The sequence below is a fragment of the Cibotium barometz genome, chromosome 47, assembly GCF_041138505.1.
Source record: "Cibotium barometz isolate CiBa-2024 chromosome 47, ASM4113850v1, whole genome shotgun sequence".
Taxonomy (NCBI): Eukaryota; Viridiplantae; Streptophyta; class Polypodiopsida; order Cyatheales; family Cibotiaceae; genus Cibotium; species Cibotium barometz.
This window is the reverse complement of record NC_141092.1, coordinates 7,701,206-7,773,294: the sequence shown is the minus strand read 5'-3', so window position 1 is coordinate 7,773,294 and position 72,089 is coordinate 7,701,206. Positions and strand designations below refer to the sequence as shown.

Below are 72,089 nucleotides of genomic sequence, written 5' to 3'. Positions count from 1 at the left end.
ATTCAGTTACATATACAAGTGATTCTTGAACAAGCCATCCCGCGGCCATACTACCTTCAGGACGAGCTCTTTGATGAACAAATCCTTTAAGTGTCTTCATAAATCTCTCCAAGAAAAACATCCATCCGCTACAACCCCAACCACATCAACTTCATCAACCACATGAACTAGCAAGTGCAATTGAATGGTTAAAATACTTGTTGGAAAGTATTTCTTAGCCATTGTAAACAGCCTCGATGGAGTTTAACCGTGCTGCTTCCACCAATGTGTCTCTACTAATCTCTTTCCTTGATATCCAACGTACCACTCCACCAATTTTGTAAATTGTTGCTCTAATGTTATTGTTGAGGTAATCCTTGATGGCTATAGGAAGCACGAATTGTAAGAATTTGTGCCAATCATGACTCTTTAAGCCACTAAGCTTATCGTCCTTTGTAAATACTCCCTTCAAGAAATACATGCATCCTGTAGGGGTACGAAACTCACTAATGCACTTCTTTACACACCGTTGCTCATCCTTTGTTATGACCCAAGGTGCTTTTGGTAGCTTCATCTTTCCATCTGCTCTATTTTGGGCCCATAAGTGGTGCATGCATTGAACCTCTTATAAATCATCTCATTGTGCCTTGCTCTCCTTTGCTCCTATGATGGTTTTCCAAAGCACCTCGGCTATATTCTTGAAAATGTGCATTGGGTCAAGAAGAAGATGGTTCACTAAAGGTCATTCCAATATGGAAGTTGATGGAAAATGGATAGACGCTTCATTCCTAGAGGTGTACAGGTTGGATCCACCTCCCATAAGGTCCTCCAATCACTGCTCTTTCATATGCAAGGAGACCTCCCTAGAAATCCCTCACGCAAAGGATGGTCCACTGGGAGATACTTCTTGTGGCCCTCATATACTATCTTCTTCATAGGCTTTGAGTATCGAGCCTCAAGTTGAAGCCCACAGAATGGACATCCATTATACCCTGACATTGAAAGCCCTATAGAACATAAAAAAAGATTGTAGCAGGTAAGTTTGGATGATAATCATGACTTAACATAATATGTTAACAAGCTATAGTATTACCTGAGTACTCTCCATAGCCATGCTAATCATGCATAGTCCACATAAGTATTCCTCTCAATGTTAGCGCACGTTATCCAAACCTCTTAGAAATATTATGAAATTCAATGCCCTCCCCATAGAACACGAAGCTCCTCAACTAAAGGGGCTAAATACACATCCATGTTCTTTACCTTGTACTTTCCAAGAATTATCAAAGATAATAAAAGATGCCTGTTTTCTTTATCGCTAGCCATGGGTTGGTGGAAGATTATAGTTAACTAGACAAACAGGCCATGTACTCCATGATGAACTTCGTAGAGTCGGATATGGCGAGCCTCCTCCTAAAAGGCTACCCACTTCTCTTCAATGTGCTTCCATGCAGGGGAATCTGCGGGCACACGCATAACACCATCCTCCGTGGACCTAGTGTTACGGTGCCAAGTCATCAATCCTGCAATGGCACTTGAAAATTATTTTAATTCGAGGGATGATGGGCAAGTGTTGTAAAACTTTTGCTGGTACACTTTCTCCTTGCACATCTTGTCTATATCTCGATGTACCACAATGTGGACATTGTACTGCGTTGTTATATTCTTCTCGATAAAGAATACAATCATTTGGACAAGCATGGTGTGTGTTGTAGTCCATGCTAATTGAGTGCAACATTTCTTTTGCTCGACTACGGTCCATTGGCATCTCATTATCTTCTGAAAATGTTTGATGTTTTAATAAGCTGTTACACAAAATAGTCAGGCTAAGAAAATGCATATAAAGGTACATAACTTGCTAATTGCATATGATATCATCACTTACGCAAAAAGTTTTGATATGCTCATATCAAATCATCCAAAAATAGATTACAAGTTCAATATGGATAGGCAAGCGCGTAAAACAAACACATGTGCTCCATGATATAGTGGAAGACGAGCAAGCATGCGTAGCTGTTTCTCTTCTTGGGAAGTGTATTCCACACATCATGTGTTTTCTTCTACCCCTTCGTGTTCCAAACCTCGATCTTCTATTGCATCGTGTAAGGCATTTATCATGTCATCCATGTCATGTATTTAAGATGTCCTCTGTGGGTCCTAGAAGTGGGATCGACTTGGTTAATCAAATGAGGCCGGGTGGACCATTAGAGAAACAATTTGTCCACTTTGATCATGTGCACAAGACAAGTGGCTGGACCACAATGAGTGCACATGTTTATCACCCTTTTGTCAGAGAATTGCTTACAATTGCAGTAGGTGAGCTCAAGGTGGAGAATACAAATGCACAGGTTTTATTTTGGACTTTGATGAATGAAAGGTTGTAGCAATGTGGATTTGAGAGTGCAGAGTTTGCAGGTTTCAATGGTTGATGAGGCATAATCAAATTGGCTTGCAGTGCATACTGTTTTCAATAAAGGTAAAAGGAATGTGATGATGTTCAAGGAAGGCTCGTGTTCTTTTCACTGGGAAAAGAGTATGCTGGAACATACACGAATTTGTATCAAACCACAATTTCAAGAAGAGCATAAGGATTTGTGTCGATGGTGGAGAGATGCACCAAGTGAAGTGTCAGCCGCATCAGCAAAGGACAAACTTGTTACATTTTGGAGTTTGGGACATGCACATGAGGCAGAGCTACATTCATTAGAGACATGGTTATCTTGGTGGGAGGTGCGGGGATTTCACTGGGCAAAATGGGTATTGACCAGGGATTTCATTCACGTGATCACGTTAACCGCGAAGTGGTAATAACACTAGTTAATAACACTCTCACACACTTGTTAATATCATAGATATTCACACAACCGGGAGAAACCTGCTATCCCGGTTTTCCCGGCGGGCTACTAGCTTGGCCCGGCGGGCCACTATTTAGCCCGGCGGGCTGCTTATCTAGCCCGGCGGGCCTTTTTTTGCGCCAAAAATTTCACCGTTTTGGAGAGACCTATATAAAGGGTTTCCCCTCACTTCCAAATGTACTTTACCAACGTACTTGGGTGGCTCACCTCAGGCTAAAAGACACAAGAGGTGAGTATAAATATTCTGGATTTTTGTTTGAAGCTTGTTAATAATATTTTGTATTTTATAAGATTTTGACTGTAAATGGTTTATCGTATTTGTTACGTGGACTAGCAATGTCTCCTCTTGGGTGGTCTACTCGAGTGCCAATTGGTCTGGGTAGGAGCTTCCCTAGAGGAGGGTATAGGTGGTGAGATGTTCGGGACATCATCTCTATCTAGGGATGGATTGCCTCAAATGCATCTCACCAAACGTTTGGTTTCTTTAGGTCGACTAGCAATACCTCCTCTTGGGTGGTCTACTCGAGTGCCATTTGGTCTGGGTAGAAGCTTCTCTAGAGGAGGATATAGGTGGTGAGATGTTCGGGACATCATCTCTATTTAGGGATGGATTGCCTCAAATGCATCTCACCAAACGTTTGATTTCTTTAGGTCGACTAGCAATTACCTCCTCTTGGGTGGTCTACTCGAGTGCCATTTGGTCTGGGTAGGAGCTTCTCTAGAGGAGGATATAGGTGGTGAGATGTTCGGGACATCATCTCTATTTAGGGATGGATTGCCTCAAATGCATCTCACCAAACGTTCGGTTGCATTGGCAAGAAGTGGGTTTTAGACTTTATAATTGCATATTTTGGTTTTACTCAGGCTGTTTTGGATCTCAAATCTTGCATGATTGTTGTTTAGGTGTTACAATGGTTGCTTCTAATTGCGGCACATCAACCCAACGAAGCAACAGACCATTAGAAACTAGTGGAGTTTCCTTGCAACGAGATATGACAGCACAAACTTTGAATGTTGCGTCTCAAAGTGGCAAGAGGAGGAGCGGAGGAAAATCACCGGGACCTGAATGGCAATTTGCTTCCAATCTTTCTAGATTTGTCGAATGGAAGTGTAATTTTTGTGGCTTGGTAAAATCTGGGGGTGCTCCCAGAATAAGGGAGCATTTGCTTGGCACTAACACAAAAAATCCCGGAGGTAAATGCAAGGGTGCAGGAGCTGATGATGCTGCAAAGCGCCTTAGAGCTTTGATAAGTAAACAAGTATCACAAAACAAGAGGCCCAATCTCTGTGCAAGAAATCACCAATCGCCGAATTTGGCAGCATCAAGTGGAGGGATCTCCAACCAAGGAGTGACTCCAACACATACTACTTGCCAAAATGACACCCAAGGTCCAGATGTCTCAATACCGATGGATGCATCTCCTGAGTTTCAGGTGGGTATGTTTCGTACCAGACAAACTAATCTAGTTGACAGCTTTCGTGCCACTGCTTTAGAGGATGCTCAACTTGCATTAGCGAAAGCGATCTTCTTTACTGGTTCTTCATTGTCTATGGTCACGAAAGATTCATGGAAGATGGCTTGGAAGAAGATTGGAGAATATGGACCTGGGTTTTGTCCACCAACTTATCACCACATGCGAAATCAATTACTTGACAAGTGCTATGACAACACACGGGAAAGCGTTCAAAGACTCATAATTGACACCACAAATCAGTCTGGATGCACAATTGTCAGTGATGGTTGGTCGAATGCCCAAAGACGTCCATTGATAAATGTAATGTTGGTATGTCCTCGTGGGGAATGCTTTATCAAAGCTGTTGATACCTCCGGGGAAGTTAAATCTGGTCAATTTATCGCCGATATCATTGGTGATGCTATCGACCAAGTTGGGTCTGAAAATGTACTTCAAGTGATTATGGATAATGCAGCTAATTGTCGAGCAGCAGGTCATATGTTGGAATCTCGATTTTCCAATATCTATACATTTGGTTGTAACACTCATAGCCTTAACTTGGTGTTACAAGATTGGTACAAAAATGCTGATACAGAGTGGTTCAAGGAGATTATCGATAGTGCAAGTAAGATTGTCAAATTTGTGCTCAAACGGCAACGTGTTTTAGATATGTATCGTCAACACATGGAAACTATGCTAAAGTTGCCTTGTGAAACCAGATTTTGCACTAATTTTTATATGCTTCAATCTCTCCTAAGAAATAGGAATGCAGTGATGGAAACCTTTGTGTGTGCTGGCTTCTCTGAGTGGGAGGTTGACCAGTCCGAAAAGGTTAAAGAAAAGGTGAGGTACATGCGATCTTTGATATCGGATCGTAGTTTATGGGAGGAAGCAGCAGATTGTTATCATGTTATGATGCCAGTTATGCTTGCTTTGCGCTAGTTGGATTCTAGATTGCCAAATATCGGGAAGGTTTGGATGGCGTGGTGGTCCATTCAAGAAAGCCTCGCAAACCCAGAGGAGCCCACTAAAACTGTTGTCAAGCATTGGAGTCCTCCATTCACCAGAGCAAGGAGAAATATCTTGGCCAAGTATGTAAGCGCTCGGTGGGTAGGAGCACATAGTCCATTGCATAGTGTTGCATATTGTCTTGACCTAGAATACTGGCATATGGACGTGAATGCCCTAGATGAGGAGGTAATCGATGATTTCTATGATGTTGTGGAGCAATTTTATGAAGGTTCAGATGAGCAAGCAACAGCGGTAATTGAGCTAACCAAGTATAAATTGAAAGAAGGTAGATTTGCCTTGGAGTTTGTGCAAAAGCTTGCTAAGGAACAGCCTGCTTGGAAATGGTGGATGTTGAATGGGGGAAGTGTTCCAACTTTGCGACGCTTAGCTGTGAGAGTGCTTGCGCAATGTGCTTCAAATTCTAGTTCTGAACGTAATTGGAGCAGTTACAAGTATGTGCATTCTATTAGCAGAAATCGTTTATTGAGTGATAGAGCTGAGAAGTTGGTGTATATGTATTGTAATGATAAATTGGTGAAGTCAATTGAGTCAGATGATTACAACGAAGAGATGCCTAAGTGGACATATGACATTACTCAGTATGAGTATGATGCAGAAGAGAATGGAGATGTAGAGCCTAATGTCCCACATACGAGCGATAACTTGTGCTTTATTGAAGAGATAGAAGAAAACTTGCAACCCGATTTTGGTGTTAGTAAAGCCACCCGCAGACGCTCGTCACGTTTGATGTAATCATGTTAGTTGACACACTCCAATGTAATCCGTCTTGCAACAACTGGATATCAAACATGTTGGTGAACATTTTAGAGAGAATGGTTTTTAGTCTTGTCATGTTAAACTTAGAATACGAAATCATGTTAGTTTTGACACACTCCAATGTAATCCGTCTTGCAACAACTGGATATCAAACATGTTGGTGATCAATTTAGAGAGAATGGTTTTTAGTCTTGTCATGTTAAACTTAGAATACGAAATCATGTTAGTTTTGACACACTCCAATGTAATCTGTCTTGCAACAACTGGATATCAAACATGTTGGTGAACATTTTAGAGAGAATGGTTTTTAGTCTTGTCATGTTAAACTTAGAATACGAAATCATGTTAGTTTTGACACACTCCAATGTAATCCGTCTTGCAACAACTGGATATCAAACATGTTGGTGATCAATTTAGAGAGTATGGTTTTTAGTCATGTCAAATTAAACTTAGAATACGAAATCATGTTAGTTTTGACACACTCCAATGTAAACCGTCTTGCAACAACTGGATATCAAACATGTTGGTGAACATTTTAGAGAGAATGGTTTTTAGTCATGTCATGTTAAACTTAGAATACGAAATCATGTTAGTTTTGACACACTCCAATGTAATCCGTCTTGCAACAACTGGATATTAAACATGTTAGTGTCAATTTAGAGAGTATGGTTTTTAGTCATGTCATGTTAAACTTAGAATACGAAATCATGTTAGTTTTGACACACTCCAAAGTAATCTGTGTGCATGTGTTTGTGTGTGTGCGAGAGAGAGAGAGAGAGAGAGAGAGAGAGAGAGAGAGAGAGAGAGAGCATTGGAAATCTTTTGAACAAAGTTGCCGAATCTTGTTAAATTCCAGGGTTGCATTTAAGAGAGAGATAAGTTTAAATGCGGCTCTAACTCGTCCATGTGTCGTGCATTGGTCAACCGATCATGGTCGGCACCCAATTTAAAACATATATACAAATTTTTGTGAAATTCTTTGCCGCACAAAGCACACGTAGTACTGTTGACCATGTGTTGCAAAAGACAGGTCAAGTGGTACATGTGCCCACATGGGACAGTGTAGTGGCCAGACCATGAGTGAAAGAAACTATAACAAATAGGGCATGGTCCGCCACTTTCGTGCCCATGTAGAGGTGGTTGCTCCAAACTATTCGGGTGTTCAAATGCCGTCATAGGAGAGTTTGCATGGCCTTGCTCCTCCATTTGCGTTATGCGTCTCTTCAAGAGCTTGTTCTCTCTTAGTATATCTCTAGCGCTTGAACTTTCAGGTGCTTGCCCGCGCTCTGGTGCTGCTTCCGTCTGTTGAGGGCCTTGGGTGCCTCTAATTTGGTTGATTTGAGTTTGAAGCTCATCAACCGTGTGATGAACTTCCATTGAGGCTCCAAGAATGGCCAGTTGCAACTCATCTCGAGGCATAGTGATTGACTCACTCCGAATGTCTTCCACATGTAGATGAGGAGGTCGAGAGCTAAAGTCTACAACTGAATTCTGCACAAATTGTGCATATAGCATTTTAGCAAACCAGAAGGGACAGTCACCGTGATGCATGGGTTGGGCCATGACATCCACAAAAATGCGCTCCGCATGCTCGATAATTAAAGGAACACTACATTGTGTCAGCTTCAAGCGCCCTTTTTTTATGGCATCATTGGAGACGTCAGGCCAGATGCTCTTGACCATCTCTTTGGACACATTCTTGTTTACTTGGGCATACTGTAATCCATGGGCCGGTGCCCATTTGGAGGTGCGTCCGGCAATACGTGCCGCATCATTCACAGTGCCACTGCTCGAGATTTGCTTTAAGCGTTCAAATGCCTTCTTTGCGGCTTCATTATTATCAGCCATCTGAGAAAAAGTATGTACACTTTAAGTTTATAGAATCAATGTTAATTTAGGAATAGCTTTAAAGTTATTTTCAGATGTTAGGTATAAGTTTATAAAATCAATGTTTATTTACTGCAAACTTGTTATTTTCAAATACTCATAGAGAGAGAGAGAGAGAGAGAGAGAGAGAGAATTGGGATCAAAACAATATTTAACAATTGGGACCAAAATAGTGTCAGTCGATTAAAGGCAGGTCATGGAATAGATAGCCAACCAAAACATATCATTTACAAGAGGCTTTATAATAAGTGTGGTGTCATCTCAGATAGTGGACGTAAGCATGCAGCAGGTGACACTTCCAAATTCTTCAATTGCTCCTCAAAATCTGCCATGGTCTTCCTATCTTCCTTTGATGGCGTCATATAGGCAGCCGTCCATTCCTTAATCAAATTTGTGTGGATGGCAGTTTTACCCACCCACGGCACTTTGGTCATTTCTGCAAACTCAGCACAAAATAATGTAAACTTTTCAATCACCCAAGCCAAGCAGAAGACATCTGATGCCTTGCTCCATGGACAAGGGGACCTTACATCTGCGAGCTCAGGGGCTCTCCAGGGGCGTTGATCGTGCTCTGCTTTGTTGGCGATATTTGTGGGTTTGAACTCAATCCCATCCCTCAATGCAAGACCCCAGTCAATGATGCCTACCCGTGGCACCCCTTCTTTGGTGAAATCTATCATTATATTCCAGGGGTGGCAATCATTGTGGATGATCCCTTCAGCATGTGCAAAGGCCATGGTATTCACAAGGGCACAGATAAGCTCGGGAGCATGAAAAATCAAAGACTTGTATCGCTCCATTTCATGAGGAGCCACTTGTTTTTTCTTGTATCTGTTGCCTTTGTCTGCAGCAAGCATGGAACTGAGGGTCCCCTTAGGAGGCGGAACACACTCCATTATATCTCCAAGACTTCCCCCATTAAAGAGGGGGAAGAGCAGTATCCATGGCTCCTTCCTTGTGTGCCCAATGGCGCGCACTATGCCCCTGTGGGTTAGGTCGATTGAAGCCTCCTGAGCAAAAGACTTCAATTGAGCCCTTCGGCTACCAAGGAATTGCTTTGCACAATAAGAAATGCCTTCTGGAAACCAGGAGACACCTTGAATATGGCATTTATGTACAACGCCGTACGATCCAGAGCCCATCTTCTTTTCTGTGATGATGGCCTCTGCAGGCAACCCAATTGTCATGCTGCAGTTAGTATTATGCATTGTGCGCTGCAAGTGGGTGCCTTTAGAGACCTCACGTGCACCAGATGATAAATCTTCTTGTTCATCAGCAGGCCGGTCCAGCTCTTTGCGAGCTCTCTTGCTCAGGATAGCTTGGGTGTCTATGGCCTTTGCACGCTTGGACCTCTCTTTCTCTACCTTCCATTTTGTGTGGAAGTGCTCCAGCTTGGATTCATTTGTTTCCGCTGGTCTGTCGTCACCTAGGTCAACAGCGCATCTAGGCATGTTGCCCACAATGCTAGTAACAAAATGCTTGATGGCTGCTCCATCAGCACCCTCATGGATATTTTTCACTGCGCGGACAACCTCACCTAATATTTGCTCAAATCGATTCCTATCAGACACAATACCCTCGATGTGATTAGGTGACAAGCAACTAATGAGGGTAACGAGTTTGATACGAATTGATTTCTTGATTTCAGGAGTAAGCGTCGCCATCAATCTGCACAATATAATTGACAAATAGTTGCAACATTTATAACCACAAAAAATGCTATTTGTAAGCTAACTAAGAGATTTCTACATCCAACACACTTATGACTCATGTCATGCAAACTAAATAATCACAGTCATCGTCAAAAACAAACACAAAACACAAGTTTACGACTTAACTTGACGTCAGCAGACCTAGTCAGTATACCGACCATCTGCAGATATCGCATTAAGATGAAAACTATGGCACAAGTTAAATGCTTTGACACATCGTCAGCAGACCTAGTCAGTATACCGACCATCTGCAGATGACTATCAAACCAAATAACAAAAACAAACTTCACCACATAGCTTGGTGTCAGCAGACCTAGTCAGTAAACCGACCATCTGCAGATACCGTACTAAGTAGCAAAGCATCACACATGTCAAATGCTACGAGCGCACATCAGCAGACCTAGCCAGTAAACCGGCCATCTGCAGCGGGCTCTCAAAGCATTTAACAAAAACAAAGCCGCATTGTAACTTGGTAACTGCAAACCTAGTCAGTAAACCGACCATTTGCAGATACCGTGCCACAACGAAAACTTCTACATAAGTTAAATATTAAGAGTGCACATCAGCAGACCTAGCCAATCGCTCGGCCATCTGCAGCGGGCCTCTTAACATTTAACGACACATGCACATGCATCACAAACAACCTTAAACTTAAGCATATGCAAAAAATTAAATGACACCAACACTTTCAACTTAAAAATTACCTCAAATAGATCACACTAGCACCACTGACACCAAGTACAAGGAAGATTCTGTGAACAGTGACCCCCTGGACCACTCTTTTATACCACAATATGGCCCGCCGGGCCGGGAGTCGGGCCCGGCGGGCTTCTGCGCGCCCGGCGGGCCCGGCGGTCCAGACTTGTAGCCTGGCGGGCCAATTGTGGGTTACCAGGTCATCCCACCCTCTAGGATTTGAGAACTGTGAATTTTGTGAACATTGAGATTTGTGAACAATAGCTGTGATCACAAGAAAAAAGGCTGTGATCACGTGAATATGAAATCCCTGGTATTGACACAAGGGGGTGGAGGTCCATTTGTGCCTACGGTTAATCTCTCAGAGTCTAAGCATGCATCCATGCGAGCAGCTTTGGGATACGCTCAACAAGTTAGCTTGTTCTCTGCTTCAGCTATGTAGACCTTGTCATGTCAGTCTTGCAAAGTGCCCATTATAAGGCCTACTTGACAGGAAGACATGAGGAGTCTGGGCCGGGTTTAAATCAAATTAAGAAAAGATTTATGTCCAGAGACGAAGGGGTTCGAGCAAAAAAAAATCTTGTGGACCTTGCATCAATAGTGTTGGAGGAACAAGATATTGTTGCTCCAGATGTTTAGAGGACAGTCCTGAAAAGTGTGATGTGCAAGAGAAGAAAAATGGATGCAAAAATTATACTTGATACAGATAGTCATCGGCAAGAATATGAGAACGTTACTATTCATGTTCTAGGACCAAAAGGGGGTGCTTCATGCATTCATGGGACCCCAAAAGAGAGTGAGGTTGATGTGAAAGAATGGGCTATCCGGAGAACACCACCCAAATGTCAATCTACATGCTGGGGTATTTTGGAAGGGAGAGCCAAACACTGTGGAGATTTCGTTCTTGACAAGAAGGAAGGGCCACTGAAGGGTATTCCTGCACCTTGCTTCAAAGGACGTCGACAGTATAAGGATAAGGAGAGTAGGCAGATGTTTTACTTTTGTCCATCGACGAGTGTAATTCATTCAACTAGAGTGGATGAGCAGATTCAGAAGTCTTGTGGGCCAGCTCCTCTTCTTTGGAAGGTTGCTAGAGGCACATGTTTGTCTGTAGAAGAGACAACCAAACTCATCAACGCGGGTTTTATTTTGGAGGGTGTAAAACACAGTGTTTCCACTATTCAGACAACACCATGCAATGTTCGCCCAACGAGCAGAGGTGATGGCCGCATTGTAAGATGGAAGGAGAAGATAAGCAAGGCAAGCCAAGATTGCATCAACAGAGCACTTATAATGGAAGGAGATGTAGTGCGTGAGACAGTTGTCAGTCAAGCAGAGTCACACATTTTTTGGATTTCAACAACTGATTCAAAGAAATCTGGAACCTCCTTTGCGGTTAATGTATGCGAATTTCCAAGGTGCTCTTGTCCAGAGTTTGCTTTGAGGGATCTGAAAAAAGAGTCGTACATGCCATGTGAGCATTTCTATTTTGTGTTCATTAGGGTGTTTGGTTTGCAACCTGCACCAAGCTGCAATTACAAAGTTAGAGCTTAGTCAAGCACTCTCGGGATACCGCAATATTCCTTCTACTAGTGTTATATAGAAAGAATGTATAAGGGATGTTTCGCATTTGGTTGGATTTTTTGATCCATTGCAGAAATGCAAAAATTGCAGGGAAGCAAGAAATTATGTAAAGCAAGAAATTAGGTTTGCGCCATAGATAAGTCAGTAACTTTTGGGACATCTGTAATTTCTTCTTCTAGTGTCTTATAGATGGTTATATGTTATCATTCCTTTTTGGTTCATTAAAAAAGAGTCGCATTTTGAATTATGTTTGCGCTTTCTTGATTGAGACAATATAAGTTTCTTTTGCTAATGTCAATAAGTTGTTGCTGTGTTGTAAGTTGTTGCTGTGTTATTCTTGTGAGGGAGAATTCCATTACTAGGCTTGTGTATGCACTTTCTTTGAGAATCTAAAACTTTAAGATATGACTACGAGTTCTGAATGACACCTTCAAAAGAGCTTGCTCGGTCTCTTGCCGCTCGGTTTGGGTCCTCGCTTTGTTTTTTCGTGCTCGATTTTTGGTAATCCTCCTTTGTAAGTATCAACGCTTATCTTGTTGTTTTGGTACTTTTAGAATCAAGTGGTTGGTTGGTCGCCGACAAAGGAGAAGAGGAGGACATTTCTTGCCGCCATAACATGTACTTTCTTTTGGAGAAGCTTGAGTGAGAAGGCGCCAACCTGAATTGGGGGCACATTGCAGATATGGTAAGTACGGGGGCGGCAAGCCTTTACCTTATGATTTGTATACTTGCTTTACCATGTCATGTTAGATCGTTGTTTTGTATACCAAAAAAAGCATCTTGTATGGTTTTCGCAGGACCAATGCGTGACCCTAAGTGAGGGCTCGGCATAGAGTGGCCTTGCCCATGTCTTTCCTCCTATACATACATATTTTGGTCAGCTCACATCTTTGTTTGAGCTTGTATAGCTTGTATGCAACTACTTTATGCAATTTTGATCATCTCGAGTATAGCTTGTATGTAATTTTATGCAACTACTTTATGTAATTTTGGTCATCTCGAGTATAGCTTGTATGTAATTTTATGCAATTTTGGCTTATCTGGTCAGAACTTGATATGTAAATTTCACATCTTGCAATATAGTTTGGCCATTGTTTGCACTTGTTTGAATTGTTTACGTACTTTATAATGTCGAAAACATTATGGTACTCTAATTTTTTCAACAAATTCGCTTCGTTCTTCACATTAGAGTACAGTTGCCTTTGGTACTCTTAGACTATAAGTTTTGCATAATGGTGCATCCAGCTTTAAGATTGCAGCTAGATGCACCATTATGCCAAAAAACATTTAATACCCGCATACGTCGAAATAACCGTTCAAAGTTTCCTGCATCCATCGAAATAGGAGTCAAAATGTTAGTCAAAATCGGTGTCAAAATGTCAGTGAAAAATCAGAGTTGAAATATTAGTCGAAATCAGAGTCAAAAAAAGTGTGGAAAACGTAATTATTTTGACTCTTATTGTGACGCAGATATCGGCGCTTATTTCAATGTTTCTATTTCAACGCTTTTTTCGACGCGTATTTCAACGTTTCGAGGATTTTAACCTTAGTTCTAAAGTGTCGAAAAAAGCGTGGATAATGGCCCCTCCTCTTGTAGATAGTGATGCTCCTTTGCAAGTGGTGGATGTTATCTTAGATATGCCGTGGAGACATGAGCATAATCCCTAGATTGACTACAAAACTCATACCATGTGGTTAATAAAAGATGACAAAGCAATTTGTCTCCAATGTTAGACAAGGGTGGCTTAGGTCCATTTTTGACTCATACCCAAGCAAAAAGAGCTGTACAGATTAAGGAGAAGACATTTTTAATTTTTGTCAACCAACTTACTGCTCAGAATTACTCCAAATCAAATGTGTCTCATGACCCTTTCATCTCTAAGTTCTCTAACTACTTCATGGATGACTTACCTCTTGGCTTACCCAAGCCTTATCTAGAAGACCATAGGATTGAAATAATTCCTGGTAGCTCACCGCCATGTAAAGCTCCTTTTATGAGTTAACATGCTTGAGAAAAAAGTTATCTAAAGGCAAGTTAAAGAACTATTGGAGAAACAATTGATTAGACCTAGTAGTTCTCCATTTGGTACTCCTCTTCTCATTAAAAAGAAGAATGAAACATATGGATTGTGTATCGATGCACTAAACAAGATTACTTTCAAGAATCGATATCCGATACCTTGAGTGGATGACTTGCTAGATAAGCTTAAGGGATCCCAAGTCTTTAGCAAGATTGAACTAAAGTCTAGTTATCATTAAATTTGAATGGACGAAGGGGATATCTTCAAGACTGTCTTTAGAACCCAAATTGGTCATTATTTTGAATTTTTAATTATGCCATTCCTTGTTTTGGCTAATGCTTTGGCTACTTTCAATAGTTGGAGATTATGTACTGTTGAGAATTGAAAAGCGTCGACTTAAGAGTGTTGAAAAATTTCAAGCTGTTAAGCTTGCCCCCCCAAGATCTGATGGACCTTTTAAGGTAATTCACAAAATTAATGATGTTACATATAAACATGAATTACCTCTCATTGGTAGATTCATAACTCATTTCATGCAGTTTATTTAAAACCTTTCAAGGGATCACTTCCCACTCATCTTGTGTATGAGGAACCACCTCTTATTGAGGGTGAGAAAGAAGTTTTGCTTCCAGATGCTATCATTGATCATAAGATTACATCAACTTGTACTGGAAATTAATATATCAAATATTTAGTGTCTTTCCAAAATCATCCTCTCTCGTGAAGATGCAAGATGGGTGCCTAAGAAATATTTTTATGCTTTCCCTGAGATCCTTCGTTCTTTTCAAGAAACCCGCAAATTGAGGGCAATTGCAAACTCAAGCAAGAGGGAATGATACGGAAATATATTTTAAGACCTCTTTAAAATACTATTCTACCCTCTTAGATAATTCTGGGATGCTTGGATTATCTTTACGTCAAGCTAAATCATGTTAATATCATGGGTGATGCTATTATAAATATTAATACGTTTGGTGGATATTGACGTATGTTTGGGGCCTCCAATGTTTGTTTCAGTTGGTTTGTATGGAAGGGTGTTTCAGTTGGTTTCAGTTGGTTTGTATGGAAGGGTGATTCCTGGATTACTTATGCCTAGCAAACATGTGTGTGGTTATGGTTTATATACTTATGAAATATTTGTTTACCAATTTATTATTGGTTATTTTACAAGTGAAGAGGATTCCAAAGATTGAGGAGAATTCGCACATATTTATTACTTCGCACACTATTTTTGTAAACAAGCTTTGTATATACATATGCTAGCTTGTGCACATTTTGATTTATTTGGAAAGCCTTAGTTTATCAAGCATAGACTTGAACTTTAATATTTTGTAATGCGTGATATGCTTTAAACCCTAGCCTCAATTTATGGGCACTCTATTTTGAGCATAAGAGAGTGTCGTGAAAGAAAAGCACCTTTTTGTATTTTTGGAGGCTATGGCCTAATTTGGAATAAAGTAATTCGTAAATACTCATGTGTGGGGAGAGGCCACACACATGAGGGGGGATGATTGCACCCAATCTTGAAGTCATGCTTTGTGAGCTAAGTATTATTTGTTTTTCACTCAAATATTGAATATGTTGAACATGTGGTATTTGATTAGTTATTTGATTTGATTTAATCAAATTCTTGCAAGTTTCTTTTAACTCTATTTTCCTAGAAATTAGATCCGTTCAGGAGAGGTAGAGGGTCATTGACAGAGGGCCATGTGATAGGCATGATTGAGGAGGAGGAACTATTTGACCCGTGACCACAGTTTTGACCCATGACCAAATTTTTACATTATAGGCTACTACCATCAAGGAGGCAAAAGCACAAAATTACATGCCTTTTGTTTATTTGTGGATTTCAAAAAGGCCTTTAATATAGTGCCAAGATCTCGACTCTTTGCTCCACTTTTCACTGAACATGAGGATATTAGCACTGTATGAGTCAATGACAAGTACGTGGGTTCCATCATATCAGATGAGATTCATAGAACTATTTGTGGGACTAAACATGGCTACCCACTTTCCCCCACACTATCTGGGTGAAACATTGATGCGATTTTAGAGTTTATTGATAGATTAGTGGGTAACAGATCATAAATAGACCACATACTAGTCCTTACTCTCTTGTATGTGGATAGTATAGTCCTTATTTTTAAGAGTTACATAATGGTGCACTTAGTGAGGTCCACAAATACGTGCTAGCCCATTCTCCGAGCAACCTTCTTCGAGCGAGGTGAGAATTGGAGCTAAACTTGACAAACCCGAAAAAATTAGCATTATTTAGAGTAAATTATACAACACAAATGTAATTAGAAATCAGTGCATCACTTTGTGCCAATCCAACAAGCATAAGGCATACGCACTTACATAATTTTCCATTCTCACCTCACCATTAACATGTCAAAAGACACCAAAATTGCGTGAACCACCAATACACAAAAACGGTCTATACTAGAGTACATATATAAGTGATCTTTCTTACACAACCAGAAATCTGTTGGAAGATCCCAAAATTGCCTAAACCACCAACACACAAAACCAGTCCAAAATAAAGGTAGAGAAAACATTGTAACCACCCAAAACTGAACCACACAAAACATTCTAACAATCCCATGTCTTGCAAACCCCAAAAAGGCATAAACTGTTGAAATATACAAGTGAATAGGGTGTGTGTAGGAAGAAGCCCTTAGCAAGAGGCTATAAAAGAGAATCTGTAAATGAGTGAGAAGCTGTGAAAAGGTGAGAGGTATCTACTGGGAGAGAATAAAGGGTAGCATGAGAAGATTTAGGATGTGTGGAGATATTCTGGGAAGAGGTGGAGAGAATCAAGCAAAAGAGGTGGAGTGAATAATCAAGGAGAGATCAGTGGGATTAGATGCTTGGATGTAAACTCTATAAATTGAGGCATTGGCCTAATGAGAATTTGCTGATTTTTGATTATCCATGCCTACATTAAGCTATCAGTTAATTACTCACTAATTACATCTTAATCATCATCTAATCTCTTTGTTAATGATATTAATTCTTGCATTTGATCCACCATAGCTCATCACATTGTTACAAATTTAACATGGTATCAGAGCCTAGCTTAGAATCCATCAAATTTATGAGCCCATTATCTTGCTAATCACCTAGTTCATTAAGATTAGCAGATAATCAATTTTTTAAGTCATTTTTCAACAAGCCTCTTGTACCCACAGTTGGTGGAGGGGCTTGATCTCCCTCCAGGCTCAACATTAAGCAATAACCTCTTAGCCACACATAGCTACACTTCCTATGCTTCAGCCCATCAAGATGAATTGTGAACCGCCAAGAGAAGCTGCAGATTTTCACGTTTTTTCAAGCGCCATTTTTCTGAAGCAAAATCCCCTCTCCACCAAAAGCAATTGGTCTAATTCCTCTTGGCCCTGGGGGTTTTCAAGGGTGCTCTACATGCTGGTGATGTTAGATTTGTAAAAATCCTCAAGGAGAAGTGGAATCAAGCTCTACATCAAATCTACAGGTGACTTTCGTAAAACAGAGATTAAGCATTCAATGTTTGGTCAAATCTTGTGTTTCTTGGCGTAATCCTTTACTAGACTAACTGCTATTGATGGCTTTGAAAGGAGTTGAGTTCATTTGAACTCTAAGGCCCCAGATCTGGCCTCCCTGTATACTCTGTTTTCTGTATGCAAAACAGAGGATTATTTTGCTAATCAATGAATCAGCACAAATCACTGTAATTTGGTGCAATTGAGGGTTAAAATAACCATTGGGTATATGATATACAGATCCCTATAACTTCAGATTGCAATTTGGAGACGGTTTGATACTCCAACCATTCAGATTTGTTACCCTTTGCTTTATGTAATTTTTGGTGAATTTATGCTAATAAATCTGTTGTAATCATCACCTAAACACCAGATTGAGTTGTAAAAGGGTAGACACTGCCCTTGAATCTTGAAATTAAATCAAGAGGTAAGACCCCCTTCACATCATCATGAGCACAGTATAAGAGAGCCAAATTTAATGGGGAGCAGTTTTATACATGGCAAAACAAAAACCATGTATTTGCTCATAAGGAAAAATTTGTGGGGGCTAGTTGAGGGAAGAGATGAATGCCCAGAGGTGAGTAGAAAAAATGAGTGGAAGAGCAGGAATGAGAAAGCATTAGGACTCATCGCACTCAGTTTAAATGATGAAATCATTCATCACATCACAGGGATACAATGGGCAAAAGATGCATGGGATGAAAATAAATTATTTGGCACTCAAGCAAAAAATTAAAAGATAAATCTGTTAATGCAATTCTACAAACTGGATATGAAGGAAAGTGAACCTTTAATCACACACTTGAACAAATACAAAAACATTAAGCAACAACTGGGAGCCACCATTGGAGAAGGTAGAAGATGATGAGGCACTAGCAGTGCTTCTGAAGAGTGTGAAAAAAGGTGAATATGAAAACATTGTAGCAACCTTAAAAAATGTACCTGAATTGAAGTTGCATGAGATAGAAGGAGCTCTACTAGAGCAAGAGACCAAGGTCAAAGAGAAGAAATGGCTGGACTCAATAGCTGGAGAGGAAAAAGTATTCTTCACCCGAGGAGGATTCTCATGATGAGGACGAGGACGAGGAAGAGGAAGAGGAAGAGGCAGAGTAGGAGGAAGGACCTTCACTTGCCATAATTGTGGGAAGCCAAGACACATGGCAAGAGACTGTTACAACAAACCTAGTGGAGAAGGAACGACATCGGCAAACTTCATGGAGGCTCCTATTAAGGAAGTGAAGTCAGATCATCTTTTCTGAGAGAGAGAGAGAGAGAGAAACCCCACAACCCAATGTAACCTGCCCCAACAGACTAAAACCACCTCTGAGCCACCGATGATGTAGGCCATGTGGTAGATGTATGTGTGAGCACTTTAGTGAAGGTCATGGGCACTTGTAGTAGCCTTGGACACATAGAGAGAGAGAGTGTCAAGGACTATGAGTTTAGGGACTTGAGGCACTGGTCGCGGACTACCAAGTAAGAGGGACACTTGGTATAGGATCCAGGTGTGCTAGGATTATTCACTTGATGGGAGGTGTTGAAATATACAAGTGAATAGGGTGTGTGCGAGAACAAGCCCTTAGTAAGAGGCTATAAAATAGAATCTGTAATTGAGTGAGAAGCTATGAAAAGGTGAGAGGTATCTACTGGGAGAGAATAAAGGGTAGCATGAGAAGATTTAGGATGTGTGGAGATATTCTGGGAAGAGGTGGAGAGAATCAAGCAAAAGAGGTGGAGTGAATCAAGCAAAAGAGGTGGAGTGAATCAGGGAGAGATTAGTGGGATTAGATGCTTGGATGTAAACTCTATAAATTGAGGCATTAGCCTAATGAGAATTTGCTGGTTTTTTATTATCCATACCTACATTAAGCTATCAATTAATTGCTCACTAATTACGTCTTAATTATCTTCTAATCTCTTTGTTAATGATGTTGATTCTTGCATTTGATCCACCATAGCTCATCACATTGCTGCAAATTTAACATAAAAATCTAATGAAACATAACCACATTTAGCCATGCTCTTTCAAGGTGCGACATTTGATCGTCTCCTCCAAGTGCTTGAAACAACTCAATTTTTGTTAGAGTTGCTTGGTGAATAAACTCATGAATAGTCCCATCCAAACCAAGGACCTGCAAGTAAACAAAGTACACGTGCTTCCATGGAATGTATGTAGAGAGCTTACTCTCTCTTTTCTGAAAATCTTCACATGTGCATCTTGGAAAGTTGTTGATCATAACGGAGTAGTTCATTCCCAATGCTCTAGATCCATCAGTGCTTACGTAGAAGATATGAGACACATTGCATACAACAATGGCCTCACGGACTACCTGTCCATCCAAGTTCCAACCCTTATCAACGTTCTCATTAAATTATTTTGTTAACCTTGCCCTCCATCTCACAATTTTCCTGTACACATGAAACCATGGACAAAAAGCACTAGACACCACACCATATTTTGTTAACCTTGCCCTCCATCTCACAATTTTCCTGTACACATGAAACCATGGACAAAAAGCACTAGACACCACACCATTTGCAACCGTTTCATTCCATGTGCTTTGCGGAATAGCAATCCTTTTTTGCAAAACGAATCCATTTCATTCAAGCATTTTCACCTCATGACAATCTAAATTGGTACCTCCTTCCATAGGCCAAACCCCAGGCACCAAGCCTGGCGCGCATATCACATGGTCCTCATCAATATCCCAAGAGTGTGTCGGAGACGAATTGCAGAACCACACAACTCCATCGGGATACTTTTTGCGACCCCAAAAACATGGAGCCGAAACTCCACTATTTTTGTCCAACCCCACATCTATAATTTGAGAGCCACATCTGCCATTTTGTCTTGGAAATCGCCCAAAACATGTTACTTTGCTCTACCAGGGGTAGTTTTGTGAATTGACTACATTATTTTGGGCATTTTAGTCTCCACACATGCACTTGTCTCCACACTCTTTGCATTCCGCATGCTACCCTAGGGATGGTCTATTGTGATAGTCACATACTCTAGCCGCCGTGACTGTCTTCATTCAAGATCTTGCTTGGATCCACACACAGTGGATGATTTTGGTGCACACTTTGCTGACCTCTCTTTCCACACTACATCTTAGGAGAGTCAATACCCATCTCCTGCATAGTTGTGTTAGCCAAACCAACAAGTCTTTTGCCAGAAGATGTTTTTTCTCTCGTAGTCATAAATCTGTTAGCCGTCCTACAGTTTTGGGCATGTTCTAGAGTGCACACCTTTCAAGTAAGCATTATACTTAACACTTTGCAAAACAGCGAATGCCATGTTTGTACTTGTGGCCTCAAACAAGCTAATCTGATTTTTATAACCTACAGATGCTCTCATACTTGCATACTTAGCCCCCCAGAAAGGTTTTTCCTTGGAACAAAAACTTCGGAGTCCTCCTAAGTAACAAACCAAGATCCCCAGTGAAAAGCCCTAATATTCCACCAAGCTAGCCATGTCTCCAATGTAGGAATCTCTCCTTGCACAGTATGGCCAGAAAACCAAAACTTTAGAATCTCATTTTTTACAAGCCTTTGCGGCTGTCTCTGAAGGAGCATTTCTCCATTTTCTACATGGAGACGTGCTCCTCAATGAAAGATGGTCAAATACACTTACGTGAGTGCCTCACCATACTTTGTTCCAATGGAAAACACAACTTCTCTCTTTCTAAAGCAATATTTTCTTCGCCCCTCCAAAATAAATTGTATGAACAACAATCCAATTAGCATTTGCTTCATCTGCCCCATGAATCCACTAAACTCAGGTTTATCAAAGCCATTTTGCTGAACCACTACATTCACCATTTTCCAAAATTCTATTTGTGCATGCCGATCCTCAACTCTAAATTTGCATGTAGCTATGTGGTGACCAGTTTACAGATGAATGGATCATATACATGGGCAGACATAGTGGGCCATCTAGACACCCTATGAACATGGTCGAAATGGACCCACATATGTTGCAAAAATCCACCTGGCCTCATCTTGTTAACCAAGTCTAATCCACTACCAGGACCCTTCCTAGACATCTTAAAAACATGGGGTTGATGTTTGTCCCCTAACTGACCCGAAAAGAGCACACTTTGAAGAAAAGGGTATCGACACTTGTTCTTAAGCTCAAGTACTATCTCAAGACTAATAGATGAAATATTTTTATCCTGCTTGGCATCCAAACACCTCTCAATGCGTTTCTTATTGGACAAAGGAGTAACATACTCCAACATTTATGCAAACTCATCATCCCCAATATCTAAGTAACCATGTGCATCATCCTTCATTAGCATGTCAAATATACCATCTTTGGCCAATGTTTGTAATTGCTTTGCTGTGATGAAAGGATTAAGGGAGACCCTACTATTCACCTTCTCTTCCAAATTTCTACCAATGCACATACTTATGCCTTCTTTGTAAGGATGTGCATGATTACCCATATGTATAGCACATCTACTTGTATTATGATGATCTCTTGGCAGACAATAATAGATAATAGCTGGGCATATTTTCACACATTATTCAGGCATTTGATCATAGTGTTTGTAGGAAATATTACCAAACTCTGAATCAACCATTCGCACTGGACAACTTCTTTTCAATGGGCCTTCCCATTGTGTCTCATTATACAAGTGCATCTTGGCATGATAAGGACAATCTACATTCACACATCGTAAATGGCCTGAGCATCTACTGAATCGAACAGCAGCGTCAAAATAACCAAAACTCCTTGTCACGTACTCAACCCATGAATGACCATCTTGCCTCTGTTCCATACCATACATTACAGAAGCACTCCCACATGGTGGCAACATATCCATCATATGACGGGGGCAACTTATCCACTCTATGTATATTCAAAGCACTATGTAATGCAACATGCAAACTGCTATTGAGAGGAAGTTCCCTATTAGCATCTTACACGCTCAAAACATTTTCTTTTGGAGCATTATTTTTATGCATATCAACAAAAAGCTTATAAAATCGAAACATATTGGCATTAAGCTCAAAACCCATTTCACCTGTATTCAGTCGAACAGGGTCCAGTTTCAAATGCTGAGAGCTTCGAGAAAGGGGCTTCAATGCAATCAAAAGTCTGGCCAGATCAAAATAATCATATATTGTAGATAATTTCAACATAATATTCTTGCTCATTGTATCCTTCACAGTTTCACCAAATAGTAGGAGAAATTGGGGCACAACAAACTCACAGAAGCTCAACTTGTAGACTCCTAGATTGTCAAACTAGGTTGAGTCTCTCCTTGTCATACCACTAATAGAAAATAACGATTTTTAATAAAATATCCATTCTTTTCCCAAACAATTGATTCTAAAAAATCTCTAAATATTCTTTGATTTATGAACACCTAGTGGTGCCTTCAAAGTAGTTACTAGTAATAATTATGAAAGCTCTGAAGACACTTTATAGGATCATTTATTTCTCATTTAACACTGAAGGGAGTAGAGTCAGTAGTTACTAGTTGGCTAGCTAGTACATTGTCTTGCACTTCAAGGCCCTGGTATTTGCATTGGGTCATGTCTTGGGAGATGTGACTTATATCATAATGTGGCCAAGCATATCAAATATCCTCCCATCTCCCCTTGAATTGAAGTTTTAACCTTATACATTTTTTAAACTTATAACTTTTAATGGATATTTGAATGTCTATTTTCATTGTTGTGTTCACCTTCTTTCTCACACCAATACAAATCAAAATGCCAATCAATCCATTCTAATGGTCTCACCAAGGTAAACCCCATGAAAAAAAAGGAGAACTAGAAGACTTGTATTTATGTATGCATAGGCTTGTATTTTAATTAGAGCTGTAGTTTCCCAAAAAATAAGTAATTCAAACTCATAGCATGACAATATGCATAGATTTTAATATTTTAACAAAGGATGTGCTCACCTAGCTCTTAAAATATAGTAATAAACTATGACTTGAGAACTAATGTCCAAAAAATCCTTTAATAGTGTGCTTTTGAGGGACATGAAACAAGGAAAATATTTTTTGAGTAAAAAGATAAATTCTATAACAAGACATTTAATCATAAAAATTTCACAAGATAAATTAACAATGGAGGACATGTAGAAATATTTATAAGAGATACTTAGAAGTAAAAAAATTTAGCTTCCTTCCACTTTTAGAACATCAAAGCTCTAGTAGTAATTTCAAAGATATTAAATTATTTGACTAGGGTTTGTGGAGGGTTGTTGAGGAAGTCATGGGAGGAAGAGAAGAGAGATGGAGATCAACACAACGGCATGCACCTCTGAAAGCCTCCAACGTCACGATATGTTTCTGGCTCCTTTCAATTTCTTCAACGAAGCCTCCACAAGCCTCCTTCTGCATCTTCGAAGAAGAAAAAAAAAGACCCAGAAATAGGCCGTGTTGGTGTGACCTATTTTTGGGCATATTTTTTTAATGTGTTTGAAGTTTCAAATCTTTTTTGCTTCTAATCTAAAGAGGCAAAGCCACCACATTCCAAGAGGGGAAAAAAAAATCCCAAGAAACAGGCCGCATCGGTGCGGCCTGTTTCTGGGGATATTTTTTTATATGTGTTTAAGGCATCAAATGCCTTCTTGATGCCTTCCTGCAAATCATATGTTGTATTCAAATACTTTCTTACATTCAAGAGAAAAAAATATTAATCTTATGTGTTGCATCTAATCTTATGTGTCTAATCTTACATTCTAAGAGGAAAAAAAAACCCCAAAAACAGGCCGCCGACGTGGCCTATTTTTGGGATTTTTTTTATATGTGTTTAAGGCATCAAAGCACGTATGGCTATTTCAATTGGAAGCATATATTTAAGCATATAATTAAGCATGAATTCAAGCATATAAATTAGTATGTATTTAAGCATGTTTCGTGGCTTGATTTAAGCATGTTTTAAAGCTTATAAAATTAAGCTTGTACTTAAGCCCATATGGCCGTTTTCAATTGGAAGAGAGAAAACTTTAAGATCTTCACACATTAAAAAAATATGCCCAGAAACAGGCTGCATCGGTGCAACCTTTTTTGGGCATATTGGGCATCGGTGCAACCTTTTTTGGGCATATTGTTTTGTGTGTATTTGAAGTCTCAATTGGAAGCATGTATTTAAGCATATTGTTTTGTGTGTATTTGAAGTCTCAATTGGAAGCATGTATTTAAGCATATAATTAAGCATGAATTTAAGCATATAATTAAGCATGTATTTAGGCATATAAATTAGTATGTATTTAAGCATGTTTTATGGCTTGATTTAAGCATGTTTTAAAGCTTATAATTAAGCTTGTACTCAAGTCCATATGGCCGTTCAATTGGAAGAGAGAAACATTAACATCTTCACACATAAAAAAAAAAGCCTAGAAACAGGTTGCATCGGGCCTGTTTCTGGGCATATATATATATATATATATATATATATATATATATATATTTGTGTTTGAAGCCTCAAAGCCCTCACCTATTAGCTTTAAAGTGGGAAAAAAAAGCCTAGAAACAGGCCGTGCTGGCGCGACTTATTTCTGGACATATCTTTTCAATGTGTTAAAAGCTTTTTGCATTCTTTCAATTCTTGAGATTAATAGTTGAAGCCACTTCTCTCAAGGTTTTATGTTTTTCGAGAACTATTGAGAATATGCATGTATCTCAAAGACATGTATATGTGGTCTATGCTTTGATCAATTGGAAGAGGACATATCAAAGATGAAAAAAAGCCTAGAAACAGGCCACGCCGACCTGGGCAGTTTTTTTACGTGTTTAAAGATCTAAATCCAATGAGGGTTTATGAAAATCTGCCATTAATGTAGGTGAAGTGTGTCGGTGTTCCATTGATGTAGCCTTATGCATGATAGAAGCTTTTGATATGAAACATGCTTAAGCTTAGTATGTGGTGTATTGCTTGGCTTGATACAATATCATAACAACTATTGAAAGTTATGATATCTATTTTGTCTTCTTGCGAGTTTTGGGATTACATAAGAATGAGGATATGGTAATGCATCAACCGACACTATCACCAGAGGAAGTGGACAATATACTATCACGTCCTCGAAGCAAGGATGTTTGTGCCTATACTTAAGCTTTAATCAAGCTTGTTTGTGCCTATACTTAAGCTTTAATCAAGCCTCTCATGTTTGTGCCTACTTAAGCTTTAATCAAGCCTTCCATGTTTGTGCCTACTTAAGCTTGTAAGGAAATGTGAAGTCAATCTTTTTGTAAGAAAATTTGAACCAATATTATTTTTGTCTTGCTTTGGGATGGAGTATATTGTCACGTACTCTAAAGTCTTATTGTAGGTAGCTTGCGATGCTATGGTAAAGGAGTTGTACCAACCATATATCTTCTTGTAAGGAAATGTGAACTCAATCTTTTTGTAAGAAAATATGAGCTGGGTATACTTGTTTTTACTTGTGTTGAAATAAACATTGGGAGAAAGGTACATAGATAGGTATTTTTGTGCCTATATTTAAGTTTCTTGGACATAAAATGTGTGTTTATATGTAGGAAGGTAGGTATGTAGGTATGTATGTATGCATGCATGTATATGTTTGGGAATATGCATGCATGTATGTATGTATGTATTGTACAAATGTGTGTATATATGTATGTATATATGTAGGAAGGTAGGTAGGTAGGCAGGCAGGTAGGTAGGTAGGTAGGTAGGTAGGTAGGTGTGTTTGAGAATATACATGTATATATGTATGTATGTATGTGAATGTATTTATTTCTCTTTCATAAATACTTACTATATAAAAGCTCACCAAAATGTATCATTTTTCTTACAAGCTCACATAAAACTATCTTATCTCCAAAAAGCTCGCCAAATAAAGCTCGCAAAAAAATCAAACCCCAAACAAACCATTTATCCTTCAGAACAAAATCACATGAACATTCATATCACCAAAACACATGACCCCCAAGCATTAAAAAAACAATGTCCAATTACAAATACACTTGGAACAAAGACAAACATCACACCTTGAACTTTGTTTATGTCTCAAACATCACCTCCATAACCCTTCAACTACATCCCAAACCTCCCATGTATCCTTAATGCTTACACATGTGCCCTAATCATGTCCTCAACAAACATCCATATCTTCAACATGAAATTTAACCATGGAAAGGATAGATCAAGAGCTTTTTCTTAATCTTTGAAACCCTATAATTTGTTCAACCTTAAAGTTATGAATAAAGTTTGTTTGGAAAATGAGAACATTGCTTACATGCAACGTAAGACTTTCCTCTAGATTCTCTTTGCATGAAATCAGGACATGTACACCAAGGTTGTACCTTGATGTGTATAAAATAGTCCTCTCCACTCTCACATGCCAAATGAAAAATAGAGTAGGGGGACGGCTGCATTGCACTCTCATTAAGGACTATCGCTGTCATGGCCTCAGCACTACCAATCCTCTTTTCTGCTTCTTTGGAAATCCAATGCCTCCACTTGGTTGATCTCTTTATATTCTGTGTAGCATCCATGGTGGCCTCTTGTCACTTTCTTTGTTGCCCGCTGCTTGTGTGGACGTTTCTCCCACCCCCGACACAAAAGGTTCTTCATGAGTAACATCTAACTTGAACCCTGCCTTTACTAATTTCTCTACCTCTTGGCTGGTTATGTTGGTCCCAACATCCACTTTCCACATATCTGGGTATGATGGCTTGTATCTTATGGTTGGATCTACATGCCATGTGTGTGAAACATCTGAAGGACAAAACCACATCATTTGAGCCTTTGGCCCTCCCGGACCAGGATGTCATCGCTCTGAGTAGAAGCTAGGGGCAACAACTTCAATAGAGCTTCCCTGTATGTATGAGTTGCACTTAAGTCTTCCATCAATACCTCCCAAACATTTGACTTTTGAGTTCAATGGGGTTCGTCTAATGGCCCACATTGTGCGTCCAATGGCCTCTTCCTTTACATGCATTTGTCCTCCGCTCATTGTGCCATAATGTTGTTTAGGCTCTTCATGTCCGACATCTTTGTTTCCTCTAGTCATTGGACTTTTTGGTCCTCCCCTTGAAGCGGGACTTGCTGCACTATTTGTTCTAGATCTATCTCCAAAACTTACTCTTCTTGCTGTTCCCCGGTTTTGACGATGTCTGCTCTGCATGACATAACCTGGACGATGTGAGCATTGGTCTACTTCCGTTGTCCTCACCCTCTTCCGTTGAATAGTCTCCTTATCTCCATGTAGAGGCCTTGATTCCTCATACATAGGAGTATTAGCTACTGTTTCATGGACCATGCGAGCCACTTGTGGTGGTGTCGGTTTTGACCTTGCTGCCACCCTGTCCAGCAACTTGCTCAAGCTTGGTCCCTCACCTTTGGGCTTCCCCATCTGATATGCATATTGCTTTGCACTTTGTAGTAAAGCGTTTTCCATATCTGAAATGCACGCATCATACAAGCTAACCTTTTCCTTGTATCCTTCACCAGCAAGCCAACTCCCATGTACACTTTCAGATAAGTTTGTTCGAGGGGTTTGTGCTAATAAATCCACCGAGCTTAAGACCACCTGCACACAAGATGTTTCATACAAGAATTCACAAAATTGACTCCAATGTAAATACATCCATACAACATATCACTTCTCCATAAAATTTCTCACCCTTGATATGAGGTTGCCCCAATGTGCTATTCGTACTTCCCACCAACTCATCCACGTATCCATCACTGATAGTTTTTCCTCATGAACATGTCCATTTCTCCACCACTCACGAATCTCTTTACTTTTTAAGAAAGCTGACTCCTTATTGGTTGCCAATCTCCATTCTTCACACAAGTCAATATGGTGTTGTCGACTTTCTACCTTCACGCATTGTTTAGCATGCTTCATGAAACTTTGTTTCCAATGGAATAAGCACGTTTGCTTCCTGTCCTCCATAATGTTGTGTGGACCCCCATTGAAAACGGTCCTAACTGCACACCAATTGGACCCTGCTTCATCAGCCCCATAAACCCATAGAAGTGTGTGGGTGCATAACCGCATTACTCCATTGTGCTATTCAGCATTTCCCAAAATAGTACTTGGCTTTTTGTATGCTCCTCCTTCATTTCGCATGTGGCAATTGTCAACAGCTCTTGAACACTATAAGATTTTGGAGAGAATTTTTTTCAATCAGTATCATTCAAGGTAAATGAAAGAAAGGAAAAAATTGAAGTACGTAGTCTCACCTTGGGTCGTAAACATGATAAGCCATTGTTGACCAACCAAAAACTCGATGAGTGTGATCAAACAAAACCAAGGACTTTGACAAGTCACCTCCACTATCACATCACATGCGATTCACCAAAATGTTGGTCCTCGCAAAGACATCTTAAAGACATAACATTTGTCATCAGGGCTACCTTGTCCTGGGAAACGGCTACCTTGTCCTGGGAAACGGCTACCTTGTATAAATGAATAGCGAGATCTTATCCGCACACACACATGTCTATATTTATATTATTATATTGTATATATTTTAGGCTAAGAATCCCCCGACAAGGATATATTTTAGTGTGTGTGTATGTGTATTTACAAAGAGACTAGTCTTTTACTTATTTTAGGATATATAGATATATTAGACTATATATCTATTAGGCTACACACACACACACCACACACATTTATTAACATCAATATATATATGTACATATTTACATAGCCTAAAGTATAAAATGTATGTGTGTGCAATAAAATACATATAGCTTAATACATTTTTAGACATATATACATGTGTGTATATATGTATCTATCTTTAGGCTATGTATATTTTAGGCCACACACACATATATGGTACATATTTAAGGGTACATGAAGGAAAAGAGGTATTTAGGGTACATGAAGGATACTCTCAACTCAGCAAGCAGGCGAACACATGTAGGAAAAGAGGTAAGTTCTTTTTCATTTCTTTTCTCTCTGCTCGTCTTTTTTGTGAGAGCCGTTGCTGGCGGCGGCTTCGTTGGAGGTGTCCCGGCGGGTGGCTGCGGCTTCGTTGCAGGCAGAGCCGGTGGAGGAGGTGGAAAAGGCTATTTGAGGAGGTGGAGGAGGTGGAGAAGGTGGAGGCGGAGCCGATGGAGGAGGTGGACGAGGCGGAGGCGGAGCTGGAGCCGGTGGAGGAGGTGGAGGAGGTGGAGGAGGAGCCGTTTGAGGAGGTGGAGGTGGTGCAGGAGGTGGAGGCGGAGCCGGTGGAGGAGGTGGATGAGGTGGAGGAGGTGGAGGAGGTGGAGGAGGAGCCATTTGAGGAGGTGGAGGTGGTGTAGGAGGTGGAGGCGGAGCCGATGGAGGAGGTGGATGAGGTGCAGGAGGTGGAGGAGGTGGAGGCGGAGGTGGAGGAGGTGGAGGCAGAGCCGGTGGAGAAGATGGCCCCACTAGAGAAGACGCCTCCATTGTCGTAGCTCCGGCATATCCACTCCCCCGGCAGAGCCGGGGGGATGGTCTGCGCTAGCGCAGACCATCCCCCGGCTCTGCCGGGGGAGTGGATATGCCGGAGCTACGGCAATGGAGGCGTGGCAATGAAGGTGGACTTGTGGTGGTGGCGCTCGAGGAGGCGGACTTGTGGTGGTGGCGCTCGAGTAGGTGGAGCCAGTGGTGGCGGTGGAGCCAGTGGAGCCAGTGGAGCCAGTGGTGGCGGCGCTCGAGGAGGCGGAGCCAGTGGAGCCAGTGGAGCCGGAGCCGGTGGAGGAGGTGCAGGAGGTGGAGCCGGAGCCGGAGCCGGAGCCGGAGCCGGAGCCGGAGCCGGAGCCAGAGGAGGTGGTGGAGGTGGAGGCGGAGCCGGTGGAGAAGACGCCTCCATTGCAGAGATGGCCCTCTGGAGAAGACGCCTCCATTGCAGTTACTCCAACCTATCCACTCCCCCGGCAGAGCCGGGGGAGTGGATAGGCTGGAGTAACTGCAATGGAGGTGTGGCAATGGAGGCACTGTGTTGGCAGCCAGTGGAGGCGGACTTGTGGTGGCGGAGCCTGTGGAGCCGGAGCCGATTGAGGCGGTGGACTCGGAGCCGATGGAGAAGAAGATGGACTCGAAGCCGATGGAGAAGAAGATGGTCTAGCCTATCCACTCCCCCGGCAGAGCCGGGGGATGGTCTGTGCTAGCGCAGACCATCCCCGGCTCTATTGGGGGAGTGGATAGGCTGGAGTTTTGACAATGAAGGCATGGCAATGAAGGCCATTTGAAAGGCGGTGGCGGCGCTGGAAGCTTCGGCGGTGGAGAAGATGGTAGGCGCTGAGATCCCCGTCCACCACTCGTCGCTCGAAAGGTGAGGTTGAGGGGCACACCATCAGAGACGTCTGGGTGCAATTCTTCGTAAGCTCTCTAGTCAATGGAGCAGTTGGCATACACAAGTTTATATCCACAGCAGGAGGTGGAGGTGGCTGCGGTGGAGAAGATGGCTGCGGTGGAGAAGATGGCTTTGCAATCAGTGGTTTGCACTAAAGATGGCCCTGTGTAGAGCATGCCTTGCCCCCGGCAGAGTTGGGGGAACCATTAAATCTTTTCACTTTTCTCCATTGGGGCTGGTTTGGGCATGGTGGATCCAGCACAGTGGGGCCCATTAGTTGACGAAGGGTGAAGTTGTGTGCTAGCCTCTAGAGCTTTCACCATCCTGAATGTTTTCTTAAACATGTAGTAAGGTTTGTGTGTGAGGTTGATGTTTTCCTATAGACATGAAGTAGGGTTTATGTGCGAGGTTGATCATCTCTATCTGTCATTCAGCTCAAATTTTTGCTACTCATATTCAGGGCAAAAGAAAGGAAGATGGCTCCAAGAAAAGAAGGAAAACAACAAGCAAAGACTAAGAAAGGTATATGATGTGAATAGCCAAGATTCTACTGAGATTGTGTTTTAATGTTTTAGATATGCTTACTTGGGCTTGGTGTGTTTTAATGTTTTAGATATGCTTACTTGGGCTTGGTGTGTGTGTCTTACAGACAACAACAGATACTCACTTAGATCTGGGCGTGTTTGTTTGACTCTTAGCGAGGAAGCTCAATCACGGACACCTGTGTCCTCACATGTATCTCCTGTTAGAGAGGAAACAGAAGCGCATAATTCTCTTGGTCATGAGGAAGAAGCGCTTGTGTTGGAGAACGAAATGAGCTCACCTCCTCCAACTCACACGGAGATTCCTGAATCTAGTACTGGTCAAGGGGAGACCCATAGAAGGCTTCTTGGAAAATCTATTGAATTGGGATTGCTTGGTGATGTATTCACTAATTTGGGAGGATCTCAGTGGTGAGAAGTTTCTTGTTTGGGATGGCAATCATCGTGTGAAGGCATGGATGTCTCGAGTGCACGAAGGTATATTTTTTTGAATGCCATAGAGTGATTTTATGCAACATTAAAAGTAATATATTGTAATATCTTTATTTTGTTTTCTCTAGCTTGGTCTCATAGCCCCTCACGCCATGTCCGGGTCAAATGTCAATTTTTGGTTGTGGAGAAGAAGCAAGAAGGAGAATTGCTATTGGCTTTGCGATCTCAAAATGAGTAAGTGATCTCTCTCTACTTAATTACGAACATTGTGAAGTCATAGTTAAGTTCTTCGCTCATTGTGACTCTTTATAACACAGATTGGTGTGCACTAGTGTTACACCCACATTGTCACATGAGATCTTCATGTTTCAACGATTTGGAATGGCGGACAAATCATCCATATTGGACTACCTTGGTGAAGACGTAAGGAGGTGGGCTTTAATGGAGCTTAGTTTGGAGCGATGAAGTGGAGAGCAATGGTACAATGCTCCAGCTACTACAATCTTGGCATAGCTTGTGTGGAAGGTAGTGTTTGCATTTCCCATCTTTTATTAATAAACGGATTATCAATGTTTTTTAATCGTGTGAGTGATAATGAGTCCTTTTCGTTATACGTAGACACCATTTGAAAATGTGGTGAAGCAAGCTATATCATGCATTGATAAACATGCCATAGGGTTGCAAGAATATGAGACAAAATGTGAGAAAGCCAGATGTGGTGTAGAGCAAACATTTCGAGATAGAGCGTACAAGATGCTCATAATTGCAAACCCATCCAATGGTGATGCATTCTTTCAACTCGTATATAACTTTGATTGGTCCAAGAAGGGATTGGTTGCTCTGACCAAAGAAAAGCTCTACACAGTAGCCATATCTCGGATTTCAACTCAAAGGTATGTCACATGTCAATAAACCTCCCTTAACACAAACTAACCTTAACATCTAATCTCTTATGGCTTTGGTATGATGCTAAAATCGGAAGACGGAATTGCTTCAAATGCTTATGACCGGGAGGGCAAAGGACAAGGTAATTTCGGAGATATTTGGGGATAACAAAAAGACGTTGCTGCATATGAAGAAAGAGTTGTATTGGGAAGAGCTAATAGGGGAGGCGGACTCTATTTTGGAGGGTTTATTGGTATATGATGATGTTATCTACATCCCACCATTTATGCAATGGGTGCAAGAGGAGCGATCGAAACACATACCATGGGCCTTCCATGAGGTGTGGGCAAAGATTGGAAAAGTGAAGGAAGGCCAAAAGCAACCTAAGGTGGAGAATGCCGCAAAGAGGGTTGTTTACAGGTATATATCTTCTAATGCCATTCTATTTTTGCAGAAAATACATATACGCATTAAAAAAAATATTTTAGTGCTGTTTGTTTTATTTTGGATATGTAGGTGGGTGCAGCTACTCATTGGCCAAGGTCTAATGGACGAAGCGATAGAAGCAATCAAAGAATGGGTAGATCCGAATTCCTCGGAAACAATGTACCCCAAGGAATGGGTTGAGAGAGGGGTTTCTGATTGGGAATATAAGAGATGTCCTTGGTGGTTGGACTATCCTCTAAATCATGTGCCTCCAAGTGAGGAGCTCCTAGAAAAAGGTACTTTTTTGCTTTCTATTGAATTATATGCATATAAATGTATATGTATATGTATATGTAAACCTTCCTACCTATACAAATACATACCTATACATACAGATAAATATATATAAACTATCCATATGCATATACATATTAGATACATATACATATAGATATATACATATACAAATACATATGTAAACATATATGTACATATATATCTGCATACATAAATATATACCTACATACATACACTAAATTATATACTAAATTCCTACATACATACAAAGTTCATGTTACATTTAATATTTGGCATGTTAGATTTTAAAGAAACATTATTAAGTTTTGAAGTTTATTTTGGGATTTTTTAGAAAATGCAAAGGAGATGCTGTCCAAATTTTTTACAAATTTGTACATACATACATACATACGTATACACATGCATATACACATACATATACATACACATATGCATATACACAAACATATACATATATACATACCTACATACATATACATATACATATTCATATACACATACATATACATATACATAGATACATATACATCTACATACATATACATATACAAAAAGGTCTGGAGATTTCTACTTTTTTACTAAATTATCTTGATCTATTTCTTGAAGAATTTAAGAATTGCCAATCTGAGCTTGAAAGAGATCCCCCAACTCAAGAAGACTAAAAAAGAAGACTCAAGAATACCTTCCCCGCAACCAACAAACTTGACCCAGTCTCTAGTAGTTGGATCCTCGCGCGTGGCCCCAAAACCATCCACACCACTGTCTCACGAGTGCCACAATCACACCAAGAGCATACATCTACATCATCTCAAGTGCAACGTGAGAGGTGAACAAAGAGACGTCTTGACATTATGCATGATGTTCAAGAGGGAGACCCCACAAATGAAGATCAACAAGAGAGAGATCCTCCAGAGCATCTTCAAGAGGGGGAGGTGTCCGGAAAACGTGACATCATGGACATGACTAGTAAGAGTACTTTCCATCGCAAATTTATTTTGAGAAGTGTGTGCTTTCGAAATGCATCTCATTTTTTGTCTTATTTACTTTGCAGGTGAGAGATGTTCTTCGCACATATTGCTGGTAGATGTCTACACTCTTTCGGAGGGCTCAAATAGGTAAAAAGAATAATTTCACCATATAATTAGTTTTCCAAGTTATACTTACCAAAACCAAACATCATAAACAATGATTTTATATTCACGTGATCACAAATTTTTTTTTGTTAATAACATGTGTTAACATGTTATTAACATGTTAACATGTTAACATGTTCCCAAAAAAGCCGGTGGGAAGCTCCAGGTGATAACCGGATAAAATCCCGCCGAGTTTTTGCAATACCCGACGGTCCCGCCGGGAAAAATAAAAACCCGGCGGGTCCCGTCGGGGTCGTCATCCAGCCCGACGGGCTACAATTTTCTATATATATGGGCCCGAGGGGCCCTTTGGGAGTTCATTGCTGACAGTATACACAGGTAATGAGAATTGTGTTTGTGTGTGTGTGTGTGGGTGTGTGTTCGTGCGAGCAGCCGCCCATTATCGCGATGCGCGACAGGATGTGGGTGGTCCGTCGCACGAGGGGTGTGTGTGCAGCAGCCGCCCATTGTTGCAATGCGCGGCAGGATGTGGGTGGTCCGCCACACAAGGGGTGTGTGTGTAAGGCCATTCTTCGGAATGGTGCTTACCCTGGGGCACTTAGTTGGTAACGCGACTGGTTTGTGTCCTATGGTAAGTATGGCACGCCATAGCGGTACTAGTCGGTAACGCGGCAAGCATAGTATCGTTATGGCGATGCCACCTTCCCTTCCCTTCCCTTTGTCAAATGCGGGCATATGGTCGGTAACGCGGCCAGTGTATGTCCGTATCCTATTCGTATTCCCATAGAATCGGGCGGCATTTTGTCATTAACGCGGCAAGTTGGTGTCGTCCACTAGTGCATATATTGTTTTTTGCATATTGCGGCATTTGATCGTTAACGCGGCTCGAAAAAATGTCGTAAATTTGCTTGCATATTACGGCATGTGATCGTTAATGCGGTTGAAAAAATGTCATAAATTTGCTTGATTTGACTTGTATTGTTTTTATTGTGTGTGATCCATGTGATACTTGGTTGCTAACGCGGCATGAGTATTTCATGGATCAAAGTTTACATCATATTGTCTTTACGTTTTATTTCATAATATCGTAACTCGAAAAAATGAATATCTCTCTCTCTCTTCCTGCCCCCCTCTCTCTCTCTCATGATACACTTCACAACTCTTTCTCTCTCTCTCTCTCTCATGATACACTTCACAACATGATAGATGTGTAGATGAGGATTTCTTTTTTTTTTCTCTTAAAATATACATAATTCCTAATAATTTCTTTTGCCTCCCTCTATTTACTTAAAAAATAAAACAGTACATTATTTTCCTCTTTAGGAACTCACAAAAATATTGAAAACGTCTATCTGTCACAACTCTCTCTCTTCCTCTCCTCTCTCTCTCTCTCTCTCTCTCTCTCATGATACACTTCACAATTCTCTCTCTCTCTCTCTCTCATGATACACTTCACAACTCTCTCTCTCTCTCTCATGATACACTTCACAACTCTCTCTCTCTCTATCACGATAGGTGTGTAGATGAGGAGTGCTTTAGGAATACAAAACATTATTTTCCTCTCTTTAGGAACTCACAAAACTATTAAAATGTCATCTAATGTCCCCTCTCTCTCTATCTGTCACACCTCTCTCTCTTCCTCCCCCTCTCTCTCTCTCTCTCATAATACACTTCACAACTCTCTCTCTCTCTCTCTCTCTCTCTCTCTCTCTCTCTCTCTCACAATAGGTGTGTAGATGAGGAGTGCAACATGTAATATTGTTTGATATTCCGTTTTTGTTTGATCATTGATAAGTAATGATACACTTGTTGCTGTTCTCTCACGTTTGATGATGTATTGGATGATGTTGATTTCAGTAAAATTATTTGATATTCCGTTTTTGTTTGAACATTGATAAGTAATGATACACTTGTTGCTGTTCTCTCACGTTTGCATGGTGTTGATTTCAGTAATGTTGTTTAATATTCTGTTTTTGTTGTATTTAGTGATATTTGCTAGATTTACGAAGACGACCAACATGCTTTCCCCTGAAGAGCATAAAATCGTTCGAGCAATTCGTATTGAAGCAGTCATCACAGTGTCACAATGTGCAGATGACATCATCAAAAAGATCAATGAGTCTGAGATACTCATGCGAGATCTACTAGAGCAGATATGGGAAAATGCACAGCGTCGACTTTGAAGTGGAGGCAACGCTGAGTTGCTTGATAGACAAAAGATAGCAGATTTCAACCATCAACATATAACACGAACCATTTTGGGGAGCATGCGTGTAGCATGCAATGATCTTAGAGATGCTGCCCCGCCTGAAGCTAATATGCATCGTCTACAGTTATGGGACGCTGTATGGAGCAAGCAAAGAGCCAAGAGCAAGCGCATGAAGGCGCTGGATGCAGAGTCACTCCCCAAAAGAGTGCGCATTGCCCAAGACGTCGCTGTAACGTCCAGCCAGGCAGATGCGAGTGGGACAGGTGCCATTAATCGTACAATCTACAATTCTATGTGCACACACCTCATTGGCATCCCGCACGAGGCTCTGCTCGAAGGGCGAACAATAGGCTCTGGTGTTTTTGGCACAGTAAAAGAGTATACAGTTAAAGGTATATCATTTTTGCTGGAGCACATTACTTTTTGCGGAAAGCACTACAAAGGAGAAGGCAGCGCCAAGTTCGAGAGCTTCCAGGCAGAGCAGGGCATGCAGGTTCTACACCCATCAATTGTCAGGTGTATTGCCTTCACAAAAGAATCTCCTTGGATCACTATTTTCCCATACTATAATGGCGGCTCGCTTGGTGATACTCTTCTGAAGGTCCCCTTCAGATTCAATGAGTTCACCAGAGCAATTTTCCGTTTGGATCGAGGATGGAGACAACCCCCGCCCGATAATATTTCTTTAAGTCATCTAGAACTTTCTAAAATAAAACAAATAGTAATAACCATGCCACATATTATGCATGCCCTGGTGGAAGGCCTAGCGGCAGCACATTTGGCAGGAATTGTACATATCGACCTACATCCATTCAATGTAGTGTTGGATTTTACAAAAGAGTTGAAGCCACGCGTAGGTATTGTCGATTGGGGGTTACTGCTGAGAGCGCCCAAAAAACGGGTGTCTCTCAATTTTGTATTTGAAGCAGACAAGAACCCTGAGAAGGTGGCACAGGCGGTCTCCTACGCAGATAGAGAGCGAAATAAACGGCCGTGGATAGCCTCGGAACTTTATGATCCATTTTTGGCAGATGCATACACTCCTGCATCTGATGTTTTTGCTTTAGGATATTTATTACAAACTTTATATGACTTTTGGCAGAAAGTACAAGAGTTGTGGATGGACAATAGTTTCTATGACAAAGTTACCATGGATACTATTATTTATAGAGTCAAAAATTGGATGTGTCTGCCTAATCGCGACGAGCGAAAATCTGTTTTGCAAGTAGTGGAATTTTTTAGATCACTAAATACTGACCCAACGAGGGCACAACGTCCTCTTGTAGAGCTATCGGTGTCATTCACCCCAATTTTGTAATGATACAGTATTAGGAGATTAAGTTTCAAGAATGGCACTTTGTTTCTCTCTTCAAAATTTGATATGTGCCCATTGTTTGAAATATTATCTCATTGAGTCTTTGCAATATCTCTCTCCTCTTGTGGTGTTTAAGTTTATGTTTTCTCTTCAAAATTTGATGTGCGCGCATTGTTTGAAGTATTTTTTGAGTCAAGTGGATATTTCTCATTGAGTCTTTGCAATACATATCTCCTCTCGTGGTGTTAAACTTTAAGTTTTTGAGGGTAATGGTCAATTTATCTTACGTTGATCTTTACAGTTCATTAAAATCCTAAAGTCATTTACGTTCATGTAGATATGGCAGAAGCGCAAGCAAACGAGCATCAAGAGTTAGCCAAGAAGGCATATGAGCGAATGAAGGCCCTTGCACATGGCCTGAGAGCCCGCGAAGCTACGAGAACAACATGCAGGTTGTCAAAATGGATAAATCCTACTTATGCCCAATGGAAAGTCATAAACAAACGCGTAACCACAGAGATGATAAAGGAAATATGGCCATGTCCAGATGGCGAGATTAAGAAGGGAAGATGGAAGGTTTCGTGTTGCAGTCACAATGATATCAAAATTAATGCCGAGCGCATTTTCTTGGAGGTGTACGGTCATCCTCTCCATAACGCCGACGCTCCACTCTATTTTGCTAAGATGCTATATGCACAATTTATCCTAGAAACTCCAGTGGACTTCGCCTCTTGAGAGGCCACTGTCAACACCCACGACATACGTGAAGAGACAGTGACATTCACAAGGGAGGAACTTGCTCTCATGGTGGAGGGCGCTGGATTGGAGTTAAACAAGGTCAAAGAAAGCTTAAGGGCACAGCTAGCAGAGAAGAAGAAAGAAGCTGAGCGATTATCTCAAGCGTCAACTCCTCCCCCGGCCAATAGAGGGATTCAAGAGTAGCTCACAAAGATCAGCCAAGATGTACAGACCATCTCTTCACGTATTGCTCCTGTGCGCCAAGGAAACCACATCTCTCATTTTTTGATACATCCTGATCTTCTGGGAGTTTCTGCTGAGGCTACTAGTTCCTCCACCCCCCAATGTCCTGTATGTTACAAAGTATTCGATGGGTGGAGCGGCCAGTATATACTACCCTGTGGACACTACTACCACTTAATATGTTTAGTGAGGCAAATGCAAAATATTTCCACATGTGCATTGTGCAGTGTCCCAATAAATCAAGGTATTTATACAGTGTTCCGCATGGCTAGCGAATATAAACCACCAGGACCTTTAGATCCAACTCCTAGTGCAATTCGCAATTTATTTCAAGATGAAAGCTAAGAAAGACATAAATCCTACTTTTGTATTGATAATTTCTCCAAATACGATCATTTGTACAAGTACTTTTTATGAAATTAATGAAATGACTTCTTCCTCTATGTCAGTATCTTACTCCAAAATTCTTTCACCGTTTACCCTCTCGTCTACTAAATTAATCTCATCTAAGTCAATGTCTAAATTGTCTTCTATCTCAAGGGTGGTGCACGACATGCGTCCAACATCAAAGTTCTCGTCTACTACATCATCACAATTGTACATCCATCTGGGCATATCTTCTTCATACTGTTCGCTTTCAATGTCTCGCAAGATCTTTTCATTGCAATACATGTAAACAAGTTTATCTGCTCGATCTGCAAGAAGTCGATTGCGAATAGTACTGTGAATATATTTGTACATGCTCCAGTTTCTTTCTGAGCCTGAGTTTGAAGAGCACCGACTTAGAACCTTCATCGTAAGGTTGCGCAATAAAGCATAATGCTCACCACCATTCATCATCCACCACTTCCATGCAGGTTGCTCTTTAGCCATTTGTTGAACAAGGGAGTTGGAAAATAAACCCTCTTTCAATCGAAATGAGGTCATCTCCTTTATGCACTTTACACGATCATCAACATTATTATAGAAAGTGTTTACCACTTTATAAAAATCTTGCACCACCTCAACGTTGGACATCAAATCCATATTCCAATATTCAGGATCTAACATGTAAGCAGCACTGTGTAGTGGTGAATGCGCTCCAATCCATCTAGCATGAAAGTACTTCAATAGGACTTTTCTTTGTCTATTGGAGAATGGTACACGCCATTGCTTTTCCACCACTGAATGCTCTAATTTCTCAGAACACTCCAAACTCCGCTAGACAGTCCACCATTGCATCCATGCTTTCCCGAGATTAGGCGCTCTTTGATCAAGACTTCATACGGCATACATAACAGGCATCATTACATGGTATGCATCCATCACACTGTTCCACCAACTTCTTCTCGTAAGCGCTGTCTTCAAAACTTTGATTTTCTCTTTCACTTTTTCAAGTTGAGTGCTCTCCCAGTCATGAAATGCCATGCATGTAAATGTTTCGCAAATTGTATCTTTATTTCGAAGAGAACCTAGTCTCCGTTGGAAGCTTTAACATAACTGACATGCGAGGTCGAAAAATATCTAGCACTCTCTCTCTCTTGAGCATGAATCTCACAAGCTGGCGAGCAGTGTCGACGATTGAGGCAAACCATTTGGTATCATCACTTTTATACCAATCTTTTAATACAAGATTCAAACTATGAGTATTACAGCCTATCAGAAAAACATGTGGATATTGTCGCTGTAGGATTTTGGATGCATTCTTGCAATTTTTTGCATTGTCCATGACGATTTGGACTACATTTTTGGCACCCACTTCCTCTATCACAGAGCCAATGACTTGAGCAATGTAAGCCCTGAACCAACAGAATCCACGGCACGGATGAAAGTCTCACCTCTAGGTGAAATAACCATTATATTAATTAATGGTTTTCTTTGTACATTAGACCATCCATCACTTACTATACTACATCCAGAAAGCTCTATATTACTAAGAATTATTCTTTGTACACGTTCTTTTACTTGTGCATAACATTTCTCTAATAGATCATTTCGCATAGCATGGTACGTAGGCGGTGAAAACCCTGGTCCAAACTCACCAATTTTCTTCCATGCTCTCTTCCAATGCTCACTATCCACCATCATCATAGCACTCCCAGAAAAGTAAATCGCTTCAGCAAGGGCGAGTTGTGCATCATCAAGCCGACCTTGATGTAGGCTTTCTTGCAATGAAGTTTGACGCATGGGTATATTTCCTACGTCAAAGTTTCGCTTGCCAGGAAGATGCACTGGGTAGATTACTTTCTGGTTGCACATTGATGTTCGGAGTACAAGCAGGCGATGTAGCGGGAGTTTGATGATTAGAACAACAGTGTTCTTGCTGCCTTGATACATTAACGGTAGGAGTGTCATGTTTTCTTGAATCTTTCTTTTGAATTTCTTCTCTTATGCGTTTGGCCACTACAGGTGCAGAGGGGTGGGTCGGTTCGCCTAAAAAGTGTTCTCTTAGTCGAGGCGCCCCACCTGATTTTACTGCATGGCATAGCTTACACTCCCAATCTATGAATCGATCACCAACGTTAATTGCATATTGCCACTCTATCCCAGGTGCCTTTTTTTTTCCTACTATTTGGAATTTGGACTCTATTGGAGGTATCACTCGATCCAAAATTGTCCTCCATCTCAACAAATAACCTATTCAACCAAGCATATAACAATGAATACACAAATGAAAAAACAACAAAGTCACTCACGTATTACAAAACATACATTAGCAGACAAACTAGTTCAAAACTATCTTGACAAATACAAAAGATCATCACATAACACAAACTACTTCGAAACTATCTTGCAAGGTCTGACTACAAAACTACTTCGAAACTATCATGCACATTGCACCCCTAATGAAGGATGCCTTTTGTACCCAATTAAGGATACTTTACACAATCAAAGATCTATGCTTGCCCAATACTCTAGTATAGGACAATAGATCTTCTCTAACATTCACAAAGAAAATCAAAGATCTATGCTTGCCCAATACTCTAGTATAGGACAATAGACCCTTGTCTACTCTAAACTATATCAAGTATCAAGAACCAATACAAGCCCCTAAGCAGGACTCTTGGCTCCATCAAACCATTCATAAAGCAGAATGCGGTAGATTACCTACGTAGCTCAAATGCAAAGCTGAATGACTCCAAATTTGTCCCTAAATCTCTGCAAGTATTAGCTACGAACCACACCCTGCCCCCAATTCAAAGAACTAAGGACGAGTGGCTCAATAGCCTTAGGAGTGCCTACAAGGAAAGACGACAGCCCCTAAGATAAGGACGTTCTTCCCAAGAGGACACTTCTAGCAACTCGAGAGCTCTACAAGTACTTTGAGGAGAGATATCACGCCCCTAAAACAAGGACTATCTCCCCAAAAGTTCCACGATGGGTGTCGGGCAGTGTTTATAAATAGAACAGAACCCCGCCGGTGTTCTTTGGTTTTCCCGGTGGGCCCGCCGGGATATCTGCTTATCCCGGCGGGCCCGCCGGGAAAACAAGAAGCCCGGAGGTGTTACGAGACTAGTGGGTTCTGGCAGGTCATTGCTCAAGTCATGTGAATATACAATGTGATCACAAGTTTTAATATGTTAACAACAGGTTTTGTTAACGTGATCACGAAATTGTGAAGACGTTAATGAAATCCCTGATCATAAATCTTTTATGTAGTGTGGAAGAATTCTTGATGAAGATTCCCAAGGCTCTATCTCATACTAGAGGTGCTCCCTCAGATACAGTGGCTCGCCTCGGATGGGCTGACTTTCCTACAGGTTTACAGGTTGTTGATGTAGATACAGATGGGTGTCCCTCATGGAATCAAGTTTCTTCATCATTGATACGTGCCACACTCAGTTTTGTTGGTTTGTTTGTGAATGATGAGGGTTGGTTTGTGGGCTGATGAGGGTTGGTTTGTGTGTTTGAGTCTAATGGATCAACTTCCTAAAGTATATTCCATGGGAAAGAAAGTTGGATTGGTTATGCATCGAACAATGTCTGTTCATGTGGAATCAAGTTATTTGTATGAGAATGGAGAACAGGTAAGTCATAATCTCTCAAATATTTCCCTTTATGTATACATGTTATGTGGTATGGATATCCAAACATAATGCTTTCTCGTTATGGTAGGTGGATACATTGGCGCTTAGTATGTCCTATCGAGTAAATTGGTGGATACATTGGCGCTTAGGCTGGGCAAAATGTTTCAAAGAAGTTATTCAACGCTCAACGAAATTTCATTTTTGAGAAGAATAAGAAGCATCCATTCCAACGCACGATGGTCTTGGAGCGCTACATTCGAGGTGGTGCAGAAAGATCTCCTATGTACTTTAGGTGAGACAATTTTCATTCTGTTCATTTTCATAGCTACTTTTTCAAAATACTTAGATGCACGTTTATGATTGTATTTCATTGTAGGTGGCTAGTGGAGACCTTCTCAAGTGAAGGAGATGGTGTCTTGGACGTTTTTGCGGGATGTGGAGGCTTGGGACGTGCATGCCAAGAGTTAAAAAGGCACTATATGGGGATAGAGAATGACATGGAGGTAGCCAAAGCATATCTGGGAGATTTCTCATTAGGTCGGGATGACACGTAGAAGAATGCTATAATTTGTGGATTAAAAGACTTTGTAATCGAGATTGTCATGGTTTGTAAGTTTAAAGATCGATATATACAATTTTGATCTTTAAAAGATTGTGTTATATATTTAAGTAAGTAAGAAAGTATGTATGTAATGTATGTATATATGTTAGTGCTGCGTAGATAGCTCTTGTGTATATGTATATGTATGAGGTGCATGAATTTAGATAGGTATATGAATATATGTAATTATATCAATAAGTATGATGTGGATCAAAAGACTTTGTAATCGAGATTTTCATGGTTTGGAACTTTAAAGATCGATATATGCATTTTTTATCTTTAAAGGATTGTTTTTTATATTTAAGTAAGTAAGAAAGTATGTATGTATGTATGTATGTATATATGATAGTATGTAGGTAGCTCTTGGATGTATGTATGTATATGTATATTTTGTATGTATATATGTATGAGGTGCATGAATTTAGATAGGTATATGAATATATGTAATTATATCAACAATAAGTATGATGTGGATCAAAAGACTTTGTAATTAATATTTTTATGGACTAGATCTTTAAAAGACTAAAATTTATATTGTTGATCTTTCAAAGCTTGTTATTTATATGTAAGTTCTTGGTCCTTTACAAAGCTCATAATAGTAAGTTCATGGTCGTTTGCAAAGCTCGCACTAATTGTCATTGCTCCAAAAAGCTTAGCAAAAAAAGCTCGCAAAAAAAAATCCCCTGTTTGTTTGGAAGGATTTATGGTTGTGTCTGTATTTTTTGATGCGCAGGTGATCCACCACTAGTGGTGGCGAGGGAAAGCATACCAAGAGAGAAAATGCACAAGCAGTTGAAAAGGAAGGGGAGTCTTAGGCAACAGTTAGCTTGGATCAAATTAGGTATGTGGTGGAGACTAATATTGAGGGTGTTCAAGATGCTAGGAAGAGGAGGTTGACAGTTAGACAGTGAATGACTCTTTGTCAGGTAGCTCTCTTACGGATGAGTCTAACGGCAAAGAAGCTTTCTTATTTGTAAGATTCCTCCCTCCAGCTTTTGAGGTGTAAAGGTGTAACAACCTCCCCTCCTGTTCTTGTAATTACTCCCCTCTGAAATAGAAGAAAGATCTTCTTTTACCCTATTTTGGCCTAGAGAGAGAAAATGTCTAGAGAGAGATAATCTAAAATTGAGATATCTGTGGATATAAAAATCCTCCTAGTGTCTAAAATGGATTCCCCTAAAACAAAAATTTAAAATGAACTTTCCAAGGAGCATTAGGAATTAATTGAAAATGTGTATAAGGGACCTTAGCCTAAGGGTCTACATTTTTAGAAATTTTTAGATTATGGTCCAATTAAGGTTCCAATTGGTCAATTAGATTAATCCAAGTGTTGGGATGAGATAAATCCAAAAGAATAAAAGAAAATACCCAAAAATGAGTAAATGCTCACATAAGATGAGTACAAGGTTTTAGTTAAAAAATATGAGATATTGCTAAAAAATGAGATATTTTAGAATAATGATGCATTTTTGACACCTTGGTAAGGAGAGGGGTACTCTTGAGGTAGACACCTCTTTCACATGTGTGGAAGGGTTTTTAATTCAAAAAAATTGTGATATTTTTATCTCTCCTCTCTCCTGGATCAAACCAAATCAAAAAAGGGAGCCAAACTGGTCCAAATCTTATCCAAATTGAGTTAAACTATACTTGGAAAATTTGAGAACCCAATTGGACTTGGTTAGTGGCCTCCCTCACCTATAATAGACCCTTAGTCTTTTGTAAAAATATATGGGAGCTATACTATGTTAGTATTATATTAAAATAATCATATTTTCTATTATCCCTTTAAGTTTTCTCTCTCTTGGGAGCTTGGAGCTCTCTCTATCTACAACAACTCTTGGAGTTGCTCTTCTCCTCTTGGTGGACCAATTGATTGGTCGGGGGCTTCACTGCTAATAGCCAAACTTGGAGGTAAAATTAAATTCTTATGATTTTTTCCAATTTATCTCAATGACTTTCTTCTTCTCAACCCCTCTCAAGCTTGATAAGCTTTCTAAATAATTATTTTCATTCAAATAAAGATTTCTCTTAAAGTCTTAATGCTTAATTAAGAGAAAGTTAATCTTTATGCTTAAATTTGTAATGCTTTCTTTAAGTAAATCTCTCTCTCTAAAAGAATAGCCATCTTTATGGCTAAATCCCTTGGAAAAGGATGCTTCTCAATGATAGTCTCTTAATTCAAAGCTAAACTCTAGGCTTGATAAGCTAGAGATTAAGAAAATGATATTTTATGATTTTGTGTTAACAAAATAATAGTTATTTCTTTTAGATTATTTGTTAGTAGTTAAAAACTACTTTGATTGATTCTAAATGAGAAATAGATTATCCTATCAATTTGGTTAAAATTATGGTATAAATTCTTAATTTGATTTTAAGTATAAAAGAGGAACTACTATCATATTTCCATTACAAGCTTTTATTCTTTAGAAAAATTTAAGAATTATCAGTAATAGCAGTGAAGCTATGGTAAAATTTTCAGAAAATAATACATATCTTATTTTTATGCATAATGCTAAAAGAGGACTTCCTACCATATTCTAGGATTGGACATCCTATGCAAAAAGAATGATTTTCATCATACTCATGATAAATATTTTTTTTATAATTACGCATAATTAATTGATTATGAGAAAAGAGTAAATTTTGGTAAATTTATTTTTATACAAAAAGAGGAATTCCCATGATATTTGAGATCCAAGTAATGAAATGGTAAAAGAGAAATTTTTGGTATATTTATTTTATGCAAAAAGAGGAATTTCCATGATAATTGAGATCCAAGAAATTAAATGGTAAAAGAGAAATTTTTGGCATGATTCAAATTATGAGTATTTATCAAAAGTGGAATTTTGAGCATTATTAATTTTATTGGCAAATATGGGTAGAATTGATTTTTGTAAATCCCATGAATCTTTTACTCAAAAAGAAGAATATTGAATATATTTCACTTGAGAAATTTGAGAAAGAATATGAAAATATCCATCGAGAATTAGTACCTTTAACTAGGCCAAGAAATTGGCAGAAACTTAGAAAAGTATCATCCGTATCGAAAGTAGAAAACGGTACTAAATGTGAATGCAATGTGATAAGATGTGAGTGGATGTGATGAGATGTGGATAAGATGTAAATAGATGTGGATGTGAATGTGATGAGATGTGAATAAGATGTGATGATATGTGAAAGGATGTGATGTGATGTAAATGGACGTGATGAGATGTGGATGAGATGTAAATAGATGTGGATGTGAATGTGATGAGATGTGAATAAGATGTGATGATATGTGAAAGGATGTGATATGTAAATGGATGAGAACATTGCCCAAAGATGAACTAAGAGTTTCTTGGCCCAATGCCAAGTCCACGAAGAGATTTGGTGAAGATGTCGGTGCAGTTCTGCTTTGTAGAACAGTACTCCAGCTTCACAATTTCCTCCTTGATCAACTCCTGTACATAATGATACTGAATCTCAACGTGCTTTCTGTGAGCATGAAACACAGGGTTCTTTGCAATAGCCATGCAACTCTGATTGTTGCATTGTAAGGTCGTGTGGCTAACCTCACTGGAACTCCCATATCTGCTAGAATCCTCCTTAACCATACTGCCTCACATGCAGCAAAACAAGCAGCCTTGTACTTTGCTTCAGTTTGTAGAAAGTGCCACTATGTGGATTGCTTCTTACTAATCTAAGAGAACATATGAGATCCAAGTGAGAAGAAATATCTAGAAACTAACTTTATAGTGTCACAATCTCTAGCCCCATCGGAGTCACAATATCCCACTAAGGAGTCACCAAACATGTATGTAATTCCATACTCAATGGTACCCTTGATGTACCTGAGCACACATTGCTGTATTCCAAATGACTTTTCCATGGTTTGTTGGAGAACCCGCTCAACACACCAACCACATAGCAAATGTTTCGTCTAGTATTGCACAAGAAAATCAAACTCCCAAAACGAGCTTCTTGTACATCTTAATGTCAACCAAAGGTGACGTGTTCTTTTAAGAAAGCCTAGATTTTACCTCCATTGGTGTACTTATTGGCTTGCAACTTGTCATACCAAATGCCTTCAGGATCCATGTTGTATACTTCTATTGAGAAATGAAGATCTTGTCAAACTACGACCCCTTCCAGCATATAAGCTAGGATTCCCACTAAAGATATGTGCACCAATGGCTTTTCCTCATAATTTGGGCCGTACAAATGTACACCATACATCAATGTGAGATACATGCCGAGAGGCGGGCATTGAACATATACTAACAATAGGATTTGAGGCACTACAATCTTGTTTATCGTAGTGTAGGACTCCGCTTGATCAGGGGTGCATCAAGAAGTGCTCCTCCCTTTTTGCCCTAGATTTGGTGGTCCGTGGAGTATCGTCCTCTTCACATGTAGCATAGGTTGTTGCTCGCCTTTGCTCTCTAGTTTTCCTCTTTTAGATCCTTGTATTGCCTTCTTCAAAAATTTTTGATAGCAGGCAAAGGTGTTTTTGTGTTTTTTCTTGTTTTTATTTTGTTTGGTGTTGTGCGTGTGTGTGTGTGTGTAGGAAAGAAAAATAATTATGAGAAAAAGAACAAAATAAAAAACTAACAATAATAAAAATAAACTCCAAACAGTTGAAATGTAATTTTTTTTACTTCTTATGTTTTTTAGTTTTGATTTCAAATTTATTATTATTATTATTATTTGAGTAATTATAAATACTTATTATATATATATATAATTTTTTCTATTTTCTATTTTAAATTATATATTTATGTAAATATAAATATAGTTTTCCATATATATATATATGTGTGTGTGTGTGTGTGTGTTTAAATCTAGAAATAATTTTATTAAATAAACTAATTAATTCCTCTTTAAAAAAAATAAATTAAACTACTATTAAAACTAAAATTATAACTAAAACTATTGTATATATAAAGAAAAAGAGTAATAACATCTATGTAAAATATTTATTTATTATTCATAATAATAATAATAATCATGAAATAAGAAATAGTTATAATACTAGTAAGAAAAAAACCTAACTAATAAAATAATACTATGAAAAAATAAATAAAAACGATGTGTGGAGGATCGTGGAGGGGTCGAGTAGGTTGCAATGCAAGTGGCAGGGCTAGGTGGACGTGGTGAGGATTCAAGGTGGGGTCGGGTTAGCAAGGGCATGTGTAGGGGAGGGCTCGGTTTGCAGACGTGTAGAGAGCGAGTCCCGGCCAGTGTTCACAGAAAACCCGCAAACCCTTACAACACACCTGCAAAATTCACGATCTTATTTGTAAATTTTATTTTTGTAATTTCAAAGATCAACAGAATTTTAAGCATTTTAGCTATATTTTAGTGGAAAAACCAGTAAATATTAAAAAAAAAAACTAGTAAATTTTAAAACTACAAGTTTAAGATCTGAGAAGAAAAATATTCTCGATGAACTGGTCCTGGCTAACGGTAGTCGGGGCTAGGTGCACAGTTGAGAGCCAGGGTCGTGGAGCCGCAGGGCGGGCGACGCAGGCGTCCACACATGGAGGGGGCACAGGACTCTGGAGGGGTCTGGTTGTAGGCTGCTCGGGGGACCAATTGAGGTGCTTATATATATATATATATATATATATATATATATATAAGGGGTCTGGTTGTAGGCTGCTGTGAGGGTGGGGGACCAATTGAGGTGCTTATATATATATATAATTTTGTGATTTTTTATTTTATTTTTATTTAAGAAAAAAAAGAATATATGCATATAATATATATATATGTATATATAATATGTATATATGCATATAATATATATATATGCATATAATATATATATATGCATATAATATATATATATATATATATATGTAAATATATATAGATGTATATGTATTGTAAAGAAAAAGGAAAAATAAAAAATTAGGGAAGAGAAGAAATAAGCAATAAAAATAAAAAATATAAGAAAATACTATTGTTATTTTTTTAATTTATTTTTCATCATTAAGCTTTTTCGGGGAGATTTTCAACTTTGAGGAATCCCTACTACTCTAGTGATTTCACTAATTGTGGCCATGATTGAAGCTTGGCTTAATCCATGAACTAATTGGCATGTAAATCACCAAAATTAAGTACCAATTTACTCTTAATTAAAGAATTCTTTGGGGTGGGAGATTAATTAGGTAGATTAGCAACTAGATTGCTAAAGCCTATATATGCTTAGTCAAACTCATCACTCTTTTTTAGTCTCTAATTCATTTGAAGAGGAAAATTGGGGCTTCAAGAAATTGGTTTATGTCTAATGTGCATAGATTGGGGTTTGAAGTGATGATTTGATGATAAAATTGGGCTATGACTAGCCCCTTAGACACTCTAATCACTTCTAATCAATCCCCATCTCACAAATTGAGTCCAATTATGTGTTATTTGGACTTTTTCAAGTTAACTAATTACCTACTAATTAAAAAACTAGAAATTAATTAGAAACAATTAAGCGATTTATGGAGGTTTTATGCAATGTTTTTCATTCGTATGACCTTATGCACTTGCAATATAAGATTATGTAACTAAAACAAACAAAAAACATTGGATTAATGCAAAACAGAAAATATTTCTCTAACCCAACTTAAAAAGCATGTAAAACAACATGTAAACAATATCAAATTACAATCAAAATCCTTCAAAATAACTTTAATTCTCCAATATCATTGTTTTTTGAAGTGTGACCTCCTAATCAACAATGGGCAATATTGGGTGTACCCAATGCTTGGAATGGATGGAATTGAGACTAAGCCCTAAGGCTATTCCTCGGAAGGGGGACCAAATGTGTTAATTAGAAATAGTCACTTTGTCTTCCCACAGATTAACTTGTCGTAGGGAATTTCGCCAAGGAGCTGCAGGTGGTGGTCAATCTGCAACTTCCTCTTATGAATGGCTAGCCGATCATCCGCATCCTCCCTTCCTTATCACACTGGAAAGCTCCATAGACAATGGGATGTAAAGAGTTTGCTCAATCTTGCTATGATGGAAGCAAGAAGGGGCTGTCTACTTTGGTAATCTCACACTCACAAAATAATGTGCATATTTATGCATAGTGGTAGAATTTGTCCCAAAAAGTCCATTAAAAAAAGTGTCTTATATTCATGAAATTTACAAAATAAATTTTTATTTGAAAAAGATTGATATTTCTTTAAGTTATGTAGACTCCTATGTAATTTTGCAAGTCAAGTTTATTTTTATGTCACAAACAACGACAATTTATAAATCTACGAAGGTCACACGTGTTTTCAATCTTGAAAAAAATAGCAAAATTCATGTATTTTTTAAATTTATACATGGAATTCTAGATGTGTTTTTCAAAAAACTATGTTTTTAAGCCATTTTTGAGATTTCACACATTTTGGGAGGGAATCTTTTTAGGTAACCCTCAACAGTTACATGTTTTTCTCGCAATAGTGTTTATCTGGTAATCTCTTATTGGATGTGCAAGGGGGGTTAGGGTGAGCCTTAACAGTAGGTAACCATCGATGTTTTTGCAATCTCGCAATTAATTTCTACAAATATAAATGAATAAACAAAAAGGTAAGCAATAATTATAACTTATCTCAAATTAAAATAATCTAGAAAATCGAAGAAATAATTACTTACATCCCAGTATGAGCAAGATGCATGCCCCTTTATAAGTCCAAGTACTGCCCGGCCTTGAGGGTTTGTGATAAAACTCTCATTGGGCCCTCAAGTGCTTAAGTATATCACTATAGGCTTGTTGTTTAAACACTACTTGGGCCTCCAAATTTACCATCCTTGAGATAGCCACACTAACTTTTGGGGATGTATCAACAACAATCTAGGCTTTATGAACAGCATAAATATTTCTCAAATAAATCATGATTTCAGGAAGTTAAGTCCTTAACATGACCTTGGCAGCATAGATGGAATGTTGCCTATCTATGATCCAATAATTTTTTCAATTACCACCTCTTCTTTGGTCATTGCATTCCCTCCCTTTTTCCAATCTTCTTTATGGACATAAAATATACACCCGATTTGCAGGATGACATAAATAATGTTCAGGTGCTTGCACACATTTCATTACTGGAACTTCAAACTCTGTGTACAAATAAGTGGAAAGTATTTTTCATACTTTTTCATATCCCCCAAGTCTGAATCCTTTACCTTTTTAGCCTTCCTTTCTAAATTCTTGCAATTCATAATGTTTAAATCTGAAGGTACATGTTGAGAACCTCTAGCTCCCAATGTAGCAGGATTTACTTCATCCATATCGAAAATGTTTCCCTCTTTTTGGAGAAGATATTGCCTTCTTTGAATTTGATTTAGCTTCATGGGGCTTTGGCACTTTCTTTCCCTAGACTTGTATAATAACATCTTGTAGCTTGTTTGTAATGATATCAGAGGTACTATTGACATCCAACTTCCATCCTTTTTTCAGAGTTTACGCTACGAATGCTGCTACAAGTAGAGACCTCTTTTGAAGCTCACTATTCTAGGCCCTCCCTTAGGCTAACTTTTGGTGCCTGGGTGGTGACTTCGACATGATAGAGGTAGCAAAGGACAAACTTGGGGGTGGCACGACCACAGTTTTAGGAGAGCAAAGTACTCAGTCTGGGAGGAGATGGTTCTTGCAGTCAAGGGATGGGACCCTTGGCATCTTCCAGAATTTGGGCATAGCCCCGGGAGCCTTTGCTTCTCAAGATCGGATAGGAGGAGCACCGGCCCCAACCTCTCTAGACTTGATAGATTTTACATGGATGATTGCGCTTGTTGCAGCCAAGGGGGTACGATTGGTATTTTGCCAGGCACTACATTTTCTAACCATGCCCCGATTATTTTGTCCTTGGAGGACTCCTAGAGGCGGCATGACAGGCAGATGAGCTTGAGGATCCCAAACAGCCTCATACATGACCCATAGATTTAGAGCAAGATAGAGTAGATATAGGCGGGATTGGATTTTGTTTCAGGCTTTGCTACACGTATAGTGGATGAGGGCTTAGGGAAGATCAATTGTTTCTTGGAGGAGGCAGCCCATAGCCGATTAGAGGGTTTCCGAGAGCTGGAGAGGAGTTTGCAGAGGAGTCTTGCCTCTCTTTAGCGGCTTCAGGAGGAGAGGTCCCTGGATAGTCAGTGGATCGAGAGTCAGCTTGTCGCTGCTCGCATGAGGATTAAATCCATAGAGGAGAGGAGGGTGGAGTACAGGTATCATGCCAGGGCCTCTTTTTAGACTCAAGAAGGCGATAGAGTCACATGGGATTTCTTTACGATAGTCGTCCCCCATAGGAGGAGAGATGATATTCACAAGTTTGCGGGGCCATGATGGAGCTATTGTTTCAATTACCCCCTAGGTGAGAGCCATTGCCACCACAGACTTTTTTCGATCCCTCCTCACTGGTGTCCCAATATCTCCACATGTGGTGAAAGCACACGAGAGGTTCTGGTGGCATACGAGGGAGGTGGTTCCCCCTTCTCCTTGGTCATTCTTATTGACACCTTTTAGTGTTGAGGAGTTGGCAGAGGCAGTGACAGCACTTCCAAGGGAAAATTCCCAGAGGTGGATGGGCTTCTAGTCTCCTTCTTTCTCAACCATTGGGACCTCATGGAAGGTGACCTTCATGCTGCCTTTAATGAGATTATGATCATAGGTGCCATGCTAGAGAGGCTCTTAAAGGGCTTGATTCACTTGATTCCCAAGGAGGGTGATGGTCCAAATTGGAGATCCGGCAGTGGAGACCCATCACTCTTCTAGGGACAGCCTATAAGATCTTGGCCAAGGCGCAGGAGACTTCAACCTTGTTCCCAGACTTGATCCATGACACTCACACCGGCTTTGTTCAGGATTGGAGCATTCTGGACAACATCTTCACCTTCTTGGAGGCGATAACTTTGGCTAGGATGCGGCATCAGGACCTCATTATACTACTCCTAGACTTTGAGAAACTTACAATGATAGGGTGGATTAGAGCTTTCTAGAGGGCACTATGAGCCAGATGGGATTCCCCATGGAGTGGATTCGTGGAGTCTCAGCACTTTACTCAGCCTCACACACCCAGGTTCTCATTTAGGGATCCTATGGCAACAAATTTCCCCTCTCCCGCTTGATTAGATAGGGTTGTCCTTTGGCACCTTACCTCTTCCTATTTGTCACTGAAGCCATGAGTATTTCTCTCTCCACCCAGGAGAACAGGCTTCAAGGATTGTGTCTTGCCCTCTGCACGCAAGAGGAGCTGTTGGACTCAAAGTTTGAAGATGACACAATAGCTTTCCTTGCAAGAGGGAATCTACAAAGATTTGCAGAGGCAATTGAGGTTTTCTGATGCACTTGAGGAGCACAGATCAACTGGCATAAGTCGTGTAGTTTTTGGGTCGGCTTAGCACCCGCCCTCACTTGGTGACCATTTGAGGATTTTTAGTGATCCTGAGGGACACTCTAGTACGATATCTCGGTTTCCAAGAGGGCAGTGGTGGTGGCAAACCAGGTACTGCTAGCCACGATGTGGTACATCACTTCATGCTTAGATTTTTCTCAAACATGCATTGGCCAATTTTAGCAATTGATCGGGAACTTCTTATGGGCCGAAAGTGATGGGAGGCCAGCTAGGGCCAAGGTGGCATGGCAAGTGATCATTCAGCCACATAGCAGAGGAGGGGGGCTTGGCCTTATCGATCTTCCTATTCAAAGTTATGCCGTGCTGGGCAAGTTGATTGTTAGTGGACTCCTTCTCGGTGTGAGCCCTTCCGTGGAACCTGAGTACTAGATGGATCATCACATAGATGAGAGCCTATGGTTTTAGCCTAGCTTTTGAGGACAGATTTGAAGCCAGTTTACTTCAAGCTTGGGATCATCTCAGGCCAACCCTAAGACAGATAGTTCTAGTTACCTCAGAGGAGGAGCTCTCACAACCTTTGGTCTGGAACCCCTTGATCCGTTTACCTAATGACCACATGTTGGGGGACTAACCACCTGTATCTTGGGGAGCCTTGAGTACGGGACCAACAAGGTCTCTTGGAGATTGGATTGTACATAGGTAGTTACCCTTGGAGGAGAAAGAGAGAGGCCTCACAGCAGGGGATCTAGGGTCAACATAAGCTACCCTTGGAGGAGAAAGAGAGAGGCCTCACAGCAGGGGATCTAGGGTCAACATAAGCTCATCATAGACATTAACTCATCTATCCCTTGGGAGTGGCTGATGCCTATTCTAGACCCGACCCCCCTAGTGCGATTAGGAGTGTTTACTAGACAAAATATCCTCGTGGTGGTCCACGGAGTAGATGAGGACAGTGGTTTGCTAACTTTTTCAATTGGATACCAGGGGCAGACCTAGAGAGGTCAAAGCTTCCCTTGGAGGATTTTAGAGGTTGCACCTTGTAGAGGGTGAGGGTGCTCGATTTTCGGGCAGCACAAAAATGGCACATAGATCTAGCACTGGCCAAGGTGGTCAGGGAGAGACAATGGTGGCTATGGATTTGGGAGTGCCGACCTCTCACATGGCTGTAGTGGGACCTAGGAGAGTGGACTTGGCATGATCTTGTGGATCGGGAGGAGACTCTCGGTGCCTCCTTCTTTTTCATATACATTGTAGCTAGGCTGGAGGATCTAGATGCCTGAGATAGATGGCACACTGGCAGAGCAGCAGCACGCAGATTGATAGTCATAGGGCCTATCACAATGTTTCCTTTTAGATTTATGGAAGAGTCTTTGGAATAGATTTTAGCCTAGAAAGATCACACTCTTTCTTTGGTTGATGGCACACAAGAGTACTTGGCTGGGCAATTGGAGATCAGTCAAACGGCTTGTAGTGTCTCCACAGGAGTCTTAACAGCATTACCTCTACAATTTCCCAAAGGCTTAGGAGATTTGGTAGTGGATTGTCCGCATCTTTGCTATGGACAGGGCATCAAACTGGATCATCACTTAGGGCACTATTGCCTGGGCTATAGAGGCTTGAGTGAACATGGCTTATGAGGAGGATGGGGGAGGTCTAGCCCTTCAGGTCTTTCACCATTGCAACAGTACCAATCACACCCCCCTCCTATAGGTGACTGGTGGCGAGGCTCATGCCAAAGGCGAGATATTTGAAGTAGCATCGACCGCTTGGCACATTTAGCCATCAAGGGTACCCACACTCTACTTGATACTATTAGGAGCATATGGCTTGATTTTATTCACACCCTCCGCGGTCAGTGGGGGAAGCTACCAGGAAGGTTCTAACCGTATGTGGAAGTAATGGGAAGCCTTCTTGAGACTTTGGAGGCTTGGCCCTTTCCTCACAGATAGAGGCGATGAATCCATGTGGCACTATAGACCACCTGTGTGGTTGTTCCCCCCTCCCCCTATATGATATAGCCTTCTCCTCATAGAGCAACAAACCGAAGGAGAAGCATCTCTTCCCCTTATGATCACTTTTTTCTCACCCTTACATGAGGCGAGTTTGTATCTAGCCCATCTTGGTTGTACTTAGCCCTTTGTGGTTGTTTTTTCTTGAAGGATCCTTTTCCCAGAAAAAAAAAACTTCCATCCTCTAGAGAACATAGCGTTCTCTTGGTTTGCTACCATGTGATCTTTGACATATGATCGAGGAGAAAGTTAACAAGATAATGCACCTGGCACCTCAACATCAATACATTCAATTTTTGGATGCAAGTCAACAACTAACACAACAACAGCCACCATTATTCACCCTTTATATTCAAAAGACTCATTGTCATTTGCTAGTGATGACTGAAGGAAAATATGCATCTTGTGATTTTTTTAACCAAAATGGAGATTGTAGAAGTCCATGTACCACTTCTTTGGCTCACCACTTCCCATGTCAACATTTGATGGAAAAGAAATTTTCCTCTTTGGATCCATCCGTGTACCTGAAATGAGTTAAAATAAAAATAAGTCTATCATATAAAAAACAATCATACTTATATCCAAATGAAAACCTTCCATAACGTGCTTTAAAATCATTTATAACATGCCTCAAAAATTTTAATATTTTATACAAGCACATGTTCAGATTGGCCCAAAGACCATTCTAAAATTTACCAATAGTTGATACAAGGGAGTGGAGAATTGCCCTAGGGCCATTCTAAAGTATATTTTACTTTCAAGAATAGCCTAAGGGCCATTCTACTATGAAATCTCAACAAGAGAATGACCCTAGGGAACACAACACAAAATAATGTAGAGTGACCCTTGGACCAAGCTACCACACACGTGTGAGAATATATATTGTCTCTAGGGCCAAGCTACTCAGAACTAATATAGCTAACCACACTCAAGGGAATCTAGCTTAGCCCTAGGGCCAAGCTATCATGAAAAAATCTACATCATCTTTGCTGGCAACTTGGCTCGGGCCAATATACTAGCAAATATGGTGTTACTTTGTTGATGGTAGCATGGCCAAAGGGCCAATCTACTAGCAAAGAGGATGTAGATTTGTTCATGGTATCTTGGCCCTAGGTAGCTTGGCCCTAGGGCCAAACTAGATTCTCTTGTAAGGGTCACTCTTGCCATGCACATGCAGAGATGGGCCTAAGGGCCATCCTATCATTTAATCTTGAGAGAATGGTACTAGGAAATACAAGAGGATCTAGCTACCACACACAAGAGATTCTAGCTTGGCCCTAGGGTACCATGAATAAATGAACATCAACTTTTCTAGCAGCTTGGAAGAAATCAACATCATCTTTGCTAGCAACTTGGCTCTAGGGTACCATGAATAAATGAACATCAACTTTTCTAGCAGCTTGGAAGAAATCAACATCATCTTTGCTAGCAACTTGTCTCTAGGGCCAATCTGCCAGCAAAGATGGTGTTGCGCTGATGGTAGCTTGGCATTAGGACCAAGCTACCAGCAACAAAGAGGATGTTGATTTGTTCTTGGTAGCTTGGCCCTAAGGCCAAGATAGATTCTCTTGCAAGGCTCATTCTAGATTATCTTGTGTTCCCCAAGGCCATTCTAAAGTACATCAAAATACAATGGAGTAGAGAATGGCAGGAGGGAACACAAGATAATCTAGCTTAGCCCTAAGGCAAACCTACCATGAGCAAATCTACATCATCTTTGTTGGCAACTTGGCCCTAGGGCCAATCTACCAGCAAAGATGGTGTTGCTTTGTTGGTGGTATCTCTACCAGCAAATATGTTAAGAAGTGTGGTGCCATAGAGCACATGTAGAGGAAGGGAGTGAGTAGGTAAGGAGGAAGCCACATGGAAAAAGTGGATTATCCCACATGGAACCAAGAAAAGATGTACTCTACCCATATAAAAAGGGTCATTTTCAAACAATGAAAGTACAAGCACTTGCACACATCTCAAGCCTCTTTATGAGTACAATTCTTCATCTTGTAACCTAATTTTGCTGGATTCTAATGCATACACGCAGCAATATGAGTGCACTTAGGCACCATCCACCGTAGGTTTAAGCTAATCATGTGTGATTAGTATGTCCTTAGTGTGTCAATAGACTAAATATTTTCTTGTAGGAGTTACCATAATCTCAACATGGTATCAAATCCTTCCCTCTCTTCTTGAGCTTCCCATTAGCTTAGCTTTAACTCATATTAGTCTAATCTCTTTATTAAACACCTGATTACCTTCTAATCTCATCTTATCATTTCTTCCTCTTTGTGGACCAAACTTCAAATCCATAACATTGCTAGTCCTCTCAACCATTAGACAAGCATTTTTAGGAGAGTGTTAATCAACCCTAGGATAATCTATAGATAAAAGGATTTAGCAAGTTTCTCACCCTATAATCGAAAAAAAGCGCTAAAAAGTAAAGACTGGTCATTTGGTGAATGCTCTACGGGCTGCTCACAATTAGTGCAAGCCCTTTAGGGCTAGCTTAGCAATGGTGTAAGCTACCTACAAATGAAATCTTGGCTCATTTCATCCATGGACACAACCAGGCGGTAGAAATCCACAATTTTGGCCTGTGTTTTTTGAAGATTTGAGATTTTCTTTTTATAAGGCTCTTTCTCTCATTTAGGGCAACATCCACATCCAAAAATCCCCCACAATGTTCTCTTCCACATGCCCAATTTGATCCTCTAAGCTCAACCTTGCTAATCACAAATGTTTTAGTCTTAATCACTATCATTAAAGGATCATTAGTAGTAAATTGGATGCATTGAGGGTATAATTGAGCAATCAAGGTTGCATTTAGCATGTTTACACATCAGAAGCACTGGTTTTGCATTGGGGCTACCATCAAGAAGCTCTAGAAGCAAAAAAAAAGAATTTGGAAGCACACGCACAACTTGCATTTCATCTTGTTTAAAGCATGCAAACTTGCCAAGTTGTATGAGAGTAGACAATGCCAATTGAAGCATCATGAGCTCATTGGTAAGCCTTCTCATTATGGCAACATCAACAAGCATCACTTTGCATGTAGAGAAGTTCAACAGGGAAGGGTTCCACACCTAGGCTACACAAATGAAGTACCTCCTAATGCATAAGAAATTGTGGAAAGTCGCTAAGGAAAATATGTCGAATGCACCAAGTGAAGGGTGGGTTGAAAAAGCTGAGCCATATTTATCACTCATTGGTTTACATCTGCACTCAAGGCTTATTCATCACATTGACTCTATGGAACACGCAAAAAATGCACAGGATACATTGAATCTCATGTTTGGAGCTAAGGCAAAGAACTAAGAAATTCACTTAAAGATTGAGTTCTATGGTCTAGAAATGAACTTTAATGAATCTTTGGCTTAGTTTGTTAGTAAAATGAAAAAGCATCATGATCTAGTTAGATGGCATCGATGCTAGGATCGGAGATAAAGATGTAGTTGCAATAATCTTAAAAAGCATGCCAAAGGAATATGATGGATGTGTCTCCTCCCTTTTGGAGAATGAGAGAGAATTAAAAGGAAAGAAATCCCAGCAATGTTGAGCATACATTGTTCAACAAAGTAATTTGAGGTGTCATAATTGTGACAAGAAAGGGCACTTTGAAAATGAATTCAGTTTCAAAGACAAGCCAAAGTGTAACTTCTTCAATAAGTTCAGGCACAAAGAAGAAGAAATATCAAGAAGTCAACCATCATCACTACCCTAGCCATCTATTGTAAAAGAGGACTCACCATATGAGTAGACACCCATCTTTTCATCATGTTTGTTGTGTGTATCTACCCAACCTCCCGAGAGTAGTCAGTTGAGCACCCGGAGGGAGTAATGATCATTGCAACTCTTACTTAACCATCTAAGAGTAGCTAGTTGAGCACCCAGGGGGGGTAATGGATGTTGTAACTAACATCTAACCACCTTGAGTAGGCTAGAGATCTGGCACCAAGGGGGGGTGTTGAGAAGTCTGGTGTCGTAGAGTACATGTAGATGTAATGAGTGAGTAGGTGAGGAGGAAGCCATATGGCAAAAGTGGATTATCCCACATGAAAGAACCAAGCAAAGATATACTCTACCCATATAAAAGGGGTCATTTTTAAGCATTGAAAGGACAAGAACTTGCACACATCTTAAGCCTCTTTATGAGTACATATCTTAATCTTGTAACCTAATTGTGCTTGAGTCTAATGCATACACTCATCACTATGAGTGCACTTAGGCACCATCCACCGTAGTTTTAAGTTAATCATGTGTGATTAGTGTGTGCTTAGTGTGTGATTAGACTAATTAGTTTCTTGTAGGAGGTACCATAATCTCAACAAAAGAGGATGTAGATTCGTTCGTGGAAGCTTGGCCCTAGGGCAAGCTTGGCCCTAGGGCAAGCTAGATTCTCTTGTAAGAGTAACTCTTGCCATGCACATGCATAGATGGGCCAAAGGGCCATTCTACCATGAAATCTTGAAGGAATGGCTCTAGGGGGCACAAGATAATCTAGCTACCACGCATAAGAGAATCTAACTACCACATAATCTTGTTCATGGTAGCTTGGTCCGGCCAAGCTAGATTCTCTTGTGTGTGGTAGCTACATTCTCTTGTGTTCCCTAGAGACAATCTCTCAAGGGCTAAGCAAGATTATCTTGAAATGGTCACTCTTACCATGCACATGCATAGATGGGCCCAAGGGCCATTCTACCATGCAATCTTGAGAGAATGGCTCTAGGGAACATAGGAGAATCTAGCTACCACAAACAAGAGAATCTATCTTGTTGGCCCTTGGGCCAAGCTATCATGAACAAATCTACATCATCTTAGCTGAGAGCTTGTCATTAGGGCCAATCTACTAGTAGGGATGGTGTTGCTTTGTTGATAAAGGGTCACTCTAGATTATCTTGTGTTTCCTAGGTCCATTCTAAAGTACATAAAGACAAAAGGGAGTAGAGAATGGCCTTAGGTAACACAAGATAATATAGCTTGGCCCAAGGGCCAAGCTACCATGAGAAAATCTACATCATCATTGCTATGGTAGCTTGGCCCTAGGGCCAATCTACCAGCAAAGATGGTGTTTCTTTGTTGGTGACATCTTGGCCCTATGACCAATCTACCAACAAAGATGATGTAGATTCGGTCATGGTAGGTTGGCCCTAGGGCCAAGCTAGATTCCCTTGCAAGGGTAAATCTTACCATGAACAAATCTACATCATCTTTGCTGGTAGCTTGGCCCTATGGCCAATCTACCAGCAAAGATGGTGTTTCTTTGTTTATGGTAGCTTGGATCTTAGGGCCAAGCTACGAGCAAAGAGGATGATAATTTGTTCTTGGTAGCTTGGACCTAGGAGCAAGGTAGAGTCTCTTGCAAGGGTCACTGTAGATTATCTTCTCTTCCCTAGGGCCATGCTCAAGTACATGAAGATACAAGGGAGTAAAGAATGACCCTAGGGTACACAAGGTAATCTAGCTTGGCCCTAGGGCCAAGCTACCATGAGAAAAGCTACATCATCTTTACTTGAAACTTGGCCCTAGGGCCAATCTACTAGTAAAGATGGTGTTGCTTTGTTGATGGTATCTCTACCGCAAAGATGATGCATATTTGTTCTTGGAAGCTTGGCCCTAGGTCCAAGCTAGATTCTAGTGTAACTCTTGCCATGCACATGCATAGATGGGTCCAAGGGCCATTCTACCATGCAATCTTGATAGAATGGCTTTAGCAAACATAAGAGAATCTAGCTACCACACACAATAAAATCTAGCTACCACACACAACAAAATCTAAGTTGGCCCTAGGGCTAAGCTACCAGCAAAGAGGATATAGAGTTATTATTGCAAGGTATCTTGGCCCTAGGGGAAAGCTAGATTCCCTTTTGCAAGGGTCACTCTTTCCATGCACATGCGTAGATGGACCAAAGGACCATTCTACCACACACAATCTTGAGAGAATGGCTCTAGGGAACATAGGAGAATGTAGCTACCACACACAAGAGAATCTAATTTCGCTCAAGGGACAAGGTATCATTAAAAAATCAACATCACATTTGTGCTAGACCCAGGGCCAAGCTATAATATTTTGCAAGGTAGCTTGGCCCTAGGGCAAAGCTATTAGCAAGAGAATGTAGATTTATTCTTGGTAGCTTTGCCATGGGGGCCAAGCTAGATTATCTTACAAGGTAGCTTGGCCCTAGGTCCAAGATACATTCTCTTGAAATGGTCACCATTGCCATGCACATGCATAGAGGTTCCCAAGGGCCATCCTACCATGCAATCTTGAAAGAGTGGCTCTAGGGAACAGAGGAGAATCTAGCTTAGTCCCAGGATATACCTACACAACAAGAAGGACGATGATGGTGCTTGGGTGCGAGAGGCATTTCATAAAAGCGCTTGGGTTTATCTACAGCCTACTACAAACGGGCCTCACCGAGTTCGACGGCACCGAGTTCGACGGGGTGAAATGTACTTGAGTACCATTGGAAAGGTTGTTTACAAGGCTTCAAGAAGGCAAGCAATGGAAAACTAGTGGCCATGGTACAAGATGTTTACACAGCACGAGATATCCATCTTCACCAACAAACTCGATTTCCATGCAATTATAAGTATCGCAGGTAGAAAGGGGCATGTGAGATTTTATGACAAAGATATTTCAATCTAAGTGAACTTATTTCTTGTTTGCAGATATTTTATGGAAGCTAGTCACAATGATTGGGAGCCAAGACTTACTATTACATTGTCAACCTATACCTTAGTGCTTAGTCTTAGAATTGTAGTGATAGAATTCCTTAGGGAGAACAAAGTAGCTAAATGATTAATTGATGTAGAAAAGCTAGATGAAACTACAAGGATGGCATTGCTTGAAATGATGGTTGAAAAATACTGCCATAGGAAATGGTTTGATCATAACATAAAAAACAAGGATCTTACAGAAGTAGATTTGGTGTTGATGTATTAGGTGGGATTAAAAGAAAAAGAAAAAACCAAAACATTGTAATTAAAATTATGGTTTAGAACCCTTCATAGTAATTGAGTGGACATTGTAAGCTTTAGTCGTGATTAAAATCATTAATGGTGTAGAAATGGAAGGATGCATCAACAGTACAAAACTCAAGAAGTACTACAGGCCCCTAACCCAATATATGTTAGCTAAACTACACAAAAATAATAATAAAGAAAACCACCAAAAAATAGGAAGAGAGGAATCTAGGGCTAAACGAGCCAAATCTTACATCCAAACATATCTATTCTCACCATTTTGGAGGAGAAAGATTAGCACTTGCATCATTGCTTCATGGGCAGGGATTTCATATTCACGTGATCACAGCCTTTTTTCTTGTGATCACAGCTATTGTTCACAAATCTCAATGTTCACAAAATTCACAGTTCTCAAATCCTAGAGGGTGGGATGACCTGGTAACCCACAATTGGCCCGCCGGGCTACAAGTCTGGACCGCCGGGCCCGCCGGGCGCGCAGAAGCCCGCCGGGCCCGACTCCCGGCCCGGCGGGCCATATTGTGGTATAAAAGAGTGGTCCAGGGGGTCACTGTTCACAGAATCTTCCTTGTACTTGGTGTCAGTGGTGCTAGTGTGATCTATTTGAGGTAATTTTTAAGTTGAAAGTGTTGGTGTCATTTAATTTTTTGCATATGCTTAAGTTTAAGGTTGTTTGTGATGCATGTGCATGTGTCGTTAAATGTTAAGAGGCCCGCTGCAGATGGCCGAGCGATTGGCTAGGTCTGCTGATGTGCACTCTTAATATTTAACTTATGTAGAAGTTTTCGTTGTGGCACGGTATCTGCAAATGGTCGGTTTACTGACTAGGTTTGCAGTTACCAAGTTACAATGCGGCTTTGTTTTTGTTAAATGCTTTGAGAGCCCGCTGCAGATGGCCGGTTTACTGGCTAGGTCTGCTGATGTGCGCTCGTAGCATTTGACATGTGTGATGCTTTGCTACTTAGTACGGTATCTGCAGATGGTCGGTTTACTGACTAGGTCTGCTGACACCAAGCTATGTGGTGAAGTTTGTTTTTGTTATTTGGTTTGATAGTCATCTGCAGATGGTCGGTATACTGACTAGGTCTGCTGACGATGTGTCAAAGCATTTAACTTGTGCCATAGTTTTCATCTTAATGCGATATCTGCAGATGGTCGGTATACTGACTAGGTCTGCTGACGTCAAGTTAAGTCGTAAACTTGTGTTTTGTGTTTGTTTTTGACGATGACTGTGATTATTTAGTTTGCATGACATGAGTCATAAGTGTGTTGGATGTAGAAATCTCTTAGTTAGCTTACAAATAGCATTTTTTGTGGTTATAAATGTTGCAACTATTTGTCAATTATATTGTGCAGATTGATGGCGACGCTTACTCCTGAAATCAAGAAATCAATTCGTATCAAACTCGTTACCCTCATTAGTTGCTTGTCACCTAATCACATCGAGGGTATTGTGTCTGATAGGAATCGATTTGAGCAAATATTAGGTGAGGTTGTCCGCGCAGTGAAAAATATCCATGAGGGTACTGATGGAGCAGCCATCAAGCATTTTGTTACTAGCATTGTGGGCAACATGCCTAGATGCGCTGTTGACCTAGGTGACGACAGACCAGCGGAAACAAATGAATCCAAGCTGGAGCACTTCCACACAAAATGGAAGGTAGAGAAAGAGAGGTCCAAGCGTGCAAAGGCCATAGACACCCAAGCTATCCTGAGCAAGAGAGCTCGCAAAGAGCTGGACCGGCCTGCTGATGAACAAGAAGATTTATCATCTGGTGCACGTGAGGTCTCTAAAGGCACCCACTTGCAGCGCACAATGCATAATACTAACTGCAGCATGACAATTGGGTTGCTTGCAGAGGCCATCATCACAGAAAAGAAGATGGGCTCTGGATCGTACGGCGTTGTACATAAATGCCATATTCAAGGTGTCTCCTGGTTTCCAGAAGGCATTTCTTATTGTGCAAAGCAATTCCTTGGTAGCCGAAGGGCTCAATTGAAGTCTTTTGCTCAGGAGGCTTCAATCGACCTAACCCACAGGGGCATAGTGCGCGCCATTGGGCACACAAGGAAGGAGCCATGGATACTGCTCTTCCCCCTCTTTAATGGGGGAAGTCTTGGAGATATAATGGAGTGTGTTCCGCCTCCTAAGGGGACCCTCAGTTCCATGCTTGCTGCAGACAAAGGCAACAGATACAAGAAAAAACAAGTGGCTCCTCATGAAATGGAGCGATACAAGTCTTTGATTTTTCATGCTCCCGAGCTTATCTGTGCCCTTGTGAATACCATGGCCTTTGCACATGCTGAAGGGATCATCCACAATGATTGCCACCCCTGGAATATAATGATAGATTTCACCAAAGAAGGGGTGCCACGGGTAGGCATCATTGACTGGGGTCTTGCATTGAGGGATGGGATTGAGTTCAAACCCACAAATATCGCCAACAAAGCAGAGCACGATCAACGCCCCTGGAGAGCCCCTGAGCTCGCAGATGTAAGGTCCCCTTGTCCATGGAGCAAGGCATCAGATGTCTTCTGCTTGGCTTGGGTGATTGAAAAGTTTACATTATTTTGTGCTGAGTTTGCAGAAATGACCAAAGTGCCGTGGGTGGGTAAAACTGCCATCCACACAAATTTGATTAAGGAATGGACGGCTGCCTATATGACGCCATCAAAGGAAGATAGGAAGACCATGGCAGATTTTGAGGAGCAATTGAAGAATTTGGAAGTGTCACCTGCTGCATGCTTACGTCCACTATCTGAGATGACACCACACTTATTATAAAGCCTCTTGTAAATGATATGTTTTGGTTGGCTATCTATTCCATGACCTGCCTTTAATCGACTGACACTATTTTGGTCCCAATTGTTAAATATTGTTTTGATCCCAATTCTCTCTCTCTCTCTCTCTCTCTCTCTCTCTCTCTCTCTCTCTATGAGTATTTGAAAATAACAAGTTTGCAGTAAATAAACATTGATTTTATAAACTTATACCTAACATCTGAAAATAACTTTAAAGCTATTCCTAAATTAACATTGATTCTATAAACTTAAAGTGTACATACTTTTTCTCAGATGGCTGATAATAATGAAGCCGCAAAGAAGGCATTTGAACGCTTAAAGCAAATCTCGAGCAGTGGCACTGTGAATGATGCGGCACGTATTGCCGGACGCACCTCCAAATGGGCACCGGCCCATGGATTACAGTATGCCCAAGTAAACAAGAATGTGTCCAAAGAGATGGTCAAGAGCATCTGGCCTGACGTCTCCAATGATGCCATAAAAAAAGGGCGCTTGAAGCTGACACAATGTAGTGTTCCTTTAATTATCGAGCATGCGGAGCGCATTTTTGTGGATGTCATGGCCCAACCCATGCATCACGGTGACTGTCCCTTCTGGTTTGCTAAAATGCTATATGCACAATTTGTGCAGAATTCAGTTGTAGACTTTAGCTCTCGACCTCCTCATCTACATGTGGAAGACATTCGGAGTGAGTCAATCACTATGCCTCGAGATGAGTTGCAACTGGCCATTCTTGGAGCCTCAATGGAAGTTCATCACACGGTTGATGAGCTTCAAACTCAAATCAACCAAATTAGAGGCACCCAAGGCCCTCAACAGACGGAAGCAGCACCAGAGCGCGGGCAAGCACCTGAAAGTTCAAGCGCTAGAGATATACTAAGAGAGAACAAGCTCTTGAAGAGACGCATAACGCAAATGGAGGAGCAAGGCCATGCAAACTCTCCTATGACGGCATTTGAACACCCGAATAGTTTGGAGCAACCACCTCTACATGGGCACGAAAGTGGCGGACCATGCCCTATTTGTTATAGTTTCTTTCACTCATGGTCTGGCCACTACACTGTCCCATGTGGGCACATGTACCACTTGACCTGTCTTTTGCAACACATGGTCAACAGTACTACGTGTGCTTTGTGCGGCAAAGAATTTCACAAAAATTTGTATATATGTTTTAAATTGGGTGCCGACCATGATCGGTTGACCAATGCACGACACATGGACGAGTTAGAGCCGCATTTAAACTTATCTCTCTCTTAAATGCAACCCTGGAATTTAACAAGATTCGGCAACTTTGTTCAAAAGATTTCCAATGCTCTCTCTCTCTCTCTCTCTCTCTCTCTCTCTCTCTCTCTCTCGCACACACACAAACACATGCACACAGATTACTTTGGAGTGTGTCAAAACTAACATGATTTCGTATTCTAAGTTTAACATGACATGACTAAAAACCATACTCTCTAAATTGACACTAACATGTTTAATATCCAGTTGTTGCAAGACGGATTACATTGGAGTGTGTCAAAACTAACATGATTTCGTATTCTAAGTTTAACATGACATGACTAAAAACCATTCTCTCTAAAATGTTCACCAACATGTTTGATATCCAGTTGTTGCAAGACGGTTTACATTGGAGTGTGTCAAAACTAACATGATTTCGTATTCTAAGTTTAATTTGACATGACTAAAAACCATACTCTCTAAATTGATCACCAACATGTTTGATATCCAGTTGTTGCAAGACGGATTACATTGGAGTGTGTCAAAACTAACATGATTTCGTATTCTAAGTTTAACATGACAAGACTAAAAACCATTCTCTCTAAAATGTTCACCAACATGTTTGATATCCAGTTGTTGCAAGACAGATTACATTGGAGTGTGTCAAAACTAACATGATTTCGTATTCTAAGTTTAACATGACAAGACTAAAAACCATTCTCTCTAAATTGATCACCAACATGTTTGATATCCAGTTGTTGCAAGACGGATTACATTGGAGTGTGTCAAAACTAACATGATTTCGTATTCTAAGTTTAACATGACAAGACTAAAAACCATTCTCTCTAAAATGTTCACCAACATGTTTGATATCCAGTTGTTGCAAGACGGATTACATTGGAGTGTGTCAACTAACATGATTACATCAAACGTGACGAGCGTCTGCGGGTGGCTTTACTAACACCAAAATCGGGTTGCAAGTTTTCTTCTATCTCTTCAATAAAGCACAAGTTATCGCTCGTATGTGGGACATTAGGCTCTACATCTCCATTCTCTTCTGCATCATACTCATACTGAGTAATGTCATATGTCCACTTAGGCATCTCTTCGTTGTAATCATCTGACTCAATTGACTTCACCAATTTATCATTACAATACATATACACCAACTTCTCAGCTCTATCACTCAATAAACGATTTCTGCTAATAGAATGCACATACTTGTAACTGCTCCAATTACGTTCAGAACTAGAATTTGAAGCACATTGCGCAAGCACTCTCACAGCTAAGCGTCGCAAAGTTGGAACACTTCCCCCATTCAACATCCACCATTTCCAAGCAGGCTGTTCCTTAGCAAGCTTTTGCACAAACTCCAAGGCAAATCTACCTTCTTTCAATTTATACTTGGTTAGCTCAATTACCGCTGTTGCTTGCTCATCTGAACCTTCATAAAATCGCTCCACAACATCATAGAAATCATCGATTACCTCCTCATCTAGGGCATTCACGTCCATATGCCAGTATTCTGGGTCAAGACAATATGCAACACTATGCAATGGACTATGTGCTCCTACCCACCGAGCGCTTACATACTTGGCCAAGATATTTCTCCTTGCTCTGGTGAATGGAGGACTCCAATGCTTGACAACAGTTTTAGTGGGCTCCTCTGGGTTTGCGAGGCTTTCTTGAATGGACCACCACGCCATCCAAACCTTCCCGATATTTGGCAATCTAGAATCCAACTGGCGCAAAGCAAGCATAACTGGCATCATAACATGATAACAATCTGCTGCTTCCTCCCATAAACTACGATCCGATATCAAAGATCGCATGTACCTCACCTTTTCTTTAACCTTTTCGGACTGGTCAACCTCCCACTCAGAGAAGCCAGCACACACAAAGGTTTCCATCACTGCATTCCTATTTCTTAGGAGAGATTGAAGCATATAAAAATTAGTGCAAAATCTGGTTTCACAAGGCAACTTTAGCATAGTTTCCATGCGTTGACGATACATATCTAAAACACGTTGCCGTTTGAGCACAAATTTGACAATCTTACTTGCACTATCGATAATCTCCTTGAACCACTCTGTATCAGCATTTTTGTACCAATCTTGTAACACCAAGTTAAGGCTATGAGTGTTACAACCAAATGTATAGATATTGGAAAATCGAGATTCCAACATATGACCTGCTGCTCGACAATTAGCTGCATTATCCATAATCACTTGAAGTACATTTTCAGACCCAACTTGGTCGATAGCATCACCAATGATATCGGCGATAAATTGACCAGATTTAACTTCCCCGGAGGTATCAACAGCTTTGATAAAGCATTCCCCACGAGGACATACCAACATTACATTTATCAATGGACGTCTTTGGGCATTCGACCAACCATCACTGACAATTGTGCATCCAGACTGATTTGTGGTGTCAATTATGAGTCTTTGAACGCTTTCCCGTGTGTTGTCATAGCACTTGTCAAGTAATTGATTTCGCATGTGGTGATAAGTTGGTGGACAAAACCCAGGTCCATATTCTCCAATCTTCTTCCAAGCCATCTTCCATGAATCTTTCGTGACCATAGACAATGAAGAACCAGTAAAGAAGATCGCTTTCGCTAATGCAAGTTGAGCATCCTCTAAAGCAGTGGCACGAAAGCTGTCAACTAGATTAGTTTGTCTGGTACGAAACATACCCACCTGAAACTCAGGAGATGCATCCATCGGTATTGAGACATCTGGACCTTGGGTGTCATTTTGGCAAGAAGTATGTGTTGGAGTCACTCCTTGGTTGGAGATCCCTCCACTTGATGCTGCCAAATTCGGCGATTGGTGATTTCTTGCACAGAGATTGGGCCTCTTGTTTTGTGATACTTGTTTACTTATCAAAGCTCTAAGGCGCTTTGCAGCATCATCAGCTCCTGCACCCTTGCATTTACCTCCGGGATTTTTTGTGTTAGTGCCAAGCAAATGCTCCCTTATTCTGGGAGCACCCCCAGATTTTACCAAGCCACAAAAATTACACTTCCATTCGACAAATCTAGAAAGATTGGAAGCAAATTGCCATTCAGGTCCCGGTGATTTTCCTCCGCTCCTCCTCTTGCCACTTTGAGACGCAACATTCAAAGTTTGTGCTGTCATATCTCGTTGCAAGGAAACTCCACTAGTTTCTAATGGTCTGTTGCTTCGTTGGGTTGATGTGCCGCAATTAGAAGCAACCATTGTAACACCTAAACAACAATCATGCAAGATTTGAGATCCAAAACAGCCTGAGTAAAACCAAAATATGCAATTATAAAGTCTAAAACCCACTTCTTGCCAATGCAACCGAACGTTTGGTGAGATGCATTTGAGGCAATCCATCCCTAAATAGAGATGATGTCCCGAACATCTCACCACCTATATCCTCCTCTAGAGAAGCTCCTACCCAGACCAAATGGCACTCGAGTAGACCACCCAAGAGGAGGTAATTGCTAGTCGACCTAAAGAAATCAAACGTTTGGTGAGATGCATTTGAGGCAATCCATCCCTAAATAGAGATGATATCCCGAACATCTCACCACCTATATCCTCCTCTAGAGAAGCTTCTACCCAGACCAAATGGCACTCGAGTAGACCACCCAAGAGGAGGTATTGCTAGTCGACCTAAAGAAACCAAACGTTTGGTGAGATGCATTTGAGGCAATCCATCCCTAGATAGAGATGATGTCCCGAACATCTCACCACCTATACCCTCCTCTAGGGAAGCTCCTACCCAGACCAATTGGCACTCGAGTAGACCACCCAAGAGGAGACATTGCTAGTCCACGTAACAAATACGATAAACCATTTACAGTCAAAATCTTATAAAATACAAAATATTATTAACAAGCTTCAAACAAAAATCCAGAATATTTATACTCACCTCTTGTGTCTTTTAGCCTGAGGTGAGCCACCCAAGTACGTTGGTAAAGTACATTTGGAAGTGAGGGGAAACCCTTTATATAGGTCTCTCCAAAACGGCGAAATTTTTGGCGCAAAAAAAGGCCCGCCGGGCTAGATAAGCAGCCCGCCGGGCTAAATAGTGGCCCGCCGGGCCAAGCTAGTAGCCCGCCGGGAAAACCGGGATAGCAGGTTTCTCCCGGTTGTGTGAATATCTATGATATTAACAAGTGTGTGAGAGTGTTATTAACTAGTGTTATTACCACTTCGCGGTTAACGTGATCACGTGAATGAAATCCCTGTTCATGGGTTGTTTGGACATGAGTTGATGTGTCCATACTTGTTGTTAATTGATGTAGATTACTCATGCTTTGGCATACATTCGGGTGTAGTGACCTGGTTACTATAAAATGGGTTAACATCTCCCCCTTCTTGATGTCGATCGCATTGATAAGTGTTTTTTTATGAACCCTAAAAGTGCACAAAATAATACTAGGATTAAATGTAGAGAGATTTATAATATAGACAAAACCATGTTTTTTATGTTAGGGAAAACAATTATTGTGAGGTTTTATCTGGGATACATTCTATAGCTGTGTAATCATCATTTTTGTATATATAGCACGATGTGATTGCATTATTAAGGGAACAAGGAAGCAGGATGATATTTTTCTTAACCCATGTATATTGGGGAAGGTTAGATTGCAATAATCAAATGCACACTATCGATGTCGACGTCATGGTGATATCCTAATGTTGACTTCATGGTGATATACTAATAAGGGTGGTGATGCATATATTGGTAGTAGTAATATGGGGGTTTTCATTGAGCCGGGCATTTACATCACTTGAACAAGGTGCTAAACAGTTGGTGGCCATATCTTTCCACATTTATTGGAGGCATGGACAAAAGCAATGGGTGTGAACGTTTATGAATTTAAAAAGGTTTGGAAAAGAACCTTTGGACACAAGCTTTGGATCCAAACCAAACATCAAATATAATGTCTAAAATAAGAATGATCAAAAGTCCCTAAACCTAAGGCCCTTTTATAGTAGCCTTGCCCATGGCCCATTATTTAGCTAGTACTCATTATCACAACTTTACATGCCAATTTTCATCCAAATCCGATGAGATATGAGTATTCTATAGCCTAATTCTCATTTTTAGCCTATAGGTCTGAGAACCCTAAAACATAGCATATCTAGGCATTTCATCTTGATTAGGTCCTTGCATACTACTTGGATAGGGTGTCTCATAAGCTTTCCATGAA

The 72,089-nt window shown here is 40.4% G+C and overlaps 1 long non-coding RNA gene across 1 annotated transcript; it reads left to right on the top strand.

The window, feature by feature from the left end:
• Positions 1–31,730: 31,730 nt before the first annotated feature.
• On the top strand, positions 31,731–32,230 carry LOC147611320 (uncharacterized). Its single transcript, XR_015263791.1, has 3 exons — positions 31,731–31,784; positions 31,868–31,973; positions 32,057–32,230. It is a non-coding gene; the product is annotated as an uncharacterized LOC147611320 (long non-coding RNA).
• Positions 32,231–72,089: the final 39,859 nt, after the last annotated feature.